General features: G+C 33.4%; 2 protein-coding genes and 2 non-coding genes across 4 annotated transcripts; 3 read left to right on the top strand and 1 right to left on the bottom strand.

Moving 5' to 3' along the window:
- The first annotated feature begins 11,289 nt into the window (after window positions 1–11,289).
- Window positions 11,290–11,370, top strand: TRNAL-AAG (transfer RNA leucine (anticodon AAG)). The gene has a single exon. It is a non-coding gene; the product is annotated as a tRNA-Leu (tRNA).
- An 8,457-nt stretch (window positions 11,371–19,827) lies between these two features.
- On the top strand, window positions 19,828–19,908 carry TRNAL-AAG (transfer RNA leucine (anticodon AAG)). The gene is given in 2 exon segments: window positions 19,828–19,866; window positions 19,872–19,908. It is a non-coding gene; the product is annotated as a tRNA-Leu (tRNA).
- Window positions 19,909–21,717: 1,809 nt separating this feature from the next.
- LOC121220860 (ATP-dependent Clp protease proteolytic subunit) lies at window positions 21,718–28,403 on the top strand. The gene is made up of 5 exons (XM_041100522.1): window positions 21,718–22,617; window positions 23,522–23,682; window positions 24,082–24,211; window positions 24,894–25,122; window positions 28,049–28,403. Exons 1-5 carry the CDS (start codon window positions 22,547–22,549, stop codon window positions 28,166–28,168), a joined length of 711 nt encoding a protein of 236 aa, XP_040956456.1. The 5' UTR covers window positions 21,718–22,546; the 3' UTR covers window positions 28,169–28,403.
- Window positions 28,404–34,389: 5,986 nt separating this feature from the next.
- On the bottom strand, window positions 34,390–36,502 carry LOC107948798 (arogenate dehydratase/prephenate dehydratase 6, chloroplastic). The gene has a single exon (XM_016883448.2). It carries the CDS (start codon window positions 35,892–35,894, stop codon window positions 34,614–34,616), a length of 1,281 nt encoding a protein of 426 aa, XP_016738937.1. The 5' UTR covers window positions 35,895–36,502; the 3' UTR covers window positions 34,390–34,613.
- Between the last annotated feature and the right edge of the window lie 35,587 nt (window positions 36,503–72,089).

The raw sequence follows: 72,089 nt of genomic DNA on the forward strand, positions 1-72,089 counted from the left end.
AATTTTGTTGAAAGCAAATCTCAAAATGGATAAATTAATCGAGATTGCAAATTTTGCTAGAATATGAAATGAGTAAGATGAAAAAGATTATCACAATGAAAAAGATGGAATTTTATTGAGAGCAAAGATCAAAATGAATAAATTAATCAAGATAGCAAATTTTGCTAAGATACGAAATGAATAAGATGAAAACAGGTGCCCCAGATATCGTAGCATGAGCTTCTCTGCACAAAACTTCTTGAGGACCCTTTTGAACTTGATATGTGCTTAGAAGTCCTAGAAGACTTTGTTGATGCCCCAAGATGTAGCATCCCTTCTTGTTAATTCGGAGAGGATGAGACCACCATATGACCCTATCTTTGATCAAAATTTTGAATTGCCCATTCCTGGGTTTTCAATTCAAAACCCCTTTGGTTTCAATGCGCCCTTTGCAGGTTTTCACCTTGGCCTCTCATTTTTCTTTTTCTTTTTCCTTTTTTCTTTTTTTTTTGAATATTTTGATTGCACCTGAACTCGTAGGATTAGGCATGTCCTTGTTATCCATTCCAATCAAAATCAACGCTTTTCCAGATAAGGCCTTTCACATAAGGTCCTTCCCAGTTTGACGTCTACTTTCTTATGAAATTCTTTTTGTACAGGACGAATCTTCTTCAATACCAGGTCCCTCTCATGGAATTCTCTAGGGCGAACTCTTGTTGTGAGCTCACACCGTTTGCTTTTCACACATTTGAACATGACGGATAACTTTGAACATTCATCTTCGATCGAGATTAGATCCATAAAAACTCAAAGAGAAAGAATCTCGACTTCAATGGGTAAAAATCGCAATAAGCCAAAGAGAAAGGTGTTTCCCCGGTAGAGGTTTTTTTTTTGTTTTTTTTTTGCATCCACTACACTGTTTGCTTTGGGGTGACATGATGTTAATTGTAAGACCCAATATTTGCTTGGGCCCGTAAACCAAAAAATAAACCAATATAAAAACAAATTAAAAGCCGAATTAGCCCAAAACTGAATTACAAATACCAAATTCAACCTAAATTACCCAAAATTAACCCAATCAGACCCAACTCTATCCAAACCCAAAACACATCAACTCAACCCCAACCCCGATTACAATAAGCAAAAACCCAACACCAGCCCAATGCCCAGCCCAAAAATAACAAGAAACCCTTGCCTTCCTTAGCAGCTTTCTGTTTCAGCCGCCACAGGCGCACCTCTTCCTCGCGCGTGCTGCACCGCCGCGCGTGTACATCTCCAGGCTGGCCTTGTACCTACAACAATCAAAACAAACGAAACCAAGCAGCAAACGGAGAAGTAACAACACAACAAATTGAACGAATTAAAATTGTAACAGAAGAAAAAGCAAAAACAGAAAAAATAGGGATTTTTATATTTTCTTTTTTGGCTATATAAAGCCATTACAAAATCTGTAAAAGGTTACACGCATTCACAGATATTGAACACAAGAAACAGAAAAATATTCAAAGAAATAAAAGAGAGAATCAGAAGGTGAATAAACATTTTTCTTAGATTTCCTTTGATTTTTTTTCTTTCTTTTCTTTACTCTTTTGATATTTATTTGAGTACTGTACAAGCCCAATTTTTTTATGCCCGGGCCCAACAAATCCTTAACCCAAATAAACCCTCAACCCAAAACAATTAAACCCAACTAGCCTAACCCAAACCCAAGGCCCAAATTCGGAGCCCAATTCCCCCAAAAGTCAAGCTAGGGTTTCAGAAAAGAAACCCTAGCGCCGCAGCCCTCTGACCACTAGCCCGGCGCCGCCTCCATCAGCACTGTCACGCCACTCACTAGCCGCCTGCCACCACCGTTGTCACATCGGCCACTTGCGCCGTCAACTGGAAACACACAACAAAATAGAAACAGACCATAAGGCAAAAGGGGGGATTTGATTTTTCTCTTTTTTTTCCCTTCGGCTATAAAAAGCAGATGATTGTAAAGAAAAGGGGTTCCTTTTCTAGCTTTTTTTTGTAACAAGAACGCATATATCAACATAAATAAAAAGCGAAAAGAACTAAGGTGATTTTGATTTTTTATTTTCAATCTTCCTTTTTATTTAGTGTTGTTTTTACTCTTTCATTTTTATTTTTTTAAAAACGCAAATAAAAGTATATAGAACAAGGGAAAACTCACCGAGGATTGATCTTCGAACGCCGTTCCTGTGCCTCGTCGTCTGTCGGATACGGTGGCGGTGCGGTGAGCAAAGAGGCGGCGCAATAGGGGGCATTAGAACCCCAAAAGCCGGATGGTTGAGAGAGAGGGTTTTTGAATTTTTTTTAAAAAAAGAGGCTAAAATGAGGGTTTCAGAAAATCTTGGTTTAAATAATCTGACCCGCGCGGTGACCCGACCCGAGGGGAGGATCCGCGTGTTTTCTTTAAAGAGTACAATTGCATGCGCAGTCCCTCGACTTTGCAGCGCGCCGCAATTTGGTCCTTTTCATTATTTTGTTTTATTTTTCAATTTGGCCATAAAAAATTTCATTTTTGTTTCAATTCGGTCCATTACAGCGTTGCGTTTTGGAGCTATGGTTGATTTACCATTTCGGTCCCTCTGCTTTTGGCGCGTGTCACAATCTAGTCCTCTTTGTTTTTATTTATTTCGAATTCGCCCAGTTTTTTTATTTTTACTTTAATTTAAGCCCTTTGTAGCATCTTTATTATTTTGTTTATTATTATTATTATTATTACTATTATTATTATTACCGTCTTTACTATTATTATTAGTATTAATGATATTGTTATTACCATTATATTTCCATTTATATTTACTATGTAGTTTTAAATATATGTGCCATGTTATATTATCATTATTATATAAGTGTTTATATATATTACATATAATTTATTTAATATATATAAATACTTTTTTATATATATGCATATTTATGTACGCATATCTATATACCTTTTTTCTCATGAATATATGTATACATACTTATATATATGTATTTTACTTAATAATTTTAAAATACTCATATGTACATACATTTTTTATATTTTATAATTTTCATATATATTTTCCTTTATTTTTATGTTCATTTATGTACTTATTTATATGCTTATTTTTATGCTTTAGTTTATTTATTTGTTTATTTGCTATGGTATATGCATGATTGATTTATTATTCGTTTTTGTTCATTTTTATTTACATAATCATGTTTATTATTTCATCATGCATATAAATATCATATTTCAAAAAAAAAGGGAAAATATTTCTAATTGAGGCAATATTTAGCGTTTGGAAATTCGAGGAAACATGCCCTAAGGTGCTGGGTGTCAATTTTTCTCGTTCAACCAAATGGCTTAATATCCTATTCAAAAATTTTAAAATAAGACAATGTTTTGTGTTTGGAAATTCAAGAAAACATGCCCTAAGGTGCTGGGTGTCGATTTTTTCTCGTTCAACCAAACGGCTTAATATCCTTTTCAAAAATTTTAAAATAAGGCAATGTTTTGCGTTTGGAAATTTGAAGAACGTGCCCTAAGGTGCTGGGTTTCAATTTCTCGTTTAACCAAATTGCCAAATATCCTCTTGAATTTTAATTCATGCCATTCGATTTTTTTTAGGATCGTATTTTAAATTTCTTTAAAGTTTTCAGTTTTTCGACACTAAGACATTAAGTAATCAACTAGGTACCAATTTTTGGGCGTATTGAGGGTGCTAATCCTTCCTCGTGCGTAACCGACTCCCGAACCCGTTTTTCTGAATTTTGTGGACCAAAATCGTTGTTTTAATAAAATCAAATCGTTTATTAAAAACAACAACTTTTCGAGGTGATCCGATCACACCTCATCAAAAAATATTGGTGGCGACTCCCGTTTTCGTTTTCATTTTCAAAACCCAAGTCGACCCCGTTTTTCATCAAAAAAATGGTGTCAACAAGTACAATAATAAAATAGAATGAGAGAAGAGTGAGGATATTACCTGGTTGTCGGTCCTTCTTTCTCTCCGTCGCAATCGGAGTAGGACGAGGATACAGTGGCCTTTGAATGGCCTGTGTTGCGAACGGCAGCAGAAACTAGGGCTAAACCCTAGCAGAGAACAAGAACACTTTTAAAAAAAATATGCAGCATCTTTTTTTAATGAATTGTTGTTTTAATAATAGTATTATACGATGTCGTGTTGCGTTAAAGTCCATAACACTAAAACGACGCCGTTTGGTGGCTCTTGACTCGCGCGATGATCCGACCTGAGGGGAGGATCCGCTCATTTTATTTCCATGGTTTATTTTCGCCATAGATCCTTTTGTGTTTTGATTTGTTTTAATTTAGTTTTAATTATTATTTTAATTTATACGCTATGTTTGATTTCGGTTTCAATTGAATCTGTATGGAAACGACACCGTTTTGAAGATTCTGATCCGTATGCCAAAGAAGATTTGCTGGTTAAATTGCTATACTGGTCCCTTTGATATTAATTGGCTCTCATTTTGGTCATTTGCGCATTTATTTCAAATTCACCCTAGGATTTTTGTTTTAATTCAAAATTTTTCCATTGTTTTGTCCTCTTATTATCAAATTAACAAGTTTATTATCATTTATTATTATCATTATCATTTTTTAAATAATAAACCTAATTTTATTATGACTTTTATTATTTTATTATATGTTATTATCTTAAGTTTTGTATATTATTACTTAAATATTGCAAATATTTTATTTTAGATATTTTCATATATATATATATTCGTTTGGATTTTTAAAAAAATCACACAATAGCCTTTCATGATCCATTTCATATATGTATATATAATTTATATTAAAATTATTTTATTGTACATATATATAATATAATGTTATTAACTTCAAATCATAAATTTTATTTTTTTATGCACAAATATTTTATTCTTTCTAAACTTGCTATTCTATTTTACTTATTTTATATATATACATTATTATATATGTACTATTATTTACATGAAATTTTTTATTTATTTAAATCAAAATATTTATTAATTTTAAGATTTATTCACTTTTATTTTTTATTTTTACAATTCTTTCTTTAAAATTCATTTAAACATTTTATTTATTTTTAGTTATGTTATAAAATGGCTTCAAATTTATATATTAATTACCTTTTTTATAATTTTTTGTGTACATTTTTAAATCCTAAATTTATTTGCTCTCATTTTTGTTTTAGGAGTTGCATCTTATGTTCCTTTTAGATTAATAATTTTTGAATGTTGATGTTAATATTTGTATAATGTATAGTTGAAATTATTGTTATTATGTTCGTTCATGATTACTTATTGATTCATTATCCATTGGAGTGTATTTACTATTCAAATTTTGCACGGTTCATTGTTTATTTAATTACTGTGTTTTTTTGTGTTTCGATAAAAGCATTAGAATCACCTTTTTTACAAAATACTGGTATTCACGATTCTCGAGAGAATTATGCCCTAACTCACTGGGCTTCAATTTTTCCGATGAATTTAGATAGCCGAGTACCTATTTTGTAATAAGACCATTTGATTTCTAAAATAAAGCTTTTGAGACTTCAAAATGTTGGATCCTAACTTACTGGATATGACATTTTGTTATCTCAATTTTGAAATAAAGGCAATATTTGGTGTTTAGAAATTTCAAGAAATTGAACCTTAACTTACTGGATTTTGATTTCTCGTTTGACCTAAATGACCAAATAACCTTCTCAAAATACATGAATTTTAAAATTTTAAAAATAAAAAGACATACTTAATTTTGACGATTTAATTGTTGCACCCTAACTCACTGAGTGTGGCAATTTATTTCTTCAAAATGAGGGCGTCTTATTATTCAATTTGGTTTATTCAAATTTAAACTTCGAAGGATCATATTTTAAAATCTTTTCAAAATTTCGACAATAAGACATTAAACAATCAATTTGGTACCAATTTTGGGCATTACGAGGGTGCTAACCCTTCCTCGTGCGTAACCGACTCCCGAACTTGTTTTCTCAAATTTCGCAAACCAAAATCATTTTTAATGGTGAACCAGTCACACCTCAATAAAAGATCGGTGGCAACTCCCATTTTCATTTTCAAGGTCGATCCCCATTTTTCAAACAAAAAGTGGTTTCGACATGATGTTAATCTTGAACAGACTACAAATTTTTGATAGTGTGTTGTTGTTCAAATTTAGTGCATTGTCAGATATGATCCCTTTTTGGCATTCCATACAGACGTATGATTTTTCCAAAATTTTTTACTTTGTGACATAGGTATTGAAGCAGTCTTCACCCACTTAGCGAAGTAATTGACGACCACGAAGATTAATCGATGACTGCTAGAAACTTTTAGTGAGATCAGCTCAAAGACTTCCATGCCCCACATAGAGAAAGGCCATGGAAAAGTCATAACTGAAGATATAAAGGAGGCGCATAAATCTTATCTCCATAAATTTGGCACTTATGACATTTCTTGGTATAACTGATGCAATCCCCTTCCATGATGGACCAGCAATACCCATATCTCATGATTTACTTGTCCATTGCAAAATCAGTGCATGCGTTCCTCAGACGCCCTTATGGGCATTTTCCAATATCTTCTTAGCCTCAAAAACGTCCATACGTCTAAGTAGCTCAGTCATATCTTGATCACGAGAAAACATCTTTGAATTCTTGGAGTAATTCAATGACGTCTCGTTTTGTCTTTGCAGTGATACATGCTTCGATCTTCACTTCTTTCTTTTCTCCTAAGCTCACAATTTCCACTGATTCTTTGTAAGGCAAGATCTGTTTCTCGACTTGTTCTACCATCATTAACAATTAGGAGATAAGCTATAGTCTCGGTCATCTTCAAAGACCTGAGGTTCCTCTGGATACATATCTTGCTCAAAAGGAGGTTCTGAGTCAATAGCAGTGTCGCTCATATCATTGATATCTAGAGACCTGTTAAAGGAACGAAAGAAGACTGAAAGAACCAATGAATTAAAGGGGAATTATTTGTGTGGTATGAGTATGAATGAAATGGAAGGAACAAAAGAATGTTTGCCAAAACAAGACACAAATATGCATTTCATTGAAATAAAAAATAGTGGACATGTGCCTTTCCCACAAAAGGACTTTCTATTGCTCCTAGGCTTAGAACAATAAGAGTATTCTGAATATTACTCTAAAATGGTCCTAAAAACTACAAGAATTTCCTCCACAGTCCCGTTGTCCAGAACACTTCTAGGGATGTAGAAACAAATTCCCGATAGGTTTTTTTTTTGTTTTTTAGTTCCTTCTTCAAAGGCACAAACATCTTTCCTTTCCATACCATTGATATCTTCAAAGAATTCCAATTCTTTATCATCTATCTGGCTCTGTACTAGAATTCTGAACTCAACGCAATTTTGGATTTTAGGAAATTTATTGTATGCAATGAAATGTAATGTTAATGAATGAAAAGATACATGCAATGAAATGTAATGCATATGCATGAATGCAAAAAGAGGCGTTGATCTTGATTCAATTCTATTAGAAGAACTTTACTAGAAAACAAATCTCTTTACATAAAATGGATATTTACATATACGACATTGCCCTAATGCTCGAAGTGAAGGCATCGATCCTTTTCTTCAAATCCGTATGTTAAGATTGAATCTCGAAAACTCTTCAAAGGGGCACCTCCTCTATCTCCTTTTTGCTTGATCCGAGCCGTGACCCATTGTTCACTTATCTTTGAGATGATCATTGGCTTCTTTAAGAAAATTGACGTTAGCGGCTCTCGAATAGTCTTCGTCAACTTGAATTTTTCGGACAACGAGGTAAAGTCGTGTACTCATTCATCAGACTATCACTTCTTCCATCGTTACGTTTTCTTGGACCCTATTCAGACTGCCATATTATCTCCCACTTTATCAAGAAACCCATTTTCTTATGACAAGCTCTCTATTTAGATACTGAACGTGAATCAACACCTCTTTTATGATAAAGATGCCATGCAATCATGGTCAAAGAAAAACAAAGCAAGTCAGTATAACACGAAACTAAGATTCAAAACATATAAGAAATAATTAAAGCTACTATTCAGGAAACCACTAGGGTTTGGTATGGTTCTACCTAGGGTAGGCTCCTAGGGCTCATTATATGTGGTTCGATTCTAAATTAAAGGGTACCTGAACCGGTAGATTCCTCGATCCTCACCCATTATAGGCTCATACGGACCGAGTTCAGTTCAGAGGGGCACATTTCCCTATGGCTACACGGAGATGAAAATCTCACGAAGACATAGGTACGGATGTATCCCGAAAGTGATCCACTATCCTGCACAGAGGTGAAAACCTCACGAAGGACTAGTTTCTCACTCCCACTTAAAAGGGTAAGACCAAGTGGTCATGCAATGCAATGTTCAGAAATATATCAAAACTTAAACTAACACAGCAATTATAACCACATTTGATAAAGACCAAAATAAAGACGAATGGAATGCAATGAAAGGATCGTAAATTTAAACCAAATTTTTTTATTTTCGACAAAAAGATAAAAAGTAATCAACACGTGGCTTGACTCTCTTTTTAAGTACCCAGTGGAGTCGCCAAGCTGTTCACACCATTTTTTTGGTAAAATGAGGTCGACTTGGATTTTTAAAAAATGAAAACGAATATGGGAGTAACCAATCTTTTTTTGATGAGGTGTGATCGGGTCACCTCGTAAAACGATTGTTTTTAATAAACGGTTTAGATTTATTAAAACAATGCTTTTGGTCTGCGAAATTCAAAGAAACAGGTTCGGGAGTCAGTTACGTATGAGGAAGGATTAGCACCCTCGTAACGCCCAAAAATTGGTACCTAGTTGATTAATTAGTGTCTTAATGTCGAAGATTGAAAACTTTAAAGAAATTTAAAATACGATCTTTTGTAAAAAAACTTATATAAAACAAATTACCCGTTAAGACCCTCTCATTTCGGAAAGAAAAAATGTCACACCCAATGAGTTAGGGCATGGTATTTCACCTCCTCAAAAATGAGCTTGTCCAAACAACTCGTGCAATAAAATTTAAAAGGATATTCAATTGTTTAAGTCAGATGAAAAAATCGCAGCCCAATACGTTAGGGCACAATTTCTCAAAATTCTAAACATTGAATATTGCCTTCATTATTTTTTAGAAAAATCCTCATCTCGAGAAAACAACGTGTCATATCCAATGCTTTAAGACACAACGTATTGAATTCCCGATAATGAGCTTTTTATTTATGTTTTTTGATTAAAGAGCGTTTTCGATTATTTAGATTCAGCGAAGAAAATTGGAACCCAATACGTTAGCGCTCAATCCTCTCGAAGATCCCAAATACTGAGTATTGCCTTTATTTTTCAAAATTTTCTCTTTTTTACGAATTTGGGTAAAAATTATATATGACGGAATAACAATTATGATAATGTAAGTAAAAATAATACGAGCAATAACAAAAATGAATAAATAAAAAGGTCAAATTAATAACATGCAAAATAACAAGTATAATAAGCAAGTAAAGTTGAAACATTCTTTTAAAATAATAATGAAAATGTAAATAAATAAACAAATAAAGAGAATGAATAAAATTATAAAAAGATATATATGTGCGGGTTATAATATATGTACGTATATATGTATATATAATGAAGCTTGGGATCAAAAAGTATATATAAATACATAGTGATAATAATAATAAATAAGAAATACAATAAATAATCATACATTAATAAACGAATAATAATAAATAGATAAATAAGAGTAATAATAATAATAATAATAGTAGTAGTAGTAAAAATAATGATAACATTATTAAAATTAATTAATTTAATAGCAACAATATAACAAAGAGGGACTAAATTAGAAATAAATAAAATCTTAGGGGTGAAATAGGGAACAAATAAAGAAAAGAAGGGTCAAATTGAACGCGCGGTTAACGAGGAGGGGACAAATGGGCAATAATCCCATCCCCTAAAACGCATCGTTCCATTAAGGAATGAATGTGATGAAAATAAAATTATTAGTCTTAATTAAAAGAGATAAAAAAAAACAAAAGGATCTAATTGAAACAGATGTTAAATGCGGAAGGACCACGATGGAAATTCCCTCATTTTAAAAGAAAACAAGCGGATCCCTGGGTGCGGGTCGGGTCGCGCGCGGGTTGCACAAAACGGCGTCGTTTTGGCTCTAAGACCCCCCAGGTAAAACGACGTCGTTTTATATGTACTATAAAAGCCAAAATTTATTCAGAATTTCTCATTTCTCCCTTCTTTAAAACAAAAAAACTAGAAAAACCTCTCTAGCTCCCTCATTTCCTCCAGACGCCGGCCAAGGTCCTGCCAAGGAACCGGTCACCGACCGTCACGCCGGCCGCCAGTCGCCGGCGCTGCCAAAGTTTCCTTTTTTACTCATCTTTTCGCGTAGAGCCCGAATTTGGGCTTGAAAAACCTCGAAAGAAATGGAAAAAGAAGGTCCCTCCTCTCTCATAGGCTCGGTTTTGACGGTGGAGAAGAGCCCTCCGACGACCACCACGGTTGCCTCAGGTGAGTCCTTTCCCCTTTTCCCCTTTTTACTTTTGTATATGTAAATATGGTAAAAAAAGTAGACTCAGAAAATTATGAAAAAGAGTAAAGTCGAAATAGATGTAAACCTTAAAATTTTTATTGATTTTTGAATATCCGTTTTTTTTCTACATTGTTTGGTTTTAGGGCTTATATAGCCGAAATACAATTTTTTTTTATTTTTCACTGTTTCTGCTCTTTTATACTGCTTATGTTTCTTCTTTCATGCTTGTTTGCAGGTCTTTGGCGAAGGTAGGGGAGTGGCTTGCTGTTTTGGTGCAAGGCTGTTAGGCGGTGGCTGACCTCGGGCGACAAACGCGTTGCGGAGGCACGTGGGTGGCGGCATAGGGTGCGGCGCAAGGCAGGAGCTAGGGTTTCCTGCTAGCTTAATGTAGTGGCCCATTTGGGCCATTAGGATTTTATCTATTTTGGGTCATTTTGTAATTTTTATTTTGGGCCTTTAATAATTTATTTTTGTTTGTAAATCAGGCCCGGCCTAAATTGGGCCTCTACAAGTATATAATAAACACTAGGATTGATAATTTAGATACAAAATAAGTTATTAATTAATAAGTTAAAAAGTTTTATGTATGTGTAATAAGTTAAACACAATTATAAGTCCACCATCTTTCTTTACCTTCTTTTTTGTTTACTAAATAAAATACAACCGAGGGAAAACAAGAATATGTCGGAGAGGGTGGTACATTGATAAAGTGCCTTCTAAGGCAATAGAAAGATTTTATTTAAAAAATATATATTATGGTAACTTTCGGATCTTGGTCTCAACAAGGTTGAGATGGCCGAGTTGGTCTAAGGCGCCAGATTAAGGTTCTGGTCCGAAAGGGCGTGGGTTCAAATCCCATTCTCAACAGAGTTTTCTTTAGTTTAATTTTGCATTCAGTCCCTGTGTTTTTTTTTTGTTTTTTTATCATACTTTTCTCTGGTCTAATTCCGTCTTCAGTCCCTTTACTCCTTATATTTTTAAAATTTAACACTCTAGTTTTTCGGTTTCAAGAATTTAGTCTCTTTAAAATTTAAATGTGCTATCAATTAGAATTTAATTTTTAAATAAGAACTTTGAATAATAAAACATCACATATTCAAAATTAACATAGATTGTTTGCTAGTGTTATTTGTTTGATTTTATATGTTATAAAAAAAATTTAATTTTTAAATCAAACAAATTAAGACTAAGTTTCTCAAAATAAAAGTAGAGGAATATAAATTCCAAAAGTTCAAAGAATTTAAGGACTGGATACAGAATTAAACCTTTTACTTTCAACAGGAAAATACCAAATATCACAGTTGGAGTTTTTTTCTTCTTCTTCAGTCGAAATATCAAAGTTGTTTTTTTGGCTTAGGAATAAATTAAACAAAATCTCACTATTTGATAAAAGAGACTTCAATCTTCAATATATTATCTTATTAAAGTTAAAATTTATATTTTTAACCTTTTTCTACTTAAATATATCAACCTTTTTCTCATTTAATACAATCTTTTACTAAAATAAAAAATATATTAAATTAATTACATCGAGAGAGAAAAGTTAAACATTTGTTAACTTTACTGATGTGGCATTACATGTTTATGGCACATTAACAATTAATTAATTTTAAAAAAATTAAAATAAAAAAAAATTAATGTTTTTAATTTTTTAAAAATTAATTACTTGCTATATGCCATGTTAAGGGTTAACTTTTCCATCATTTTAGGGTGAGTTTAAGGGCTAAAAGAGACAAAAATTAAAGGTCAACCAAGCCCTTGTTTCTTTCAAATGATTCTTAAATTGAATTCACTCAAAACCGAATATCAATTATTCTCAATCAAATCTCGATTTGAATATAACTTAATTTTGAAACTAAAATTGGATCTAACTAATCAATATAAAAAAACCATAACACTAATCAAATCTAAATATGAATTGAATTCTTTATATTCAAAACAAAATTTTTCTGTTTCCAAACTTTTACAGAATCGTGTAGATTATTCATTTCCTTTTCTTTTATTTTCTAACGAATAAAATTAAGCAAACAATAAAATTGATCTAAAACTTTTTGGATATTTCTAAAGAAGCTTGATTGGAAGTCGAGCATGGATGAACCGAAGAGAGAAAGGGAGCATGGAATCAAACTGGTTTCGGTAAAGTTGAGGATAAGTTTCGTATGGTGATCGTTTTAGTCATTGAGAGTGTAGAGCTCATTTGAAAAATCTATGAAACAACATAATTTCGAGAGGGCAAGAATATTGTAGGTAAGATAGATAAGGTGGTCGTGGGGGTGGTTAAGAGGTTAGGGGAACGAGCTCGAAAAACTTTGTTGAGGGTGGATTGTCATATGTCACGAATGGTGAGGTCTTCGAGTGAGGCGAGCTTGTGGACTAGGTCATTGAGAGATCCAAATTGGTTCGTTAAAACGATGATTGATGATGAGTGTAACACCCCTTACCCGTATCCAACACCGGAATAGGGTACGAGGTATCACCAAAACACATACACTTGTAAGCGTATTTAACCGAGTTATAAAATTTCATCTAAATAAAAACTTTCAAAATAATTAACATGCTTCTATAACTTTTCACAATATATCCTCGAAATATTATAATCATAATAATTAGGGCCTACGAGACCCGTCACATACTCATGCAATTCAATGCTTCATTTCCATTTCATTCAATTCGCAATTTCTCATGCTCACAATTTAGATCATATCACTAGCAATTTCCATTTAATTCACGTACAATTCAATGTCACTAAGTTTAACACTAATACGTATTTACCATTTAACTCAACGTTTATCGATTATACCATTCACTAACACATTTATGAAAGTCTCAATTTTGCAATGAAGATATCACTTTAGCTTAAATAACAACATCATCCTGGTATAAATACACTACCACTTATCCAATTGCTTTAATTCTTTTGGGCCCATTTGTCACTTACCATCCTTAGTCAAATTAGGGAACGGTTACGGAAAATTGAGTACTTCATTTTCACTTTGCCATAGTATAACTATGGTCTTACGTATGATCACTTATCACTTGTCCCTGATCAGATAAGTGTAGCCACTTATCACTTTGTTTCTTGATCAGATAAGTGTAGCTAAAGCTATCACTTATCACATTGTCTCTTGATCAGATAAGTGTAGCTAAAGCTATCACTTATCACTTTGTCTCTTGATCAGATAAGTATAGCCGAAGCTATCACTTATCACTTTTCACTTGTCACTTGATCAGATAAGTGTAACCGAAGCTATCACTTATCACTTTCCACTTGTCACTTGATCAGATAAGTGTAGCTGAAGCTATCACTTATCACTTTGTCACTTGATCAGATAAGTATAGCCGAAGCTATTACTTATCACTTTCCACTTGTCACTTGATCAGATAAGTGTAGCTGAAGCTATCACTTATCACTTTGTCACTTGATCAGAAGTACTCAAATCCGGCGTTCCGCTCAATTTGATCATTTATTCATATATCAGGCTTACCAACATGTGTTAATTCATAAACCATTCATGATATTATTTCATGCCAAATCATATACTGAATATACCATACACACATACTATGAAACCTTATTTTCACACATGAGCTTAAACATGACCAATAATGCACAAATATAAGCATCATTCATATTTCATCGTTTATCAGTTATAATCAAACATATGACCATTTATACACGAATCATTCATATATTTCCCAATTTTCCTCCTCCTCCTCTCCATTCCACATCCTTAATGTGTATAACACACTTAAACAACATTAACCACAATTTCAATATTCACTAACATGTATATTCAAAACTGTTTATCCAAGTCAGAGTCACTAAATTATTTTTATCTGGAGCTACAGAGCTCCAAATTAAGATCCGTTAATTTTTCCTGAAACTAGACTCACATATCTTAATATCATAAAATTTTCAGAATTTTTGGTTCAGCCAAATAGTACAGTTTATTCTTTAAAGTTTCCCCTATTTTGCTGTCTGACAGTTCCGACCACTCTTCACTAAAAATTAATTATCTCAATGTAAAGAATTTGGATGATGTTTTCGTTTGTTTCTTATAAAAATAGACTCATTAAGGATTCTAACCATATAAATTATAACTCATAATAATTTTTGTACGATTTTTAATGATTTTCCAAAGTCAGAACAGGGGAACCCGAATTCATTCTGACCTTGTCTCACAAAATCTATTATATCTCATGATTTACAATTCCATTGCTCACACCATTTCTTTTATAAGAAACTAGACTCAATAAGATTTAGTTTCATATTTTATTCATCATCTAATTCAATCTCTACAATTTTTGGTGATTTTTCAAAGTTACACTACTGCTGCTGTCCAAAACTGCTTTAGTGCAAAATGTTGATTTCCATTTTGCCCCAAATTTCACAGTTTATACAATTCGGTCCTTTCTCAATTAACCCCTCAATTAATCTAATTTTCTCAATTAATACTTTACCTGGACATTATAAGTTGTTACTCAACTATTGAAATCCAGAATTTCCACATATAACTCTATCTTCAAACTCTTTTACTATTAGGTCCCAAACATTCACTTTCTATTCAATTCTTTCAATAAAATCAACATATGAACAATTTAAAGCTCTAATTTCATGATAAATCATCATATAATTCCAGCACATATTCATATCAACTTTCAACTTCTTTCATAAAATCAAAAACTAATGAATTTAACAAGTGGGCCTAGTTGTAAAAGTCATAAAAATACAAAAATTTCAAGAAATAGTCAAGAATTGAACTTACTTGTAGTAAAAATATGAAGAAACAGCTTGAAGAAGCCCTTCCATGGTGTTTTTGCTGATGAAAATTCAGAAAAATGAAGAGAAATCTAGATAATTCCACTTGGGTCCTAACTTTATTAAGCAAATTTTGCAATTTTCCAATTTTGCCCTTAATTCTCCTTACTTTCTTGCTGATTTCATGCCTCTGCCGTCCAGCCCAAATAGACATTGGGTCTATTTGCCTTTTAAGCCCTCTTTCTTTTATCATTTAAGCTATTTAATCATTTCCCAAAATTTTGCATTTGTTATAATTTAGTCCTTTTTGTTCAATTAATTATCGGAACTTTAAAATTTCTTACCGAAACTTTAATACTAACTTTTTAACACTCCATAAATATTTATAAAAATATTTATGACTCAGTTTAAAATCCCCGAGGTCTTGATACCTCATTTCGATTCTAATTATTTTAATATTTATTTCTAGTGTACTATTCACTATTTTAAAAATTTTCCTAACTTCACATTTAACTTATACTTACTAAATTAATAATATTTTCTACCCATTTGTCGAATTTAGTGATCTCGAATCACCGTTCCGACGCCTCTGAAAATTCAGGCCATTACATTTTTTTTCTCGTCAGATTTGTGGTCCCGAAAACCACTGTTCCAACTAGGCCTAAAATCGGGCTATTACAATGAGGGTTTGTAATTGTGAGGTGAGAATATGCCAAGCGAATTTTATTTTGGTTCCGACTTTCACATTTTCTTTTTTCATAAACATAAAAAAGTTTTAACAAATAGAAAATATATAAAAAAATACATTAAAAGAGATCAAGAAGTGAGGAAAACAGAGTGAGAAGTAGAAGAGAATGAAAAAAAAAGTTAAAAGAACATAAAAGAAAAAAATTAAATTGCTCAAAATGAAAAAATATGGGGACCAATTGTTAGGGGTGATCAAAACTTGATTTGATTCGAAAAATTCAAAAAAAATTTAAATTTCGAGTTAACCGAATCAAGTTATTCAAATTATTTGAGTCAAATTCGAGTTTTGAGTTTGAATCGAGTTGAATTTTACAATTCAAATAATAGATTGATGTCAAATTTAAAAATGAATAAATTGGTCTCTTTCTCAACAAAAATTACAAAAATTCTAAAATAATATAAAAAAAAGTAAAAAAATAAAAATTTTCTAGAATAATTTGGTACCTAAATAAGTTAATTAATGATTCAAGTGTATCATACTAAAGTATTTTGCTTTGAAAGAGTTTTCAAATATATATTGTTTCAAATTGATGTGCTCTAACATGGAATTAGTTATACTGTAACAAGATTTTAACTTGACGTGTTTAATTTTTTAATTTAACTCGAACAATTTCACTCGATTTGACTCGACTGAAATTTCATTTCACTTGACTTGATTCGAAAAAATTTCAAATCGAGTTAAAATGATAAAATAGAACACATCAACTCAACTAACTCAAAATTTTTTCACTTAATTCAATTCAACTTGATTCAATCGAACTTAAATGATTTTTCTTTATAAAACTGGAGAGCCATTATGCCATATGATTTTAATCAATACCATTAATACTGATTAGCTTCTTCGTGATAATTTCATAATTCCCCTCCTAGTAACAAACCCTGCTTCCTTCAACATCTCCGCATTAATACTTAAAATTGATTGAATTATAGGTGTTGCAACAAATTACTTATCTTAGTATCTTCATTTCACTTTTACTCTTACTCTTACTCCTTATCTTAAAAAAAACGATGAAAGTTCAAAACCAATAGAAAAATATAAACCCTTTTCTGCTAATATTACCTTTTCCATTTCGCTGAGATTTTAGATAAAATCCCTTCTATTTTCAACAATTCTAAGGTTGAGAAATACAACTATTTTGTGAATTCATGAAAAAGAAATAAAGCCAAAAAGGTTGAAAATTTAGGAGATAACTGGTGATTTAAGCCCATTATTAGTAGGCATAATGCTCTTTAAGATTGATTCTGGGAAGTGGGCTGATTCTGATTTTCAATGTCTTAAATCAAGTACCTAATCCCTCACATTCTACTAGACCATCAACTTCCAATATTAACCAAACTACATCGTCTTCAACTTTTACCAACTCGGCTAAGACCACTACTAGCACTAAGAACCCAAGTAAATAAGAAAGGGATGAAAGGAGAAAAAATGAACTGTGTATGTGGTGTGGGGTCAAATAAACAATGGGTCGTAAGTGTATGAAGTCTCGACTGTACCAAATATTGATTGAGCCTGATCATGATGGTGATGGGAAAGAGTTCTTAGATTGTTTAGAAAGCATGGAGGAATTGGAATCAACTACTAAAAAGCTTGCAGAGTCACCCATTATTTCCTTGCATGTTATGATTGGAACTAAGGGATACCAAACCATGTGAGTGCGAGGGTATCTAAAAACCAGAAGGTGAATATTTTTGTGGTACAAGTTTGTAGATAAGTACTTGATTAAACAACTAAGCTGTAGTGTGCACAAAATGAAGGGAATTACTGTTACGGTTACTAATGGTAGATTGTTGAAATCATCTGAAATTTGTAGGGATTTGGATTGGTCGGTTCAGAATATTGCGTTTACAACTGATTTCTTTGTGATACCTCTTCAAGGGTGTGACACGTTACTTGGTGTACAATGGCTTGTGACCTTGGGGCCTATTGTGTGAGATTTCGAATCATTGACAATTCAATTTCTGCAATAGGGGCAAAAGATTAAATGACAAGAATTGACATCTGGTGAGGTAATTTTTATGTAAAAAATGGCAGCTTCTTAGGTTCCTTTATCAATTAAAGGTTCTTATAGTGTCATGGTTCTTCAACATCATAAACAAGATGATAGTACACTGCCTGTACGATATAAGCAAATACAACCTGGTCTTGATGAGTTGTTAAATAAATATGCTATGATATTTGAAGTGCCACAAGGACTACCGCCGGCTAGACAACATGACCACAAGGTTCCTCTTACTGATGAAGGTCAAATCGTTAAAATACAACCTTACAAGTATCCGACAATACAAAAGAATGAATTAGAGAAAATTATAACTGAGATGTTGCAGAATGGAATCATTCGTGATAGCTAAAGTTCTTTCACATCTCCAGTGTATTGGTAAAAAGGAAAGACGACACTTTGGCGTTTGTATGTGGACTATCGACAGCTTAATAAGATAACCGTGAAGGACAAATTTTCGATTCCATTGGTTGAATAGCTACTTGATGAATTAGCTACAGCTGAGTTTTTCTCTGAACTTGATTTAAGATCCGAGTACCACCAAATTCGAACGGCTACAGACGATGCGCATAAGATGGCATTTCGAACTCATCATGGGCATTACGAGTTATTTGTCATGCCTTTGGGGCTAACAAATGCCCCTTCGAGGTTTCAGAGTCTTATGAACAATATATTTCGACCATACTTGAGGATGTTTGTCTTTGTTTTCTTTGATGATATATTGGTGTACTCGGTTGATGGGATCTCACTTATACAACACTTGCAATTAGTGTTCGAGCTTCTTGTGCAACACCAATCAAATGTCAAGCGAAGAAAATGCGACTTTGGTGCTTCTAAAGTTGAATATTTAGGACATTTGATTAGTAAGGGAACAATATCCATGGATCCTAAAAAGGTGCATAGTGTGCAATATTTGCCAGTTCCAAACACTGTCAAAGAATTGCGAGGCTTTTTGGGTCTCACGGGTTACTATAGGAAGTTTGTGAAAGGATACGGAGAGGGTGGAACCTTGACCCTTTCCCTGACTCCACCTACATTCACTATGTGACACCAACTACAACCATTCTCACCTTATATGCTCAAGAAGACTTTACTAATGTGCTGCCATGACCAAGCTGTGTTGAAAGCTTTAGCATTTTACACTTTGAATATTTTCTAAGCTCATACTTTTGCCTTCATTCAGCGCTCCTTCAAGTGGTCTCTTTGGGTGCATATATATATATTTCACTGTGCTAAGTATTATAATGTAGGAAAAGAAATTAGACCCTGTATCTGTATATATAAATTCAAAAAAGAAAAAGATGCTTTGGAGTTGGTGCCACTGCCAAACCAAAAGATGAGTGGCTTTAGCTTCAATGGATTCATTGTCCTGTGCCAAGTAAAATACACAGTGAAATTATTTGCAGGTGGTAGGCCACTCTTATTGAATCACTAATTTAGATGATTGAATGAAAATGTAATTTTATGTTATTTTTATTCTTTTCCAATACAAAAATGACAAATCAAATTTTCTCCTGATTTTTAGCATTTTTAGTTGGATTTAAATTTTTTTTAGAAGGAAAAAGCTGAAAGCCAAGAACAAAAATTTAATTTGTAATTCTTCTATTTGAAAAGAATAAGGATGATGTGGAATCACAATTTTATACAATTATTAGCTTTTAGGTTTTTCGACAGGACTGGAAGCTGAATATTCTACTCTTATTCACTAATATACTAAATTGTGTTTAAATATACGTGGCTAAGCATTGTTACTACCACAATGTTTAAAAGTTCCTGCTAAAACAATACTAATAGTTATTTATTTACATAAGGAGGCGCGAAGTTGAGATGGCCGACTTGGTCTAAGGCGCCGGATTAAGGTTCTGATCCGAAAGGGCGTGGGTTCAAATCCCACTCTCAACATTTACCTTTTGGCTTAATTTTGAGTCCTGTGTTTTTTAGATTTTATCAAATTTTTCTCTGGTCTAATTCCGCCTTCAGTCCCTTTACTCTTTATATTTTTTGTTTTTTCAGGACTTTGAATAATAAAACATCACTTATTCAAATTTAACAGAAATTATTTAATAGCGTAATTAATTTGATTTTATTTTTTAATTCAAACAAATTAGGACTAAAGTTTCGAAAATAAAAATAGAGGGATATAAATTCCAAAAGTTCAAAGAATATGGCTGGAGATAGAATTAAACCTTTTTCTTTCAACTGGAAATACCAAATATTAGTGTTGGAGATTTTTTTTTCCCTCTTCAATCGAAATATCAAAGTTGAGTTTTTTGACTCTGTGTTTTTGCCCCAAAAACAAAGTAAATAAAATCTCATAAGAGACTTCTAAATTCAATATTCAGTAAATTTTAATAATTTATCTTAAATTAACTGAGAGAAGAATTGATATATGATTCATACGCAATAAGACTCGGACTTAACACTCAAGATTTCAATACCAACTTTTGTCAACCTAATCAAAGTTTGAATGACAAATCTTTAAGAATACATTAGATGATTTATATTTCTTTATATATACCGATTTTGTTTAGTCTGTTGGTACAAAAAATTATAAGTGGATGTAATTTATAATTCTTTAATGTTTATAGTAATATTTCATAGTAAATTTTAGTAATAAAATTATAGAGATGGATTTTAGTAATACAATTTTGGTTTATTTGCAAATTAGTTTCTAAATTATATCCCAATTTTCAAATTAGTATTTAAAGTATTTTTTTTAATTAGAAATGATACTTAACTATCAAATTTGTCTCACTTTATCTTCTATATATATTTTCAAGGTCAAATAAATCATCTTCTATTCTCTTGAGCAACCAACTATACTATTTACTGAGAATTGTCCTCTAATAACTTACACAACAACTCAAGCTTCTGCAATGGTAGCATTAAAAAAATCAAAAAATTAATGTAAACAAAGAAAATTATCTAATCAACATTTTAAAGTTAAATTGATTCATTAAAATTGTAAAATATAACCATTAAAAATTAAAATATAACTAAAAAACACCACCCTATTTATTCCAAATAACCAAAGAGGACATGGATAGATATAATATTTCATTCATGATCCTATTGATAATATATTTATGCAACGTCTTAATAAATATATCAAAATACAACACCAAGAAATATAATCTTATTTGCATTTTAATATTATATTAAAACAATTATAATTCTAATAAAAATTATTATATAAAAGTGAAAGATACAATTTGACCCTTAAATTTAAGTTTACATACTTATTTTACCCTTCTTTATTCCATTAAGTTCCATAGGAGATGGTTTTATATAATATGTGAAAATTATTTTTTTTAAGAAAAACGAAATGTCTATATATTATATAAAAATAATTACATTTTGATTAGCGATTTAATAATAATTTAAAATATTATTATATTTAAATGTCCATAATGCTCTTATTCATTACAAAGGAGTGTCGATAATTTATCCATTTTGTCTCCATTAATTTCTAATGACTACAAATTATTACAATACCCCTATCTACTCCTAATCGCTCTATTAGAAATTGGTTTTATATATAATATATATTATATTATTAAAGTTAAAAAAATTATCTCTAATTTTTATCAGAAAAAATATGATTAATTTATCTAAATATGTTGGAAAAAAATACAATTGAGAAAGTATATATGCTGAAAATTTTAAAATTTACTAGTCTATGTTGTTTTTGGAGAGAGAAAAGAAAACACATCCTATAGGGCGCCACTCCTGAGAGAAATAAATGAATTCCAAAAATCTTGAGCAAATCCAAAGAAGGTTTTCCTGTGCGCTCATCACAAAAAATTTCTAGATCCCAATATACCCAATGCCAGATAGCTGCCAAGAAGCACAAGCCAGAAAACACAATATGTGCTCCGGCCACACCTTCGTAACTCCAAATACCCGGATTTGTTATAGTCCCCCCTGTAATACTCCAACCGCCCCATGAATTGGTTATTCCTAAACGAGTCATGAAAGGTATAACGAATATACCTTGTCTCCACATTGGATCAAGAACGGGATCGGAGGGATCAAAAACGGCTAATTCATATAGAGCCATTGAACCGACCCGACCAGCAACCAGAGCCGTATGCATTATATGAACAGAAAGCAAGCGACCGGGATCATTCAATACGAAGTATGAACATGATACCAGGGCAAACCCATGGAAATACCCCTTTATCAATGAAAAATAGACACTATGTAACTTTATTGCATTGGAATATCTCCCCTTTTCGGTGGATTCTTTCGTAGAAAGGATTAATATTTGTTCTATTCCATTAGTAATTAAGGGAAGAATTCGACTCAGAAGAAAAAAGAGAAGCAGATCTATTCTATACCCGATAAGTATCAATACGCAATGGGGGTTGATCCTATTTTTTATGAATGAACGCATCCCTATTTGTTCGTCATTCAAAGGACCTATTGGTAAGAATTCTCTTTCATTCATTCTGTCTTTCTTTATTTCATGGCCTTATTCTATCTATGTATAAAATATGAGGTCAATATTATTAGTATTTAATTCTTTTTCTTTCCTTTAATGCCTATTGGTGTTCCAAAAGTTCCTTTTCGAAATCCGGGAGAGGAAGATGCAGTTTGGGTTGACGTATAGGACGATTTGTCAAATATATTGGGTCATATGAGATTCCCCCGTTCTCTCGCCCAATCGAGATATCCTCTGTTTCACCCCAAAAAGATTGATTGAATTATCAAAAATTTGTAGCGCGAAGTGTAATGAAGTGCAATTAGAGATCCATTTCATTTTTGGGGGGGTATTCAGATTAATATTTTCAATTAGACTAATTTATGGTTGGCTTGGTTGGACCGAAAAAATGAAGCATCCAGGCTCCGTTTAGAAAAAACCCAATTGGTAATACATTTATGATTACCACCTATATCATAATCATAAATCTTTTTTATTTACAAATTCGAAATAGAAATAAGAACGATTTCAAACTATTAATCAATCAAAAAATATGAGAAATACGTTGAATATTTGGCGGAAAACATGAAAGAAAAAGGAATTAAATTAAAATAAAAAAGGAAATGAAATCATAGCAAAAAGATGTGGTATTGGGTCATTTGTCCTATATGCGAAAATCAAAATCGGGCGGATCTTTACTCGGAGTAGAGCATAAACCTAAAAAAATTGAATAAAAATTTGATGAAACCTATTCAGGAACAAGAAAATGACATCATGATTTGGATTGAATCCTAATGAAAAAATAGATCAATGAAAAGTTTGTGCGATAAGTTTAGCGAATTTTTTCTATATTATAGATTATAGGAAAACGGGCCAAAACTTATCTTTCTTTAATTTCATTTTGAATTTCATTTTATTTTAAAAATGCAAGAAAAAGCCCCTTCGTTAGAAATTAGAAGTTAGAAAAGGCACACTAGAAAAAACGAAGGATGGCTGGAATCTACACAGTGATTTTTTTTTCGCAATTTTTGTTGAACCGTATGCATCAAAAGGTGCCTATACGGCTACTAAGGGATACAATTTTATCCTAATCAACCGACTTTATCGAGAAAAATTACTTTTTTTAGGCCAAGATGTTGATAACGAGATCTCGAATCAACTTATTGGCCTTATGGTATATCTCAGTATAGAGAATGATACCAAAGATCTGTATTTGTTTATAAACTCTCCTGGCGGATGGGTAATACCTGGAGGTAGCTATTTATGATACTATGCAATTTGTGCAACCAGATGTGCATACAATTTCATTTTATTTTAAAAATGTAAGAAAAAGCCCCTTCGTTAGAAATTAGAAGTTAGAAAAGGCACACTAGAAAAAACGAAGGATGGCTGGAATCTACACAGTGATTTTTTTTTCGCAATTTTTGTTGAACCGTATGCATCAAAAGGTGCCTATACGGCTACTAAGGGATACAATTTTATCCTAATCAACCGACTTTATCAAGAAAAATTACTTTTTTAGGCCAAGAGGTTGATAGCGAGATCTCGAATCAACTTATTGGCCTTATGGTATATCTCAGTATAGAGAATGATACCAAAGATCTGTATTTGTTTATAAACTCTCCTGGCGGATGGGTAATACCTGGAGGTAGCTATTTATGATACTATACAATTTGTGCAACCAGATGTGCATACAATATGCATGGGATTGGCTGCTTCAATGGGATCTTTTCTCCTGGCCGGAGGAGAAATTACCAAACGTCTAGCATTTCTTCACGCTCGGCACCAATGAGTTTTTTTATTTGATGGAAAGAAAAAAGAAGACTATGCCTTCGCCATCGCCATATGAAATATGAATTAGTAAGTAATAATAGCATGGCACTTCGAATTCGATATGAATTTTTTTATTTCTTTCTTTTTTTCAAAACATTAGATTATGTATCGAAAGAGTAGTATGAGAGAAAGGGCATTTCCAATTTTATCTTAGCTTTCGTGGGCCCATCTCAGCGTCACAAACTTTTTTTCTTTTCACACCAGAGACTATTAACAATATTTATGTTATAAAATAAGAGAGTACGAAAAAAAAGACTATTTTTTTTCTTTCTTTTTTTGAAAAAAAATAAACTTTGGGATTGCTGAATTACAGACGAAATAAATATATAAAGCAACGTAGCCATTATAGTATTTTTGAACTTTTCTGAAAAAAAAAGAAAAAAAAAAGAAGGGTGGTAAATGGATTATTTAGTGATCTGGGTCTAATAGGCGCTCTCTATATTTTCTCTTTTTCTTTTTTCGATAAAAGAACAAAGAGAATTCCATTGTAAAGCCGTATGCAATGCATAAAAAATGCCTGTACGGTTGTTCAATTCTATCTTTTTTTCTTATTATTCTTTAGCTATTTTTAGCTATTCTTCTCGCCTCATTATGTGAGTTAGAAGAACCTTTTATTATGTTATATCATCAGGGTAATGATCCATCAACCTGCTAGTTCTTTTTATGAGGCACAAACAGGAGAATTTATCCTAGAAGCGGAAGAACTATTGAAACTTCGCGAAAGCCTCACAAGGGTTTATGTACAAAGAACGGGCAAGCCCCTATGGGTTGTATCCGAAGACATGGCAAGCCCCTACGGGCAAGCCCCTATGGTTTTTATGTCAGCAACAGAAGCCCAAGCTCATGGAATTGTGGATCTGGTAGAGGTTAAATAAGTTAAATAACAAATAGCAATAGCAACAATTTAACACCAATCCACAATTTAATTAAGTTAATCCCTCTTCTTCCTTTCCTTCTTAACTTAAGCCTAAGGGGTTAATATTTTATTAATCTATTAAATAGAAATAGAAGTAATTCAGAATCATCTGGTTAGGATCGATCTAAACTAGTCTATTATGTATATGATTCAGTATGCCAACTATTAAACAACTTATTAGAAATGCAAGACAGCCAATTAGAAATGTCACGAAATCCCCTGCTCTTGGGGGATGTCCTCAGCGTCGAGGAACATATGTACTAGGGTGTATGTGCGACTTGTTCAGATCATGGGCTGAGAAAAAAGAAACAACTTTTTCAGTATCAACGATCCGAACCAGTGAATAGAATGGGGTTCGTCCATTCACTATCTAAAAAAGATAGATCTACCATATCCTTCTATTGTGTATGAAATTTATGGTTTCCATTGGCACAAATCCAATCTTGGAATTTAAGATGAGAAAAAATTCCCCATCGGTAGCAAATGCTTATCCATTAAGCGGGGAAAATCCTATTTAAAAAGCAAAAAGATTATGCTTCGACTCTTGCAAAGAACGGACTAACAGGGTCAGCTGCCCAATTAATCCTCATCCTTACATACCGTTACTGTATAAGATAGGACGCGTTTTCACTTTAGAAAAAATTATTCTTTTTCTTTTTTTTTTCTTGCGGTAGAAAATTAAAAGTTTGTGTATTTATTTTGTCCGTGTTTGTTTGAGATAGACATAATTATAGTCTTAAGGAATGTTTAAATTTATAGTGGTGTCGTAGATCTGAATGACCTACAAATTTCCTTTGCCATGTGAGTATGAAACCATCACCCGAGAAAACGAATCACGTTGCAACCAATTGACGGTGATTAAGATTGTAAGTTGGGTTAGCTTGGCCCTTAAAAAAATATACTCCGCCGTGCCTAACTCTTTATTTTAATATAAATTTATTATACAATACAATATTTCTGGAATGAAATGATTAATCTCGAATTTAACTTATTTTTATCCTTAAAAAAATCATTCCGATTGCTTAAAATTTAGATTTTGACTTTGATTTCAAATCTTTTTTTTGTTTGAAATAGACATTCATTGTGGCTAAAATCTCCATTTAATTACCCCTTAGCATTTTAAACTAAAGGAAAGATTAATATAATCATTTCATTGAATAGATAAAACCCCTTTAAACCAAACGCAAAATGCAAAGCAATCTTTATATATAATTTACCAATCCATCATCTAAACTTCATTCTAATTATTTAATATTTAAAAATATATACATTATCTAACATCCACAGTTGTTTGATCATTTCTGATAAAGAATTTTTAATTTCAAACCAGTCTAATCCTATCCAAATTCAACTTAAATAGTTTTTAAAATGTTTTATTTTAAAATATTCTAAAAAATTATATGAAATATATAAGGTTTGATCAATATGTTACTATTGAAACCTTTTTTGAAAATCGACTTTTATTTTTAAAAAACAAAAATGGAAGTCGCCACCAATCGTTTTTATTAGGTGTGATCGGATCACCTTATAATTTGATTATTTTAATAAAATTTTAGATTTGCTAAAACGATGATTTTCGGTTTACAAAATCTAGGAAATTGATTCGGGAGTCGATTACGCAGAAGGAAGGATTAGCGCCCTCGTAACGCCCAAAATTGGTACATAGTTGATTAATTGATGTCTTAATGTCGAGAATAAAAAATTTGAGGAGAACTTAAAACACGATCCCACTTTGCATAATGTTATCTTTAATTAAACTCACTTAAATAAATTAAATTTGATGAAAAAGGGCTTTATTTCGAGTTAATCGAGAAAGAAAGATCATATCCCGTAAGTTAGGACGCGATCCCTCAAATTCTCAAAAACCAGAATAATCGTCATTTGATTGCTACCTAAATATTCTTTTTTGTTATTTTAAATAGGTTATTCAATTACTTCGGTTCTAGGGACATGCCATACTCCGTAAGTGAAGAGCACGACTTCCTCAAATCCCAAAAATAATGAACATAGCCTCGGTTTTAAATATTTTTCATACATTAGATAAAATGAATGTAACTTTTAAAACGATATTCCTTTTAGTTTATTTAAGCATAATATAAAGATGAATAAATAAATTTTAGCAAGATGGCATGACGATTTGGCAAAATGAAATACATAATGGCGAGTAGGAAACAATGATATTAACATGGTAGATGAATAAATAAATGAATAGATAAAATAAAAAAGAAAAATGCTATGCTAACAAGTAACAATAATGCAAGTATAATGAAAGTAAAAATATTTATTTGTGGTAATATCAGCGATATTGCGTTATGATTATTATTATAATATTAATTTAAAGGATAGAAATAATAATAATAATAATAATAATAAAAGGGATAAAATAAAATTCATAATAATAAAGAAAATAAATAACAAGGATTTAAAAAATATATATGGTGAATAAAGAAGCAACATTTAATAAACGAGAGATTAAATTGAAACTTAAATGACATTTAAGGTATACATTGCAAAAAAGGAACATAAAGGGTCTTTCGGTTTCTAGTAGTCCTCGACGCGGCTTTCGGCAAACCACCAAGGGCTCGGCAGCCTTCTCGGCCAAAGGAGCCACCGGTGACGGCAATCGAGGTAAGACCCTTCGTATTTTATATATATAATATATTTAAAAATAAATATGCAGAAGAGGAATACCTTTGTTAAAAAACTATGGTGGTTTTTTTATTTCTTTTGAATGTCCTCTTTTTTTTTTTTGAATCTTACAAAAACTCGGCCTTCATAGTCATTTTAAATTACAACATTTTTCTTTTTTCTTTTCTTTTTTGTCTCTGCACTGCTACTGCTTCTATCTTTCGTTCTTTCTATTTTTGCAGGTGGCGATGGAGTCAACGGTGGGACGGAGACCTCGCCTTTGTCATTTTGGTGCAAGGGCGGCAGAGGAACAGACCTTGGGGTGTAGGCGTCTTCGGGAGGAGCGCCTGTTGACATGGTAAGGAGCGGCATGAATAGGGCTAGGGGTTTTAGTTTTATTGAAAGATAGTTTAGGTTGTGTGCCTGTAATTATGTCTTAGGGGTTTGGTTATGTTGTATTTTGGGCCTTGAGTTTTTTTTGTATTTGGGCCATCATTGTAATTGGACTTTGGATTCTTTATTTGATTTTTATTTTGTTTCTTATTTGGGCTGAATAAAATTGGCCCATTACACTTACTATGTATTCTTCGACATACGAGCCCATATATTCTTTTGCTCAATTAACATGGAAATTACAAATTTAATAAGCAAAAATCCCTCCAAATCACACCAAAAAAAAAAGTTTTTGAATATTTGCGAGTATGGGCTGTCTTGAATTTGTGCTAGTATTTATTACATATAAGTGTGAACCCTTAACCTATTATGTATGCAAAACCCCATAAGTATGCCAAACCCCATAAGTTTGGGTTGTCTTGAATTTTTAAGTTTTGATGATAAATACATTTATGACATTCCATTGCAAACTAGGCACATTACATGCTTTTAAATTGTGGTATGTTTGAGGCTAGGTTGGGTGATAACGGAGAGTCACTTAGATGACTAATGTGGAGTTTCATAGTTCAGGTTCGACGACCTGACTAGTTAGGGGTGTTACACTAGGTTAATCACAACTATGGGCGTTAATCATCCTTCTGCTAGTTAAATTTGATTATTAATTTGGAATTCTATTATTTATGCACTTTATTGTTGTCACTTTAGTGTTAGCCATACTGTGATAAGTATACTAATAGTTGCTTAGGCTTAGTTTAGTGTGTTAAGATTTACTGTTAATTTAGTTTAAACAAACCTCTCTTGAATACGATCCTCAGAATATTTTCAAAGTGTTTTGTTATAGAATTAACTATATTACAATTTGACATGTACATTTGTAGACACCACACATAATTTCATATTTAATTGCATATTTCTAAACCCCGATGTACGTACACTGAGACATGATCACACACTTTGACTAGGCTTGTCGTAACTTCATGAGATTCACATCACGACGTGCATTCTATTTCAAAAAATCCTATACAATTTCTATTCACAACTCCAAAATTAATTTTCCAATGATACCTATCAACCATTTCAGCCAACACTGCATTCATTTATGACAATTTCCAACCTTGACCATCACTTAATTCAACTTAATGCAAAATCAAACATAATCAAATTTATAATTTAGTCAATACCTCAAATTAATTTCTTTAAATTTAAAAATCTTTTTAATTTCTTATGATATCCAACTACCTTCTCCATTAATATTGAAAATTTAATTTATCTACTTTAAAATTTCTAACACGTGTAAGATTCGAAATGACATGGTTCTCGTATCAGGAGATGGTAGGGATCTTACAAAACTTTTTGGTAGAATAATGCTAAGAAACCGATGGGTTTGAGGCCTGCCAACAAATTCAGTAACTTCTTGAGTTTCCTTTTTCTAATTCTAGAGAAGAAACATACTCATTTCATTGGATAGTGTCAACTCCCTCCAAATTTTGGGTGTAATCCACTCGTCTCTGGGTCTTGAATAGCTTATAAAAATAATTAGTAGTTATACTGCCATCTGATTCTTTCTTCTCATGCGAAATCCCTTCTCTATTATTGAACCTTATAATATAGTTCACTTTCCTCCTCTACATTGCCAATCTATGGGAAAACAAAGTATTTTTATCTCCTAATTTCGTCCAATTCACACTAGCTCTTTATTCCAATAACTTCTTCTTCTTCTTTTATTTCTTGGTTCAACTACACTTTATGTCTGTCGCCACGGCGATGTTCAAATCAATAAGAGGTATATCATTACTTTTTTGGAGTTTCTCGGTAAGATCCTTTGTATATTATCCCAATTCTTAGCTTTTTTTTCCAATGTTAGCAACCTACACTTGACCACCATTGTCGTTGGTTCATTGCCATGAGTCCCTCTTAATATAAAAAAATTCTCTCTCCAAAACTCAACTCGCGTTGAGAGAAAAAAATAAAACCCATCATGACTCACTCTAATATCTAACCCTAGGAACATTCCTTTCGTGTTCACCATGATAGTGTAATGTTTTAAACTGAAACCATGAGGTGCTATATTTAGAAGAAAGCAAAAGCTTCCCACCACTTTTTTTTAGCCACCGCAATCGATTCAATCCCTTATATTATTGTGTTATGAGTTTCCCCTTTCTCACGTGAACTAACTACTCACAGATCCCACTATCATCAAGCAATTCATGGAATTCCTTCATCTTGCTTTTAGTCCTTAATTTGCTACTTGATTTCTTAAACTACCATATTATTTCAATGAAATCTCTTGAAAAACCATGGTATATTAGACATACCAAACAGAGCAATCTCCATGGCTCATGTTGCCCATAGAAACCAATTAGCCACCACTTTGATTGTCCCCCTCATTCGATACCTCCATGTGAATGTGATGTTTGAGAAATTGAGTACAAATATTTGTAGAGCGGAAAGAAGGAAAATTGAAGAGGTAGAAAAGTAGAAAGATGGAAAATATAAATTTTCTTTCTACATGTGTGCTTGGTAGGAAAGATGGAGAAATTAAAAAAAAATCATTTTCATCCATTACTTGGTAGAGTTGCAAAATGAAAGGAAAAAATATAACATTTTAAAAATACATAATTTTGAACTATCATACAAATCACTCTCTCTCTTTTTTACTTTCATCATTCCAATTTGGATGGATTGATTTTATGTATTAGGATGAAAATTGATCATCCCTTTTATTTTATTTCCTCTCACTTTTCTTCACTGCCAATTGCACTTAAAATTCATTTTCTTTCCACTATTCCACTACCTTCATCCTCCGTTTACATTTTCACCCAACCAAACACACCCTAAAGCTTTGCTTGGTAGAGCTGAAAGAAAATTGGAAAGATGTAAAATTGAATGGGTGGAAAAATAGAAAGATGCAAAATATAATTTTTCTTTCCATAGGTGTGTTTAGTATGAAATATGGAAAAATAAAAAGAAAATGTAATTTTCTTTCCATCCCTTTGTTGGTAGAGTTGAAAAATAAAAGGAAATAAAATAAAACATTTAAAAATACATAATTTTAAACTAACATTTTCCTCCCTTACTCTCGTAATTCCAATTTGGAAGTTTATACATTAAAATAGAAAGTGATATCTCTTTTATTTTCTTTTCTCTCAATTTTTTTCTCAAAATTTTTTTTTTATTTTTCCATTCATCCAACCAAACATACCCTAAAGCAATTCGACAAATCACAATGGCTCCAAATACCATCTTTAAAATTCTGACTTTTTCTCATTTAAAGAGAAATTAGGAAAAGTCAAATTTAATGTTTAATCAGTATGAAAAATAATTGTCAGTAATGTATTTATTTATAATTAAAACTACAGTACAGGTATTATGAAATATGGATTCCACATAAATTTATGAGAAACGTTGGAATCATTCCAGTTGTCTTATGGGTTTTGGTGCGCACACCACCCACATGGTTTTCGGATAAATCAATAAGTAAATAATCTAATTTTTAAAAAAGTGGCGAAGTAGAGAAAAAGGCACATGCAATTCTGCAAGTAGATCTGACAAATTATATATAAAATTTATGTTGTAAGGTATATAATTGTATTAAATTTAGTTATACTAGCCATTAAGACAAAAAGAAAAGGGGACACAGTCGAGAAAACAGTAACATTCATCTTTATTTCAAAACTCAAATCTATAATATTTTATACATAAGTATTGATATATTATAATCTATAATATAATGTATAAAATATATTATTTCATTATATATTAATTATTATCATATGTTATTATTTATTATTATACTGGTTGAAATATGATTTAAGTCTTTATACTTTTCATACATTTGAAAGGTAACCCTCCTACTATATTATATAATATTATATCATATCATATAGTATATAATATATTAATAGCTTATATATATGCATCAATGGTTAAATATTATAATATCATGTAATACCATATATTTTATTATAATTTATAATATAATAATAGTTATATATGATATAGTAGTACATTATATATTAATTATTATTACCATATATTATTGTTTATTATTGTGCTGGTTGAAATATGCTCTAAGCCTTTATCTTTTGGTACATTTGAAAGTTAAGCTTCCTATTATATTATTATCATATTGTACACACAAAATTCAAGTCGAAAATTGACTTGACAATTCGAAGTCAAAATTTTTTGATTACTTTCAAAGAAAAGTTATAATCTCTAAAAATTTCTTGAATACAAAGAAAAGTATCGTTTGATTCTTTTCTCTGCTTTGACTTTGATCCAAGGGTTGTCTGATTTAGTCTTGGATGGATGTAGATTGCATCAAGTGCCGGCTTGACTTGCTCTTGAAACGGATTTATATCTCCTTTCTTCAATTTAAACGAATTGAAAAACAAATTTCTTCAAAAATAACTTTTGTCTTCTTATCCACGATTGAATTGGATCGGAAGGTGACTTTACTTTAGAACATGTATGGTGTTCTTCAAAATTGTAATCTCAAGATACATAGCTATGTAGGGTTTACGGTAGAACATAAAAAACAACTTCTTTTGGTTTCCCGTGAAAAACTAACCACTTTAATTGTCAATTTATAAGTTTTGAAATTAGGGTTCTACTAGGTATTTTACGTGAAACATGACTCTCACAAGTGTTGATGTCCATTGTAATTTTGTTAGATTACATTATCTTTTTTTTAATCATCATTCACAAACTAAAGGTGTCGAATTTAGGATTAAAAGTTATCTTCAATTGTTTGAAAATTAACTTAAATTGTCACCATTAAAATTTTAAATATATTACAATGAACTTGACACCCATGAGCATTGAGGAGTAATAATCATATAATAATTACTCAAATTTCAAAAGGGTATGAAAAACTCGAAGATGAACTTAGCACTCACAGATATTGAAGCACTCTGATAAAACATACTTGAAACAACTTTCCTACACATATTAATTAACAATATTAAAAAATAATAATAAATAGTAGAAAATTATTTGATACATCGACAATCTGCAAAGGTTTTTTAAACTCTACAAATAAATTGGGAATTTAACAAATATATGATAAGATGTAAAAAGAAAAACAATTATATAAATAAATATGGCATTTGTGTGGTACTTGGAATCTCAAAACCTCCAACCATCATGCCTCAAATAATTACCCTAATAAAATCAAGTCACATGTGATGAAATTTTGCTACTTGTATTGTACCTTTCTTGAACGTCGTAATAGTTGTTCCAATTTGGTTTGCCATTGGGTTTTTTCTTCGTTGGCTAAATCAAGTGGTCCCAAATAATTGGATACATTAATTGAAGAGTTATGGGGGCCTGCCAGTTTCATTTATACCCCTGCCACTTTTTTTTTATTACAGTCTTACATGATAAGAAGCAAAGGTAAAGCATAAATTTTATATGAATCAATTGTATGTACGGAAAGCTAATGATTGTCACGTTTCACACAAACACTTTCTCCTTCATTAATTACGGGTAAACAGAAAATTTTAAATATATTTAAAAATGGTCTCTTTAAACTTCTGCTTTTTTTTGGTTTAATTTATACCTAAAAAGCAAAAAACTTGCGAGAAAAGGATGTGGAGTAGGTGGATGTTGAAGAAAGAGAAAGGAGCAAGGAGAGGCATGCGTGAGTAATTCAATAACTTGTTGGGTTGATTTTTATTTGTTTACAACGTTTATGTTAATTGTTTTAGGTAATCGTTTATGACGTTAAAAGTGATTGGTCAGGAAATGCCGACGTAGGTAAGCGAGAGATGAGGAAGGGTTGGTAGGTATGAAGTTCAACTACAAAAAATAAAGCAAGGCCACATCTCTCACCTACCACACCCCATTTTAGAATTATGTTCATGTCCATGCTCTTTCCCCGTCTTTTGTCTTATTCCTCACCAAACTCCCCTTTTCTTCCCATTTTCCTTCACTTCCTTCAACCCAAGGATGCAGTAATGGTTTTCCATTTTGAATTCGGGTATCAGAGAGAGTTTGTGTAGGACGAACAATCACGGACTTCAAACATTAACCATGAACAAGAATTTATGGATGAGATTTTATGGTTAAGTGGTAGTAGATACGATGAATTCCATCCTATTATAGTTGGTTTTGTTAGTTGAGTATTTTCTTTTTATATTAAATATAATTATGATTGAAGTTTTAAAAATAAATAAATAAAAGAAATAAATTTTGGAAGGACTTAATTGGACCATATTATAAAAGTATTTACCCAACAAATAATAACAGCAACGATGGCAACAACAAATTCTTTTGGCCTGTTGTTAAATCCATCGATGAATTAAAAATTCTCATGATACCCAAAAAAAATAAAGGTAAATTAAAATTGATTTTCACAATATCCTTTTTGTGCAAATAATTCCTTTTTTTTATTTTTTACTTTCATAAGTTTTGTTAATCTCCGCTGGAAGGGCACCAAGGCGTCATATCCATTGGGTAACTGCCCAATACCCTCAAGAAAGAAGTGAACTCCTGGACCTCGGCCAACGCGTTTTGGGCTCTAACCTCTGCCATCGACGCTTCGAAATCCACGTAGAACATATACTCGAAATGCTTGGCGGTTCCAACGTTGGCGTCATCTACCAACCGGATCGGCCTATTGCGGTGTGGCCGGGATTCGATTTTCGTCAAACTGATATTCCTAAACGCAAACGCTGATAGTACTTTGAAAAGCACGCTCGTCCCTTTATCATGCGCGAATACGATGCTCGTTTTGAATGGCCGGTCAGTGCGCGGGATGATTGGCTCCCGAGCTAACATAACGAAGCGCGTCACATTACTCGAATCGTCTTGGATACCATCGGCTAGGATTTGAAGTCCATAAAGTTCAGCGGCGCGTGCGCTTGCTATGGCGGCGGTGTCACGAAGGTTGTTGGCCGCTATGTACTCCGCGGCTCCGGCGGTGTCATCGACAGCTTCACGCGTGACGTTGAGCCCGAGTTTGGTGAGCGTGTGTTCACACTGGGAGAGGGCTTGTGGATGAGAAATGACTCGTGCAAGGTACTCTTTCCTAACACCTGGGAGAGCTAATAAACAGTGGTGCACTGGGAGTTGGACTTCGCCGACGATGTGGAGTCGGTGTCGGAGGAGGAGATCGTAGTTCCGATGAATGGAACCTCCTAGTGAGTTCTCCACCGGTAAGACAGCTCGATCGGCGATCCAAAGCTCAACCGCTTGGAATGCGACTTCAAACTGGTCACAAGGGATCGCTTCGCAATTAGGATAAGCTTTCCCAGCGGCAGCTTCGGAGTAGGCCCCCGGGACTCCCTGGTAAGCCACGCGCAACTGAGAGCCGTGCATCGGAGCAGGGGAGAGGTCGGTGATGGTTAAGGGTTTCTGTGTAGGTGGTTGAGGCTTGTTGTTTTTTTCAATAGGGACAAGGTTAAGATCTATGGAAGTTTTATGACCATTGACGGCGGCAGCAAGGTGGTCCGAGTTGGAAGGAGCAGTGGATTTGTCGCCGGAACCTTGATCTTGCGAAAAGACCTTGCTAGAAAGAATAGCGCAAGAGCTCTGCCAATCAGCGCGGTTTAAACCGACTCCATTAGGGAATTGAACGGAGTCATTGTGATAAACGCAACGGATAAAGGAGCGAGTCAACTGATGGAACCGGCGAGGCTTGGAAGGACGAATGACAGAAGAATTAAGATTTTGTGTAGTAGAAACCGCCTGCATATTTGTGTATTTCGTAATAAATAAAGCGTTTCCTTCCAAAAACCAAAAAAGAAAAAAGAGGAGAGGGAATGGAGATAAGCTTGGTGTTCTCTTGAAGAAGCGAACGTCAAGCTGAGAGAAAAGACAGGGAAGAGAGGGATTTTTATATGAAGAAAGGAGAGAGGATGGTGCATGTGGAGGTGGTTCTGTGAGTCTCACACCTACCCACCCTTCGGCTCTTCCCTCCGCTGTATGTTTTACATTTTCAATTTTCTTGTGGAGCTGCTTCTGTCTACCTAACCCCTTCCTTATCTTTTGCTTTTTCCATCTTTATTTTATTTTCTAACTTATTCATTTAAAATATATGGAAAATGCTTTTTTTATTAGTAAAAATCAAGAGGGAGGAACAGTAGTGACTGGGTCAATCTCACACCTACCCTCTTCTTCTTTTTTCATTGTTGAATTATATATTCACTTCTAAATATACTTTACTTGCTCACATGTTGATTTTTTTTTTCTTTTCCTTTTTTAATAAATTAGACCAAAGCTTTCTTATACGTTTTTAATATTGTAAATCAATTTATGGAGTTTCCCCCAATTTTTCCACATTTTTAATTAAAATCTTTACATGCCCAACATTTTTGTTTTCTTCCAACAAATCTCCCATAAATTATTATATTCAGTAAACATAAACCCTTTTTTTTCAAAAACTTATAAATCTTTTCAGAAGAATTTATTCACACAAAATCAATATCTAACATGTTTTGGCTTGAAGTTTGAGTTCTAACTTCTTCTTTAGAGTTATTTTAATTTATCTTCAAATATATTTCACTATTTAAGTTTTATAATATTTGATTTTGATTATAGGTGAATAAGATATATATTATTTGTAGTTATACTTGTGTAACTTAAAAAATATAATGTTATAAAAATATTTTTATAACTATTAGTATTATATATATATATGAGTTCGCTTAGACCAAAAAGAATTAGAAAAATTAAATTAAATTACAGGTCTCGGTGCAGACCGGGCCACGAATAAAGCTATTCATGGTAAATGTCCTTTATGAATGATAACATATGCGAAAAGATTATTTTAACTATAATCACGTGTTACGGGGCTAGACCTTTCGTCTCGCAATTCGTGCGGCCTTAGGCAATCCGTTTGTTCCAACCTGGCCTAAGTCAGCCTTTATGCCCAAAAGTGAGGATTCTTTTAGAACTCCTCTAAGGCACCAATTTGTATTGCGGAAGCGATTGTGCCAAAAGAAGCTACAGATGAAAAACAGAAAGCCAAAGAAAGAATGCACATAAAGTGTTTGAGTAAATGCTCAAAGAATTCTATTACTCTTAAGAATTCAGCTTACAATGGATGAGTACAAATGAGGGGGAGGCTTTCTATTTATAGTTGAGCTCCCCCAAAACCAACGGTCAAGATACATTTACATCGACAAATGAGATTAACCATATCCCTTGATTTTAGGGATTTACAAGATATGTCATATCAAATTTAATCTAATCTTTACAAGATATGATTCCATCTATCTTCTAAGATTAGTTACCAAAATTAGCCTCAGTTGCCATGTTTTCATTATCGGGCCAACCAGGCTTTAATCTGACAGGCTTCTCTAACAGTTCTTTAAATCGGGCTAGTTTTTGTGGGCTAAATGTTCCCCATCTAATCGATAGACCTCCATGAGACGCATCTTGTGTCATGGTCACGGGATTTGCACTTTGGCCCGTGACATTCTCCCCCACCCATTCTCGCAACGCCCTCATTGTGACTTCTGAATGACACTGACTTGATTCACTTTGGAACTTTCTCGTTGCCTTGGCTTTTTCCCGACTTGTCTTGTGATCGGTTGTCCCTTACTTTGGAACCTTTACCTCGACTTCCGTCGCCTCTTAACTTGAACCGTTGCACTCGTTGGTACATCCCGTTGGCAAGAAGTCTCCGCTCTAACTTACCCTAATTTTCACTTGTTCTCACTAGAATCCCCTGGATTCTCACATCTTGGCTTCTTACCACCCATAGACCCTTTGTCTCAGTGCTTATGAACTTTGAAAGGGCCCCTACGATCTTGCCAAGCCAACAAGTCAGAATTCAAAACACTATTAGAGTGTTTGTAATGTACCTTACTCACAGCATTTACTCGTCCCGACTGTTTTTGCGTCGCTCCTCTTCCCTCGAAGCCCGATGCACAACCCACATTTCCCAAAGGTGTCGGCTCCACAGTCGAATCTGCAGGCTTCATATCGATCTCTTGCGCCACTAACACTTCCGAAGGGGCTTTCGTAGTATTCCGTTCTAACAAGTTAATGTTTCTCCCATACAAAACACCTTCGACTAGTTGGATTGACAATAACACCTTGGTCCCAACCTTTATATCCCGATGCACCGGCACAATAATTTTTGTTGACGAACCGGTGACAATATGGATTTGATCGGCCCATGATTACAGAGTTGCCTGAATCCTGTCAAGGAAGTTTAAGCCAAGCACATAATCATAATCATCTAATTGGATTACCTCGAATTCTTCCTTACTCTTCCGTTCACCGATTTGTAATTCCACATCACGAACTACTCCCACAGTTGGGGCCTTCTCGGAAGTTGCTATCTTGATCTTCTTATTCGATTTTCTAATCGACAGACCAAGCTTTTTCGCAACCTTTTCCGATATGAATAAGTTCGATGCTCTCGTATCAATAAGAGCACTTCGCTTCTAAACCGCAATGTTGATATCCACAAACATCAACCCTTTTTCACCATTCCTCTTCTTAGGAATGAACACCATCGAATTAACCATCGATGTCTTCCCCTCAATAAGCTTCGCCTCTTCCTTCGGCTCATCTTTCTTCTTGATCGCCGAAATCATCAGTTTATTCAGACATTTTCGCGCCATGTGTGGTCCTTGACAAATGAAGCATTTTATTCTTTTCCCTTATCCCTTAGGTTGTTGGATCCCCGCTTCGCATCTTGTGGTTTTCCATTGCCACTTGTGCTATCGGTACTGTTGCCATAATCGCTATATCCCTCTTCATCTTCTTTATGGTGTCTCTCACCATTGCCCTTTCTATTGGGCTTAGACGACTCGAACTTGTCTTTTGTTGGACCAAGCTCAACAAATGACTCTACTTCGGCCATGGCTACAGTAAGTTCGGTGATTCCTTTCCTACGCAGCTCATGTTTTGCCCACGGCTTTAACCCACCCTCGAACTAATAGAATGCCTCTTTCTCGCTCAAGTCGGAGATTTGAAGCATCAACTCACTAAATGCCCGAACATACTCCCGAACAGTGCCTTGTTCCGTGAAACAACGCAACTTAGCCCGAGCCTCCTTCTCGGCATATTATGGGTAAAACTGCTTCTTCAACTCTCTTTCGAACTCCTCCCAAGTCTCAATTGTGGTCCCACCATATTTTTCATCCGTGGACCTACGACGCCACCACAAGAGAGCCACATCAGTAAAATAGATTGAAACAGTGTTTACCTTAATGGCATCATCCTCGATGCCCATCGTTCGAAAGTATTGCTCTATTTCCCACAAGAAGTTGTCCACATCCCTTGCGGATCGTGCTCCCTTAAACTTCTCTGGTTTGGGAACATCCATTGCTCGTTGCTTCGGCCTTGAAGACAACATCCATTATTCAAAGCGACTTTGTAAATCATGAGCTCCCCCTTGAGCTCCTCTATTTCTTTCTTCATGGCTAACACCATATCCTCGAGATTTTCATCCTTCTCTGCCAGCTTTTTTGCAGTGGACTCGACTAATTCATTCATCTTTTCCGCATTTGCATCGAGAGAATTCAACACAAAATCTTTGAGTTGCTCTTCTATTGAGTCAAACCCATCCATGCGTCCCTCGACCAATTCAAGCGTCTCTTTCATGTTCCTTACGAATTCCTCGAGATTAACCACTCTATTTTCCAAAGCTGTCAGCATGTCCCTCGAGCGACTTGCTTTTCTGGGCCTCTCACGGGTCTCCATTGGCTCACTCTGACCAACAACTTCTTTCGACATCCCAATGGTGCCTTCGAACCAATAACTCAGATATCACTTGGTTCAAACCAACAGCTTTGATACCACTTGTCACGGGGCTAGACCTTTTATTTCGCAATCCGTGTGGCCTTAGGTGATCCGTTTGTTCCAAACTCACCTAAGTCAGCCTTTACGCCCAAAAGTGAGAATTCTTTTAGAACTCCTCCAAAGCACCAATTTGTATAGCGGAAGTGATTGTGCCAAAAGAAGCTAAAGATGAGCAACAGAAAGCCAAAGAAAGAATGCACACAAAGTGTTTGAGTAAATGCTCAAAGAATTCTACTACTCTTAAGAATTCAGCTTACAATGGATAAATACAAATGAGGGGGAGACTCTCTATTTATAATTGAGTTCCCCTAAAACCAATGGTCAATATACATTTACATCGACAGATGAGATTAACCATATCCCTTGATTTTAGGGATTTACAAGATATGTCATATCAAATCTAATCTAATCTTTACAAGATATGATTCTATCTATCTTCTAAGATTAGTTACCAAAATTAGTCTAAGTTGCCATGTCTTCATTATCGGCCAACCAAGCTTTAATCTGATAGACTTCTCTTTGAATCGAGCCAGTTCTTATGAGCTAAATGTTCCCCATCTAATCGATAGCCCTCCATGAGGCGCATCTTGTGCCATGATCACGGGCTTTGCACTTTGGCCCGTGACACATGCACACCCCAAAACAAAACAACTCTTTAAATACACTTTAGATAATAATTACTTTTTTTATTTTTAAAAGTTATATATATAATCATAAATTTAACTTTTAATAATTACTCTCTTTTTTTTATCTTTTTGCTTTTATTTTATAATTAATTTTTTTAGAAACATTTAATTCGATATTATTTTAGTGATAATAAATTAAGAAAAGATTCTTTGTATAGTATAACGTCTTCAAATCGAGATTCGAGATCTGTTCTTTTCTTTTAGCTTTGGTTAAATATTATTACATCTTTACCACACACTCAATTTTGTTCTTTACTTTCATACTCTCCCTCCTTTTTTCAAACATACCTTTTTATTTGTGGTAATTTTGGATTAATAAATATCCAAATTTATATTAAAATATATTTAATTTGTATACATGTATAATTAATAAATCGTAATGTGTTTTAAAATATTTTATCTATTTACGTAAACTTTTATAAAATTTAAAAAATTATTTTAAAATATGCATGTTAAACCGTTTTAAAATTTTTAATTTTTTAAAAATAATTATGCTATTTCATAAAAAACATGATATTAGAAATTAAAAAATAAAAATTACTTATTTAAAGTTGTTTATTAGTTATTATTAATGGAGAAAAAAATCCTATTTAAAACTTAATTTAAAAATGAGACCCACTTTAAATATAATAAAAAAATGAAATATTTTGAGACTCAATAAATTAATTCAAAACTCAAAGTTTTCATTTTTGCTTCCATACTTCTTTTATGATATATATATAGTTAAAATACAATAAAATATATTTAATTTCTATGCATGTTTAATTAATAAATCGTAACATGCTTCAATATATTTACCCATTTTCCAAACATTTATGTAAAATTTTATAAAATTTGAAAAAAAAATTAAAAAAATAAAATATGCATGTTAAACTATTTTATAATTTTTTATTTTTAAAAACATTTTTAATTTTTTAAAAATAATTATGTAATTTCATAAAGCATGATATTAGAAATTAAAATTAAAAATTAATTGTTTAAAGTTGTTTATTATTGAAAACTTTATTATTAATATTATTAATAGAAAGAAAATTATATTTAAAATTTAATTTAAAAATTGGACTCATTTTAAATATAATTAAAAAATATTTTGAAATAAAAAAAAACTAATTCAAAACTCAAAGTTTTTATTTTTGTTTACATACTTTTTTTTAGGGGAGAGATCCACTTACACTGATATATATAAAATTAAAGCAGTTTTGTATCCTTCCATAACTTTTAATACGATTAATATTTTAACAATCCAATAATCATATTTTATGCTTCATTTATGTAGAACATACATATCAAATTTGACATAAATTAAAAAATTTTAATTATTCATTTTAGGTGAAAAACTTTCAACCGTTAAATATATATTAACTAGTTTTGCACAGGCTTGCTATTTATATAAGTTATTTTTCCAACAAGATTATATAATTTTAATATTTTAAATATATTACATGCATAAATTTTGCAGAAAAATATTAAAATTTAAATAGTATTAAAAATAATTTTATATTTAAAAGATATTTTTATAAGAATTTTTTAAAAAACAAAGATGTTATACCTTATTGTTGGATGCAATTATATTTTTATTTACGTTAGAGATTATAATTTTAGATTTTAATTATGATTTAATGTATGATGGTTAAATTTATCTATTCTGTAAAGCATTATTATTAATGACGTCAAAATCATATTTAAAACTTAATTTTAAAAACTAGAACTCACTCTAAATATACTTAAAAATGAAATATTTTGAAACTTAAAAGCCTAATTTAGAACTCAAAGATTTTATATATGCTCTCGTACATTTTTCCACATTTCTCTCTCTCTCTCTATATATATGATATAGATAATATTTTAGATCGATCTGATAGAGATATCGGATTAATTCAAATTTTTATATGCATGGCAAGTACAAATATTTTTATGAATTCAATTGTTGGATTATTAAAATACTAGTCGTATAAAAAATTACAAAAATATGTAAAATCAGTTTAATTTTATACTGAATTTCTTGATAAAGAAACTTACTTCTAATTCCAATATTTTAATATTTCTTTCCCTTTTGATGTAAGTCTACGTATACAGTGTTTTTACTCTTTACATTTTTGTTGTTGTAAGTTGCATACATATATCTTGCTTTATAATTCTCACCCTTTCATACTTGTCAATAATAACATACAAAAAAAAATGATGTTTTAGGTTAGACTTGTTAGGAGTCAGATTATTTTTCAAAAATTGAATATTATTTATTTTATAAAAATAATACAATGTGATACGATAAAGAGGTTTAAAAAAATGAATTAAATTTAAGTTGATCTTTTTTTTATTTATAATTAAAAACCCAATACATTTCCATAAAATTAAAATAAAATTCTGGAATTACTTGAGAAAAAAATGGATGTAATTTCTCTCTAGACGTGGGGAAACTAACGACAAAAAGATGTGGACCATAAATATGAGTAAGTACTTAGTATAATATTTTTGCTGGGGGGAAATTTGTGCCTAATCGATTGTTTGCATAAAAATATGACCACCGCCACATTGCCAAGCCACATGGGTAGTATTTTTCTTACTCAATAATACTAAAAATAGCCCTTAATCTTTGGTTGTTTAGTTGTTTGGTCACTTTAATCATTTATGTTTTTTTTATTACCCCTTTGGCTTTTAACATTTTTTTGTCAAATTAATTTATTTTTAATCGACATGCAGATATGGCTATTAATTGACCAACGGTCAACATTAATCGTTGATGTGGTGGTTCAAATGTAATTAAATGATGATGTGGGACTATTTTATCTTATATGCCACGTCAGTAAATGATTTTAAAATTATTATATTTATTTTTTAAATATAAAATTATTAAATAATTTTAATTTCCAATTTCCATAGTTTCTTCTTCCCCACTGTTTCTTTCCATTGTTCACCATCATCGTCGTTGTCTCCAATCTTCTTCCCCATTGTTTCTTCCCTAAAATCCCTTAATCCTCCAAAAATCGATTGCCCATTTTCTTCCATGAAATCTTAAAAATTTTAAAAATCAAACTTAACAACCTAGGTTTTGAAATCTGTTTTTAAAACCTTGGTTTTTGAAACCTGTTTTTAAAAATCAACCTTCACTAGTTCCTATTCTTCACTTCTCCATTCCTTTCTGTACAAAACCTTCTCTTCCATCGCCAAGCCAACCCCCCAAAACCAGTTTAGAAGTTTTGCATTCTCGAACCAATGGTGATCAAACTCTTGTTTTATTGGGGAAATTCAGGGGTTTCTCTCATATCCAAAATTTTCAAAGCGTTTATGGTTTTATTTCTCAAATACCCATAAGAATGTTTCAAGCAAAAGTCTTTTAGGTTGCAGAGTTTGGTTTTTCAAACCTCAGATTTCCAAAGGCAGATTTGGTTTTGGTCCAAATCGTGGCCTTCTGAAGAGTCATTGGTAATATATTTATTTATTTTTGCAAATTATTGTATCATCTTTTTCTATACTTCGTTGAAATTTGACCTCAAATTAGAGTGTACGGACCCTGTGAAGGTCTGTAGTCTGTTTGGTTTTGGGTGCCACTACCGTAGGGTTTTGTTGGAAATGGGAGGCGACTCGTTTTAAGCCATTTATGTTTTTGTTTGCTCTGCATTTGCTGTGTTTTTTTTTTCAGTTGGAGAAGTGGGACTTGGGGGAGGAGGATGATAAACGATGGAAAGAAACAATGGAGATGATGATGATAATTTTAAAATAATTTTAACCACTTGCATTTGCTCTGATTTTTTCAGCTGGAGAAGTGGGACTTGGAGGAGGATGATGAAGACGGAAAGGGGTAAACTATTAAAATAATCACTTTTATTTACTTCAGATTACATTTTAGTCACTTATGTTTGAAATATTACGTTTTAGTCACTTACATTATCATGTTGTAACATTTTAGTCATTAAGCCATTAATTTCCGTTAACAGTGTAACATTAAGCTGATGTGGCACATTAAATCATCATTTCAAACGAAAATTTTAGGTCAAATTATAAAATTGGTCCCTATATTTTTTCATTTTAAGCAATTTAATTCTTTTCTTTTATGTTCTTTTAATTTTCTTTTTTTTTCTTTTATTTTTCATTCTTTTCTACTTCTCCCTCTATTTTCCTCCCTTCTCCATTTCTTTTAATATAATTTTTTTTATATTTTTCATTTGTTAAAATTAGTCCCTATACTTTTTTTTCTTGAACAATTTAATTTTTTTTATTTCTTTATTTGTTAAAGAAAATTATCTTTGATTACATACTCTGTATGTAAACCCAAAGATTATTTTTGATCATTGCAAGATGAATAAAATCGATCTTATTCCATCAATCAATACCAACTCTTCTTCAATATATAATAGAACACCAAGCTAAATTCTACCAAAGACATTAATTTGGTTACCAAATTGGTGCCAAAAACTAAAAATCAAGTTAACTCTAATGGGATCAGAAGGGTTAACCAATATTATGAAAATCTTAATTGAAATATCAGGTCCAAACAATTCTATAAAATCACCATAATAATCCATTTTTGGATCCTTTGTATAGCATTAACAATAAGTGTAAAATATCAAAAACCCAATTCACAATTGTTTACAATAAGCAAAAAAAGATTAAAAAAATCTTTGTTTTGGATTTTCATTGAAGAGCAATACAAAATTGTTACCCTCAGTTGAAAATATATTAAAAATTAATCAAAAGGAAGATTAAACAGAACGTACAAGAAATACCCAATATCAAAATAAAAGTATAGAGACTAGTTTTAACAAACGGAAAATATAGAAAAACTATGTTAAAAGAAACAGAGAAAGGAGGAAAACAGAGGGAGAAACAAAAGAGAATGGAAAATAAAGAAAAAAAAAGGAAAGTTAAAAAATTTTGTATTGATCTTCAACGAAAACCCAGAAAAAAGATTTTTTAACCCAGAATAAAGATTTTTTAATCTTTTTTTGCTTATTATAGAAAATTGTGAATAAAAATAAAAAGGAAAAAAATAAATTGTTCAAAAAAAATAAAAGTATAGGGACTAATTTTAATAAATAGAAAACATAAAAAAACTATGTTAAAAAATAAAAAAGGGAGGAAAATATAAGGAGAAACAAAAGAGAACGAAAAATAAGGAAAAAAAATTATAAAACAAAAAAAAATTGCTTAAAACGAAAAAAATATAGGAATCAATTGTATAATTTAACCTAAAATTGTCATTTAAAATGATGATTTAATATGCCACGTCAGCTTACCGTTATATTGTTAACGGCAATTAACGGCTCAGTGACTAAAATGTTACAATACGATAACGTAAGTGACTAAAATGTAACATGAGGTAAATAAAAGTGACTATTTTAATAGTTTACCCAGATGGAAAGAAACAATGGAGATTATAATGATGATTTTAAAATAATTTTAAAAATTTTAAAATCATTTGTTGACATAACATATAAAACAAAATAGTGCCACATCAACATGTAAATACACTTGGATCACCATGTCGGCGGTTAATGTTGACCGTTACTCAACTAACGACCACGTCAGCATGTCCATTAAAAATAGACCAATTTGACAAAAAAATGTTAGGGGCCAAAGTGATCCAAAAATAACATAAAGGGCCAAAGTGACCAGACATCCAAACATTAGGGGCTATTTTTGGCATTATGCCTTTTCTTACAACTTTCATTAACTAAAATTTAGTAGGCTTTTTTATCCGTATATTAGTTTGATTTTTATTTTTTGGCAAAATAATTGAGTTGCTAAATTATTTAATAAATTAATCGAGTTTGCAAAGGAGAGAAGGAAGTCGTCATTTTGGAGATCGACTGTAAAGTCAATAGCTTTGGGAATCGACTTTCATTAAAGTTGGTTCCTCGGTTTCAGAAGGTTCCGACTTTGAAGCCAATTTTTTTAGCGTGTCGACTTTTATTAACGTACCTTACATCCTTGCATGCAACAGTGAAAGCATGCTAAAATTCAATCCTGCATGCTTGCATGCATCAGTGAAGGCATGCTAAAATTCAATCCTTCGTCTGTATGAGAAAAAAAATTCGGACAATGTGTCAAGCTGAAATTATTGAGAGTAAAGCCAAAATTACCATAGTAAAAATGATGACATCATATCTATGTCATAATTATTTTTCTCTAAATAAAATTTTATATTACCATTAATTAAAAATAATAATTAAGTGATAATATTAAATGGTTATTACCATGAAGGTGCCACTGTGTTGCCTCCCAAATAATAAAGCTAACCTGTGATTTGTTGATTCCAGCGGTGTTGCCTCCCAATGCTGGCAGCTTGTAAATCTGCAAAGAACCCAGCGTCAAAGTTGATACGGACCCTATTGAGAATTAATTCAAAGTAGTGGGTTGTTTAGTTGACCAAGTATCTCGGTAGAATCTTTGTTAGTTTCAAATTTTCAGTTTAATTGAATAAGTTGTCAGCTATTTTTGTGTTAAGGTAGTTTCTTTGTAAGCCTATAAATATAGGCATTTATGCTTTGTTTTATCAATTCAGTGTTCATCAATAATAAAATAACTTTGATGCATACTGTAATTGTCTCTTTCACGTTTCCTTCTTCAACAAATTTGGCATCAGAGCAAGGTTCGATCTTTTAGGCAATTGAGTGAAAGTTAAGTTTGGATCCACTGGGTATTTTAGAGAAACAACTTTTTGGATCTTTGAGAAACACGAGAGAAGAGAGAGTTTGTTCTTGGAATGGCATCAGCTGGTATAATGATAAAAAAATTAACTTTGCAGCAGAAAGTAATGAGGAAAACAAGCTTTTTAGGGCTTGTATTGATACTAACCATGAGCCAAGTGATTTATGGTTTGTGGACAGCGGTTGTTTGAATCATATGGCAGGCACCAAATCCTTGTTCAAGGTGCTTAATGAGTCACAAAAGATAAATGTGCAGCTTGGGAACAAAAGGGAGATGCAAGTTGAAGGAAAAGGCACGGTAAAATTTTTTACTAGCCATGGAGAAGGAAAAATTTTGGACAATGTTCAATTTGTTCCTGATTTAGGATACAATCTATTAAGTGTTGGACAACTAATGGCTGGTGGATATTCGGTCATATTTGATGATGATGTATGTATCATAACAAATAAAAAAACTAGGCAAACAAGTCCATGTCTACATGACTCCAATCAAGATGTTTCCGTTGGATGTTTCAAACGTGGAGAACTTTGTTCTTGCTGCAAGTGCAAAGGATGACTTGAAGCTATGACATTTGAGGTATGGACATCTCAATATTAAAGGCCTGAAATTGCTAAGTGATAAAGGTATGGTTCTTGGACTACCAAAAATTGGCTCTCTTGATTTATGTGAGGGTGCATTTATGGAAATCAAACTAGGAAGCCATTTTCTGTTGGAAAAGCATGGAGAGATACTGAATGTATAGAATTAATTCATGCTGATCTATGTGGTCCTATGCAAACCGAGTTCTTGGGTGGGAGACATTGCTTCTTGTTGTGCACTGATGATTATAACCGCATGAGTTAGGTGTATTTTTTGGAAAACAAGTCAGAAACTTATGAAAAGTTCCAAAAATTCAAGGCTATGGTGGAGAACCAAAGCAACTGTCATATCAAAGTTCTTCGTAGGGATCAAGGAGGAGAGTTCGTGTCCAAAGAGTTCAATCTGTTTTGTGAAGACAATGGCATTCGTAGGGAGTTAACAATTCCTTACACTCCAGAGCAAAACGATGTCGTTGAGTGGAAGAACCGAACTGTTATAGAGATGGCGAGAAGCATGTTACAAGCAAGGGGACTCTCAAATCAGTTTTGGGCAGAAGCTGTGGCAACATCAGTCTATTTACTAAGTCTCTTGCTAACAAGGGCTGTTGCAACAGGTCAATTTTGACCTGGGTCTAAAGACCCAAAACCAATAAAAATAAAGTCCATGTACAACGGGCAAAAACATCCCAATTTTTAAAACCCTAAACGGCCCAATGGGGGCCAAATACTAAACAGCATCAGCGAACCTTAGGGTTCCCTGCCTTCGGCGCACACACCGCCCGAAGCCTGGCAGCCTTGCACCAAAACGGTAAAAAGCCGTGAACTCTGCCCTCGTCAACGTCTCTAGCTAGCCGAACCTGCAAGAAAAAGAAAGAAAGGACCACAAAAGCAAAAAAAAATAGCAACATAAAACAAAAAAAGTAGTGTGTAATCGGCTATAAGAGCCGAATGAAATGTAATGTAAAAGGGGGATTTTGGGGATGAAAAAAGATTAAAAAAATAAAATACAAAAAACAGAGGTGATTCTAAAAGCTTTTTTTATTTTTTTTCTTTTTGTTCTTATATTTTTCTTGATCTATTCTTTTCTTCTGATATACATTCGAAAATAAAACAAAAAATAAATAAATAAGGCAGAAGCAATTTTTGATTTCTTTTGGGGTGTTCTTCGTTCTTGTTTTATGCATAAGATAAAATAAAGAGAGGGAGGGGAGCGTACCTCGTCGTCGGAGCCGCCAAACTCCGTCGTAATCGGAGCCTTGGTGAGCCTGAAAGCAGAAGAGCGGCGTAGAGGAGATCTTTAAGGCCATTATGTTTCTTTCAAAAGGGGGAGTGTCTGTTGAGGCTTAGGGTTTTGTTAGAATCATTGTTTCTTATTGAAACGGTACCGTTTAGACTCTGTTTCAATAGTCTAAAATGGCGTTGTTTGGCGCAACCCGCGGGCGACCCGACCAGTCCGACCAGGATCCGCGTGTTTTGTGACTAGGGTATAATTTCTACCCTACTCCTTCCGTTTTTCTTTGCATTTTCAATTGAATATTTTTTACTTTTGCAATTTCACCTCGTTTTTCTTTGTGTTTTCAATTTGGTCCTTACTGAAACGCTACGTATAGAATGGTCCGAGATATTTACTGTTTTGGTCCTTTATTTTCTGTGCATTTCTTAATTTGATCCCCAAACAATATTTAGTTTCGTTTTCTCTCCCTTAAATTTAGTTCTGATTTTGATTTAATCCTTTTCGCATTTTTTATTTTATCATTAATTATTAATTTTTGTTATATTTATTTATACTTTCTTTATATATAAGTATACATTATTTTAATATGTGCTATTATTTTTATTATCATATATTAGTATTTAAGCTGTATTATTATTATTATTATTTTTATTATCATATTTTTTGTTATATTTTATAATTTTAAAATGTATATAAATATACACATATTTTTATACTTTTTATAGTTTTATTAATTTCATTTATTGCATTTTTGTTTCACTCGATGTTAATTTGTTTATTTGCATATATTTTCATTATCATTTGAAAAGAATGTCTTAATATTGCATTTATTTATTTGTTGTGATTTATTTATTTGTTGTGATATGATGGATTTGTCTCTCCTATTATTTATCGTATTTACGACGTCGTTCGTATTATTTATGCTTACATTATCGTGTTCATTATCGTTGTGTTACGCACATCAATACCGTGTTTTATTTCTACCATGTCATGTTAGATTAATTTTATTTGATGCATAAATCATGACTTTAAAATAAGCAAAACCTCGTATTTTGATTCGAGAAGATTGAGCCCTAATGAATTGGGTTTCAATTTTTCTCGTTGAATCTAAATAATCGAGAATATTCTTTAATCAAAACATGTAAATAAAAAGCTTATTACCGAGAATTCAATACGTTGTGTCCTAACGCATTGGATATGACACGTTTTCTCGAGACGATGATTTTTCAAAAAAATAATAATAAAGGCAATATTTCGTATTTGGAAGCTCGAGAAGTCGTGCCCTAACTTACTAGGTTTTGATTTTTCTCGCGTTAAACCTAAATAACTGAATATCCTTTTAAAATTGAAATAAATGAGGTTTAAATAAAAAATAAAAGGCAAGCTTACTCTCAAAATACGATGTGTCGTGTCCTAACTTACTGGATGTGACATCTTGTTACTTCAAGATAAGGAGACATTTTCCATTTTGATTTATTCGAGTAATTTTAAAATAACACAATATAAAAAGGGATCGTATTTTTAAATTCTTTTCGAGTTTTTAATTTTCGACACCAAGACATTAAGTAATCAACTAGGTACCAATTTTGGGCGTTACGAAGGTGCGAATCCTTCCTCGTACGTAACCGACTCCCCAACCCGTTTTCTAAATTTCGTAGACCAAAATCGTTGTTTTGATAAAATCAAATTGTTTAATAAAAATAACCGTTTTCTAAGGTGACCCGATCACACCTCATAAAAAAGGATTGGTGGCGACTCCCATTTTCGTTTTCATTTTCAAAATCCAAGTCGACCCCGTTTTATCAAAAAATGGTGTCAATAGCTGTCATGAACAAAACTCCATATGAAGCTTGGTGTGGTAGGAAACCTAATGTAAGTCATTTAAGAATTTTTGGGTGTATTGCTTATGCTTTGGTAAATTCTCATACTCGTAAAAGACCTGATGAAAAATATGAAAAATGTAATTTTATTGGTTATTGTACTCAATCCAAAGCATATAGATTGTATAACCCTCGTATTGGAAATTTTTTAAGTAGAAGAGATGTAGTGTTTGATGAAGATGCAAACTGGGATATAACTGTAGAGCAAGTACAACAGGAGATATACTTTCCCATTGAAGATTCTCCAAATGAAAAACAAGAGTTGACACCAACAACATTTACAACACTTGAAGAGCCTTCTAAAGAATCAATTCCACTAAGGAGATCAACAAGGGTCAGAAAGCCGATCTTCAACAAAAGCAAAAATTTGCAACAGAGATATTTTGTGGCAACAAATCAACTATCTCCATGACAAAGAATCCAACATTTCATAGTAGAACAAAACACATTGATATTCGTTATCATTTCATTTGTGATTTGGTAGCAAAAGAGGAGATATCTTTGGAGTATTGCAGCATCCAAGAGCAGCTAGCAGATGTGTTAACAAAGGCTTTATCAAAGGAGAAGTTCAACTATTTTAGAAATCTACTAGTTGTCTGCAACTTTGAATTAAGGGAGAGTGTTGAGAATTAATTCAAAGTAGTGGGTTGTTTAGTTGAGCAAGTATCTCGGTAGAATCTTTTTTAGTTCCAGATTTTCAGTTTAATTGAATAAGTTGTTAGCTATTTTTGTGTTAAGATCAAATTTTTATTTAACCTTATAGAATTTAGAACTGCTCATTTTTTTATTTTTATGTTCAATCAAAAAATCAAAGAATTTGTCATTTTTTGTTCTATCGCAGAATAGAACGGAAAGAGAAGTAGAGTCTTATTCTTATTATTCTTCGTCTATAAATATCCAAATTTTGATTCCTAATACCCCATAGATAGTTCGAACTCTATAAGAGCAATACTCAATTTTCGCTCCAATGGTTTGTAGAGGAACCCTACCTTCTCGGATCCATTCGACACGTGCGATTTCTTTTCCGTCGATACGCCCTGCAATTTGTATTTGAATTCCTTTTGTATCCGCTTTCTCAGTTAATTCAATAGCCTTTTTCATTTCCTTTCGAAATGAAACTCGATTCTTTAATTGTCCGGCTATAAATTTGGTCTTCTTTGTAAGCCTATAAATATAGGCATTTATGCTTTGTTTTATCAATTCAGTGTTCATCAATAATATAATAACTTTGATACATATTGTAATTGTCTCTTTCAAGTTTCCTTCTTCAACAAATTTGGACAATGTTCAATTTGTTACTGATTTAGGATACAATCTATTGAGTGTTGGACAACTAATGGCTGGTAGATATTCCGTCATATTTGATGATGATGCATGTATCATCAAAAACAAAAAGTCAGGCAAACAAGTCCATGCCCACATGACTCCAAACAAGATGTTTCCGTTGGATGTTTCAAACAACAGGAGGTTTCCAGAAAAACACCTCCACATCCAGAGCTCGATTCCTGTCCAACGGCAAAGATTCAAGTTTGCATGTGTTGTAGGCCAATTTTAGCCCATTTACATCAAAACCCAATTTAGCCTTACCTAACCCACCAAAATTAAACCCAAAACCCAAAATCTTAACTACCCAAAGCCCAATTTACATCAAAACCCCAATGGCCCAAACCCTAAGCCCAAATCAAAATAAAAAACCTAGCCCACAACTTAAACTTTTCTCAACTAGCCACTCCTTTTCCACTACCAACTCCACTAGCCACACCTTTTCCACCACCAACTCCACTAGCCACTCTTTTTCCACCACCAACTCCACTAGCCACACCTTTTCCACCACCAACTCCACTAGCCACTCTTTTTCCACCACCAACTCCACTAGCCACACCTTCTCCACCACCACTTGTACCTACAAATGAAGACATAAACAATAAAAAAATATTTTGTAAATGGCTATATAAGCCTTCTCATATTTTGTATATGGGGGGATTTTTTTTTGGAGAGTTTTTGGGAGAGAAAGTTATTGTAAAGGATTTTTGGAGAGGTTTCTTTTTAAAGTAATTAAGGAGAATAGTTATTGTGAAGGCTAGTTTTTTGAAGAAGCTAGTTTTTTTTGAAGATTAATCAAAGATCAAAGCAAAAGAGGTTTCTCTGTCTATTCTCATTTTAAGTTCTTTGTTTACTTATTGTTTTCCTTTCAATCTTATTTTGTTTCTTTTATACGAAAGTAAAAAAAAAATAAAAGGAGGAAGCTTACCCATTTTTACCGAAAAAGTTTTTTTGAGGTCCGGCTGCCGTGTACGGTGGCGACGGCGGCGGTCCGGTGACCGGACGATGGCCGACCTTGTGGTCGAAAATCATCCACCCTCTCCCTCTCTCTCCTTTTTTTGTTATTATTATATTTCTTAATATTATATTATATATATTCTTTTAATATATTATGTATATTTTAAATTCTATATTACGTATATATATATTTTATACTATTTTATGTATATATATTTAATAATTATATTATTTATATATATATTTGTACATGTTATCTTATGTATATATCTTAACTATATTATGTATGTATTTTTAACACTATATTATGTACATATTTTTAATATTATCACGTATTTTTTTTATATATGTACATATTGATGTAGTATTATTAGTAGTATTGATTTTTAAACATCATTATTATTTCTAATATATATATTATGTACATTTTTTTATTTCTATTTTATTTTTTATTTGTCAATATTAATTATTATTATTCTAATATTTTGATATTTTAATATTTTATATTTTATATATTTTATTATTCACATCATTATTCGCATTTTTTTGACAATAATATTCTTGGATTTTTTTTACTATCATTTTAAAAACTTTTTACATTTTAATTTTAAGAATAAGGCAATGTACCGATTTTAACATTAAGTCATTGATTTCATCGCTATGTTGGGTGAAATTAATCGACTCGTGTTAAAAACGGGACGTCCTTCTAAAAAACAAAAAAAACTTGCAACTTCTCATTTCCTTCAATCAGATCACACTTAAATGTCAAATTGAATTCGTATTTTTGAAAATCAAGACAACATGTGTTTAATAAGATACCAATTTTGGGCGTCACGAGGGTGCCAATACCTTTCTCGTGCGTAACCGACTCCCGAACCCTAAATTTTCTTTGGATTTTAACGTAGACCTAAACTCAGCCTTTTATTTGTTTTAATAAAAGATCTAATAGGTGTCCGATCACACCTAGGAAAAAGGATCGGTGGCGACTCCCTATTTATTTCAAAAATCAAACGTCAAATTTCAAAAAAAAATTCAATAAATCGCCACAATTAGCGACCAAGCTAAGCTAAAATTTTTACGTCGCTACAGCTGGCGACTCTACTGGGGACCAAACTTGCGAGTCGAGTCGAATTAAACTTGCGTTGTCAAAATTTTCAAAGTTCCTTGTTCAAATTAACATTTAGTCGTGATCCTCAAATTTTTTGTTTTCAAAAAAATCATGCATTTGCATCGTGTTGTATATATTCTAACTTGTTTTATCCGGTTAACTTTAAATTTTTGTGATTTTAGTTTTGGTTTAGTTTTTTAAGTAAAACTTAAAGGTTTATGAGTTTTTCCCCACACACCGTGCACTTGCATTTTAGCATAACATGAGCTCTCTACCCGGGCTCCGTCCGTTTAAGTGAAAGTAAACGCTACGCCTTCGTGAGTTAACTCGTCCCTCCGCACAGGCTAGTGAATACTTTCGGGTTACATATGACTTATGCTTTCGTGAGTTAACTTGTCCCTCCGCATAGGCATAAGTAAATGTAATCCCTCGAATTGAACTCGTGAGCCTGTGATGGGTTATGACCGAGGCTTCGTGCTAATCTTAGCAGATGATAGTACGAGCAATTCGAGTACCTGTCTAGAACCGAGACTGCATATAGTGAACTATACGAGCCATCCAACTAGAGCTGTGCCGAACCTCCGTCCGTTTACTGGTCACCGAAATAAGTACACAGGAAAAAAACCTCTCATATTTTGTTTCTTTTACATTTATGCCTGTTATGCAAAGGAATCTGGTCCATTAGACCAAGTAGCTTAATTTGTTAGATTTTCCACAGTCTTTCTCTGGTCATTTTTGCTGTACTAACCAATATATTTGTCTGTGTTCTTATTTTGCATCATGCATTATAGGCATCATATTAGGAATATGTTGACTAGAGATCGGTTGCCAAAAACGGGTTTCTGATGGAGGAGTCAATTACACGAGTAACCGAAACATTGTGTAATAGACTCTTTTGATTAAGGAAATGCCTAATAGGGGCTATCTTGAAATCAACACCAATTTTTTGCATTCCTTGCATAACTAACATTTTGACATTCATGCATTCATTCATGCATTCATTCATACATTGCATATCCCATACTCGGTTGCTGAAGATAAAATATATAATTCGCAGTTGTAATACCACAAGACTGGAACCACGTCATTCGTATAAAACGCGCCGACAAGCTAGAGTAATGGAAGCTAAATTCAATGAGAGAATTGAAAGGATGGAAAGGGCTCAAAAGGAATTACAAGAGCAACTGGCCAAATCGCAACAAGAGACGAGAGACCTAATGGTGAGATCTCGAGAGGAATCACTCGAGCAAAGAGATCAGATGGCTAAAATGATGGAGATGATGACAACTTTGGTCAAAGGAAAAATGCAGAACCCCAATGTTATGGAACCTCAGTCAAGAATACACCACGATCAGGATCCACTTTATCCCCCGGGATTCACTCCACCGTCCGCATATACAATACAAAGAGGGCATACTCAAAGGGAACCCACAGGCTTGGAACATCGACCTATGCCACCTGCTCCACCCACTAATTTGGGGCAAGGAATATTCGCGTCGAACCCAGGGGCTAGTCCTGCTAATCCACTAGTTCCAGATCTGGATGACCCAGCAGAGGTAGCCAAGTTGAAATTGGTTAACCATGACGCAAAATATAGGAGTCTAGAGGAAAGACTCAAAGCAATAGAAGGCACTGAAGTCTTCTCTGCACTAGGTGCCAAGGAACTCAGTTTGGTACCTGATCTAATTTTGCCTCTGAAGTTCAAAGTTCCTGATTTTGAGAAGTATGAGGGGACAAGGTGCCCAAAAGCACATCTCATTATGTTCTGTCGAAAAATGACCGGTTATGTGAACGAGGATAAACTACTCATACATTGCTTTCAAGATAGTCTGACAGGGTCAGCTCTTCGGTGGTACAATCAACTTAGTAGAGAAAAGATTCGATCCTGGAAGAACTTGGCGTCAGCATTTTGCGAGCAGTACAAGCATGTATCGGATATGGTGCCAGACCGTATGACCTTGCAAATGATGAAGAAAAAGCCATCAGAGACTTTTAGACAGTATGCACAAAGATGGAGAGATGTCTCAGCTCAAGTGGAACTCCCACTAAAAAAACGGAGATAACCGTTCTCTTTATCAATACTTTAAAGACACCGTTTTATGACAAATTAGTGGGAAGTACCACGAAGGATTTCGCGGATATTGTAATATCCGGTGAACTCATATAGAATGCCGTCAAAAGCGGTAGAATGGAAGGATCAGAAGGCCCAAGAAAAGCAGCACCCGTAAGGAAGAAAGAGCCAGAAGCCCACATGGTGGGAACTGAGAGTCGTTACATTCCCAATTCGTATCCTAATCAACTCCGACCTCGAAATTATCCACCTCCAAATTTCTATTATCCTCCTCAAACCCCTTACTACCAAGCACCACATCCGTCCTACCCCGTATACGCCACGAACAACCAAAGACCCATGACCACTTTCCCACAAAACACGGTACCCACCCAAAGCCAACCCAGAAACGAACCAAGACCAGCAAGGCCTAATCCTGAGAGACTGCAGTTTACTCCCATCCCTGTGTCGTATGGAGAATTGTACCCAAAACTTTTGGAGAAACAACTGATTTCTCCCCATTACATGGCACCCCTTAAACCTCCATACCCGAAATGGTACGATCCAAACGCTAGTTGTGCACACCATGCCGGGAACTAGGGGCATTCTACTGAGAACTGTTTTGCTTTCAAGAGGAGAGTTCAAGGGCTCATTGATGCAGGCATTTTGTGATTTGATGGTACCAGCGGTACGGCCGGGAATCCATTTCTAAACCACACCGAAGGGAATGTGAGCGCAATAGGAGAGGAGGATAAACGACAAAGTAGAAGATGGGTTACTGAAATAAAAACACCTCTGCAGAGAATCTGGGAGGTACTAGTTGAAAAAGGGTTGCTCCGTTGTTTTAACGGAATATTTGAAGGAAAAGATGCAAAAGGTCACAGTTTTTGTGAGTTCCATGGCATTGAAGGGCACGACATTCAGTCCTGCGAGGACTTCAAAAATTTACTGCAAAATATGATGGATAACAAGGAGATTGAGATTCTTTGTAAAGCCAAAAAGACCGATAGTGGAGAAATATATGCCTCTGACAATCAATCATCAGGTTTCCCGTATAGCGCCGACCGACCGTTAATAATTTATTATGACGTGAAGAAGGAGCCGGTGAAACCAAAAATGATAATCGAAGTACCATCTCCTTTCCCTTATAAGGACAATAAAGCAGTACCGTGGAAGTACAATGTCAGTATCATCGCACCTGAAGGGGAAAAGCCCGAAGCCACCACTGAAGACATTGGGGAAGTAGGTCATTTTACTCGAAGTGGACGATGCTATTCTAAAGAAGTTGAACCGGTAAAGAAAAGTAGCGACTCGAAGCAAAAAGAGAAAACAGTGATGCACGAAGTCGAAGTCGAGCAAGAAATTCCACCCGTGCAAGAAACTAAAAAGCCTGTGAATGAGGAAGAAGCTCAAGAATTCTTGAAATTTATTAAGCACAGCGAGTATAGTGTGGTGGAACAATTGAGCAAGCAGCCAGCGCGAATCTCAGTTCTATCTCTACTGTTAAATTCAGAGCCACACCGGAATGCTTTATTGAAGGTGTTAAATCAAGCTTATGTGGCCAACAACATATCTGTCGAAAAGCTTGATAGGTGGGTAAACAATCTGAATGCGGACAATTTCATCTCTTTTAGTGATGATGAGATACCGCCAAAAGGTAGAGGCTCGGTAAAAGCGCTGCATATCACGACTCGCTGCAAGGGCTACATAATACCGAACATACACATCGATAATCGGTCAGCGTTAAATGTTATGCCATTGGCCACGCTTTCCAGAGTACCGATGGATTTGTCCTACTTAAGGCCCTGTCATTCCATGGTAAGGGCATTCGACGGGACGAGGCGCGAAGTCATGGGAAAGATCGAAATCTCTTTAGAAGTGGGCCATTACATTTATGAGGTCGAGTTCCAAGTCATGGACATTACACCCTCTTATAACTGCATTTTGGGAAGACCTTGGATCCATTCTGCTGGAGCAGTCCCATCATCCCTCCATCAAAAGGTGAAATTTATCATGGATGGCTGTTTGGTCACAGTCGAGGGCGAAGAAGACATTGTCGCATCTATCTCTGCTGATGCGCCATACTTGGAAGTGAACAAAGACGCATTGGAATGTTCCTTTCGATCCCTTGAATTCGTCAATGCCACTTTCGTCGCTGAGGGAAACAGAATTCTGATGCCAAAACTATCGAGAAATACTAGAATGGGTGTCAAATTAACCATAGGAAAAGGAGCTCGAGCGAGAAGAGGTTTAGGGAGATATCTGCAAGGAATAGTCAGGGCTTTAAAGCCAGTGCACCATAAAACCTGATACGGCTTGGGGTTCCAGCCAGACATGCGTCAAAGAATAAGATAGTGGAAGAAAGATCAGGAAAGAAGGATCGTAAGAACTTTGGGCCGAGAACCAGAATGGGAGCCCATAGAATACCCTCCTTTGTCAAAAACATTTACATCTGCGGGAATGATATACCCTGGACAAGATGATCCACGAAACATGCTGGGGTTAATTGAAAGGGGTTTTTAGAATGTCAGTATAAATGTCATTGACAAAGGGGTTGGTGCAAGTAAAGATGTCTCGAGGATACGCCCTTGCCCTCCTGGTTTCATGTTGAAAAATTGGACTGCCGAGGAGCTTCTTGTAGTTTATAAGTCTTCAGAGTAATGCTAAACATTATCCTTCTATTGTGTCCTTAGATATAATAGAATTCTTTTGTAAGAGCTTGCATTCGCTCTTTATCATTTAAATGAATATCAATGAAGATGCATTTTGTCATGATTTTTCGCATTATCACTAATTTCATAATCATTTTCTCATTTCATAGCCTATCCTTACATTTGCCTCATTGCCATGACATAACATTTTGTTTGTTGTTTCCAATACTTGGATGCCCCTCTATAGCTTCTTTTTCCATTCAACTTTCAGGTGCTCAGATATTGACGACATGAATAAGCCCGTCACGAATCTTGAAATTGATTTTGAGAAGGCTGTTTGCTTAGGAGAATTTGAAGCCGAAGAAAATGCTGAAGATTACGTCTCGTCTCCTGAATTGTTAAGAATGGTGGAATAAGAGGATAAACAGATTTTGCCTCACGAAGAATTTGTGGAAACAATAAATTTGGGCACTGAAGAGAGCAAACAAGAAGTGAAGATTGGGACTTCTATTTCAGAGAGTACCAGACATAATTTGATCACTTTACTCTACGAATACAAAGATGTTTTCGCATGGTCATACCAGGACATGCCAGGGCTAGATGAAGATTTAGTGGTCCATAAGCTCCCATTAAAGCTAGAATGCAAGCCCATCCAGCAAAAATTAAGACGGATGAGACCCGAAATACTGTTGAAAATAAAAGAGGAAGTCAAGAAGCAATTTGATGCTGGCTTCCTACAAGCCTCCAAATATCCAGAATGGGTGGCTAACATAGTCCCAGTGCCAAAGAAAGATGGCAATGTACGAATGTGCATGGATTACCGTGACCTGAACCGAGCAAGCCCAAAAGATAATTTTCCCTTGCCACATATCGATACGTTGGTGGACAACACAGTAAAACATTCATTGTTTTCTTTCATGGATGGATTCTCGGGGTATAATCAGATCAAGATAGCCCCTGAGGATATGGAGAAAACTACCTTCATAACAATGTGGGAAACGTTCTGCTACAAGGTGATGCCATTCGGGTTAAAGAATGCTGGGGCAACATATCAGAGGGCTATGGTGACATTATTCTATGACATGATACATAAAGAAATAGAGGTATACGTCGATGATATGATTGCTAAATCTCGAGGAGAAGAAGAGCATGTAGTGAACCTCAAGAAGTTGTTCGAAAGGCTGAGAAAGTTTCAGCTCAAGCTTAATCCAGCCAAATGTACGTTTGGGGCTACCTCGGGGAAGTTGCTAGGCTTCATTGTCAATGAAAGAGGTATCGAGGTTGATCCAGATAAAGTAAAAGCCATTCAAGAGTTACCACCTCCACGCACGCAAAAGGAAGTTAGAGGATTTTTAGGGAGATTAAACTATATCTCCCGATTCATCGCTCAACTTACCAACCAATGCGACCCAATCTTTCGGCTTCTTCGAAAACATAACCCGGGAAATTGGAATGAGGAATGTCATGTGGCCTTTGATAAGATAAAACAATATTTGTCTAGTCCTCCAGTGCTAGTACCGGTAACTCCGGGGAGACCATTGATATTGTATTTGACCGTGTTCGAAAACTCAATGGGTTGCATACTGGGGCAACACGACGAGTTAGGGAAGAAAGAAAAGGTGATCTACTACCTCAGTAAAAAGTTCACTGAATATGAGGCAAAGTATTCGTCCATTGAAAAATACTGTTGCGCTCTGGTTTGGGTAGCTCGGAGACTCAGACAATATATGTTGTATCACATGACATGGCTAATTTCAAAGCTAGACCCAATAAAATACATGATGGAATCACTGACACTCTCAGGAAGAATGGCACGATGGCAGATCCTCCTATCAGAATATGACATTGCCTATGTAAGTCAGAAGTCGATAAAAGGGAGTGCAATAGCTGATTTCTTAGCGACTCGAACGACGGAGGAATATGAGCCCTTAAAATTTGATTTCCCAGACGAAGACTTAATGTGCATTACAGAAATGGAATCCGAGTCATTAAAAGAGAAGTCATGGAAGATGTGCTTTGATGGTGCGTCAAATGCTTTAGGGCATGGAATTGGAGCAATCCTGGTATCACCAGACGGGAATCATTATCCGTTCACTGCAAGACTGAATTTTTTCTGTACCAATAACATAGCAGAATATGAGGCCTGTATCATGGGACTTCGTGCAGCTATTGAACGAAACATCGAAATCTTAGAGGTGTACGGGGACTCAGCCCTAGTGGTTTACCAAATCCGTGGAGAGTGGGAAGTGAGGGACCCAAAATTGATTAAGTACAGTGATTTAGTGGCTGAGTTGATCAAAGAATTCAAAGAAATAACTTTTCATTACTTCCCGCGAGAAGAAAACCAATTGGCTGATGCCCTGGCCACCTTGGCTTCAATGTTCAAAGCAAGTAAAGAAGCAGAAATAATACCCCTCAAAATGAACATATATGAGGTCCCTGCACACTGTTGTAGCATTGAGAAAGAGGCAGACGGACGGCCATGGTTCCATGATATCTTAGAATATATCAAGAATCAAAGCTATCCCGAACAAGCAAATGAGAACGACAAAAGAACAATCAGAAGAATGGCAGCGGGATTTGTTCTTGATGGGGATATCCTGTATAAAAGAAGAAATGATCAAGTACTTTTGAGATGCGTGGATGATGTTGAAGCCAGAAAGATACTTGAAGATGTCCATGAGGGAATCTGTGGGACACATGCCAATGGTTTCAGTATGGCCAGAAAGATTATGAGACTCAGTTACTACTGGTTGACGATGGAAAGCGACTGCATTAGTTTTGCCAGAAAATGCCACAAATGTCAAATCTACGGCGATAAAATTCATGTAGCCCCTTCGCCCCTTCACGTCATGACTTCTCCGTGGCGTTTTTCTATGTGGGGCATGGATGTCATAGGGCCTATTTTCCCAAAAGCTTCTAATGGACATCGATTCATTTTTGTGGTCATTGATTACTTCACAAAATGGATAGAAGCCGCTTCGTTTGCCAATGTGACCAAGACTGCAGTTTGCAGGTTTTTGAAGAAGGAAATCATTTGTCGATATGGTTTACCTGAAAGAATCATTTCAGATAACGCCATGAATCTGAATAACAAGATGATGAAGGAAGTATGCGAGCAATTCCAAATAAAGCATCATAACTCCTCACCCTATCGCCCAAAGATGAACGGGGCTATTGAAGCAGCCAATAAAAATATTAAGAGGATCATTGGGAAAATGACTGAGACGTTTAAAGATTGGCACAAGAAGCTTCCATTTGCTTTGTTTGCATATCGCACATCTGTACGAACATCTACGGGAGCAACTCCTTTCTCTCTGGTTTATGGAATGGAAGCTGTGCTACCTATCGAGGTTGAGATCCCTTCTCTAAGAGTCATAATGGAATCAAAGTTAGAAGAAGCAGAATGGGTACAAGCTCGATATGATCAGCTGAACCTCATTGAAGAAAAGCGTCTCAGGGCAATTTGTCACGGGCAGATGTACCAAAAAAGAATGATCGCAGCCCATGACAAGAAGGTACGGCCAAGAGAATTCCATGAAGGAGAACTCGTGCTGAGGAAAATTCTCCCAATACAAAAAGTCCTGCGAGGAAAATGGGCACCAAATTGGGAAGGACCATATGTCGTAAAGAAGGCATTCTTAGGAGGAGCTTAGATCCTTACCGAGATGGATGGGAAAAAGTTGTCGAATCCAGTGAACTCAGATGCTGTGAAGAAATATTATGCTTAAGATGAAAACCCGAAAAGGGCATCTTAAAAAAAAAAGGGATCAAGGCGAAAACCCGAAAAAGGCGTCTTGATTAGTACAAAAAGATTAGGATGAAAACCCGAGAGGGCGTCCTAATGAAACAAACCTGGCGGTCGAACGATAGGTCAAGCAGTGAGGCTACAGTATTTGAAGCACTTCTGAAAGCTCGAAATCTTCTACGCAAGAAGCCGCGCTCGAAAAGATTTTTGATTAAGGAACGAGGAAGAGTTCATGTGTTGAATATCTAGAACATTTGTATCCGTTGAATACGATCCTTTCTTTCTTTTTGACATTTTTTACTCTCATTGGTTAACTTGCTTTGTTTGCCACATTTGAAATAGATGAATATGAAATATCATTTTTGTCCCTATCTGACCTTTTTCATGCATCTCATTATGTGTTTATTTACATGATAAATGGTGAAATGACATACTCTAAACAAAAGAAATGTCAAGCATTACCCGGATAAGAATTTGATAAGTGCAAGATCTTCAAAGCAAGAACAAAGTTTAACCAAGGGCAAAAGGGTGATATCTGAGAAACGTCGATTACTCGTAAAGCTCGAAGACAGGTATGAGGCCTGAAGAGAAGGTCGAGAATCAAAGCAATGAACGCAGATCCTCAACAATCATGGCGAAAATGACATACGACCAATATGCTTAAGGAGCACTGCATAATCATGTAGGCATAAAGGCATTTAAGACAAACATGTGCATATCATGATGACATCATGCATGGCATATACAGGTAATCCAGTAAAGCAAGAAATCTTGAATGAGAGTCGCACTGAATCAAAGGAAAAGATACCCGAGTTCTACCAAAGGACTGGTTTTGGTATTTTGATGTTTAATATTCATGCTTTCCAAGGAAAATCAACTCATATTGCGAGAGATGAGTTGAGCCTCAAGACACGTTGAGGTATTTTCAATTTCCGTTTTTCAATTTCTGCCTTTAAAAAAAATCAACTCATATTGCGATAGATGAGTTGAGCCTCAAGACACGTTGAGGTATTTTTAATTGTTGTTTTCAAAATCAACTCATATTGCAAGAAGTGAGTTGAGCCTCGGGGCACGCTGAGGTATTTTTAGTTTGACTCATATTGCGAGAGGTGAGTTAAGCCTTTTAATTTTTGTTTTTCAAAATCAACTCATATTGCTAGAAGTAAGTTGAGCCTCGGGGCACGCTGAGGTATTTTCAATTTTTGTGTTTTAATTTCAACTCATATTACGAGAGGTGAGTTGAGCCTCAGGACACGATGAGGTAATCTCAATTTCTGTTTGTCAAGAATCAACTCATATTGCGAGAGGTGGGTTGAACCTTTTAATTTCTACTTTTTCAAAATCAGCTCATATTGCGAGAGGTGAGTTGAGCCTCAGGTCACGCCAAGGTATTTTCAATTTCTGTCTTCATTATTATGTTTTTGAAAGAATCAACTCATATTGCGAGAGGTGAGTTGAGCCTCAAGTCACGCCGAGGTATTTTCAATTTTTGTTTTCATTATTATGTTTTTGAAAGAATCAACTCGTATTGCGAGAGGCGAGTTGAGCCTCAGGTCACATGCCGAGGTATTTTCAATTTCTGTTTTTCAATTTCTGTCTTTCAAAAAAAATCAACTCATATTGCGAGAGGTGAGTTGAGCCTCAGGACACGCTGAGGTAATTTCAATTTTTGTTTGTCAAAAATCAACTCATATTGCGAGAGGTGAGTTGAGCCTCAGGACACGCTGAGATATTTTCAAATTCTATTTTTATCAAAAAATCAACTCATATTGTGAGAGGTGAGTTGAGCCTCGGGACACGCTGAGGTATTTTCAATTTTTGCTTTTTAAAAGAATCAACTCATATTGCGAGAGGTGAGTTGAGTCTCGGGCCACACGTCGAGGTCCTTTCAAATTCTATTTTTAATTTCTTTTTTTTTAATTTATGTGTTTCAAAAAAATCAGCTCATATTGCGAAAGGTGAGTTGAACCTCAAGACGCTGAGGTGTTTTCCATTTCTATTTTCAATTTCTGTTTTAATTCAAAAAATCAACTCATATTGTGAGAGGTGAGTTGAACCTCAAGTCACATTGAGGTATTTTCAATTTATCATCAAAAAATCAACTCATATTGCGAGAGGTGAGTTGAACCTCAAGACCCGTTGAGGTATTTTCAATTTCTGCTCAATTTATGTTTTTCAAAAATCAACTCATATTGCGAGAGGTGAGTTGAGCCTCACATGCTGAGGTGTTTTCAATTTCTATTTTTCAAAAAATCAACTCATATTGCGAGAGGTGAGTTGAGCCTTGGCTTACACGCTGAGGTATTTTTCAATTTCTGTTTGTCAAAAAAATCAACTCATATTGTGAGAGGTGAGTTGAGTCTCGGCTCACATGCTGAGGTCTTTTTAATTTCTGCTTTTCAATTTCTGTTTTTTCAATTTATATTTTTCAAAAATCAACTCATATTGCGAAAGGTGAGTTGAGCCTCGGGACATGCTGAGGTAATTTCAATTTCTGTTTGTCAAAAATTAACTCATATTACGAGAGGTGAGTTGAGCCTCGGCTCACATGCTGAGGTCTTTTCAATTTCTGTTCTTCAATTTCTGTTCGTAAAAAAAATCAACTCATATTGCGAGAGGTGAGTTGAGCCTCAGGACACGCTGAGGTATTTTTAAATTTCTGTTTTTCAAAAAAATCAACTCATATTGCGAAAGGTGAGTTGAGCCTCGGGACACGCTGAGGTAATTTCAATTTCTGTTTGTCAAAAATTAACTCATATTGCGAGAGGTGAGTTGAGTCTCGGCTCACATGCTGAGGTATTTTTAATTTCTGCTTTTCAATTTCTGTTTTTTTCAATTTATATTTTTCAAAATATCAACTTATATTGCGAGAGGTGAGTTGAGCCTCGAGTCACATGCCGAGGTATTTTCAAATTCTGTCTTTCAAACTCTGTTTTTAATTTTTACTTTTCAAAAATCAACTCATATTGAGAGAGGTGAGTTGAGCCTTTTAATTTCTGTTTTTTAAAAATCAACTCATATTGCGAGAAGTGAGTTGAGCCTTTGCTCACGTGCTGAGCTATTTTCAATTTCTGCTTTTCAAAAGAATCAACTCATATTGTGAGAGGTGAGTTGAGCCTCGGGTCACACGCTGAGGCGTTTTCAATTTCTGCTTTTCAAAAATCAACTCATATTGCGAGAGGTGAGTTGAGTCTCAGGCCACACACTGAGGTCTTTTCAAATTCTGTTTTTAATTTCTGCTTTTCAATTTCTGTTTTTTCAATTTATATTTTTCAAAAATCAACTCATATTGCGAGATGTGAGTTTAGCCTTGGGTTCACATGTCGAGGTATTTTCAAAATCTACTTTTGCGAGAGGTGAGTTGAGCCTTGGCTCACGTGCTGAGCTATTTTCAATTTCTGTTTTTAATGTCTAGTTTTACAGAGTCAATTCATATTGCGAGAAATGAGTTGAGCTCAGGATCACATACCGAGTAAAGATCAATATTAGAGCTGATTGAAGACACCAGATTTTGTCTCCCTGAAGTTGTAGTGGAGTTAATCGAGGATATCAGATCTTGCCTTTCTAAAGTGGCAGAAGAGAAGACCCAAAACCTTATCTCACTGAAGCGATAGAAGAGCATATTGAATTACATTGGAACAGATTGAAGCTACAAGGCATATCTCCGAATTTGCAGTAGATTGAACCAAAGCTACAAGATGCGATGGACTGGAAAGAGACTACCTGGATGAGAAGAGCACCAAAGAAGTCCATACTTAGCAAGACCGGGCAAAATTGGCCTTTCTTTATATCTTTGCTCTATTCTCGTTACACGATAATAAGCAAAGAGGGGCAGCTGTTGTAGGCCAATTTTAGCCCATTTACATCAAAACCCAATTTAGCCTTACCTAACCCACCAAAATTAAACCCAAAACCCCAAATCTTAACTACCCAAAGCCCAATTTACATCAAAACCCCAATGCCCAAACCCAAAGCCCAAATCAAAATAAAAAACCTAGCCCACAACTTAAACTTTTCTCAACTAGCCACTCCTTTTCCACCACCAACTCCACTAGCCACACCTTTTCCACCACCAACTCCACTAGCCACTCTTTTTCCACCACCAACTCCACTAGCCACACCTTCTCCACCACCACTTGTACCTACAAATGAAGACATAAACAATAAAAAAATATTTTGTAAATGGCTATATAAGCCTTCTCATATTTTGTATATGGGGGGGGGATTTTTTTTTTGGAGAGTTTTTGGGAGAGAAAGTTATTGTAAAGGATTTTTGGAGAGGTTTCTTTTTAAAGTAATTAAGGAGAAGAGTTATTGTGAAGGCTAGTTTTTGGAGAAGCTAGTTTTTTTTGAAGATTAATCAAAGATTAAAGCAAAAGAGGTTTCTTTGTCTATTCTCATTTTAAGTTCTTTGTTTACTTATTGTTTTCCTTTCAATCTTATTTTGTTTCTTTTATATGAAAGTAAAAAAATAAAAGGAGGAAGCTTACCCATTTTTACCGAAAAAGTTTTTTTGAGGTCCGGCTGCCGTGTACGGTGGTGCCGGCGGCGGTCCGGTGACCGGACGATGGCCGACCTTGTGGCCGAAAATCATCCACCCTCTCCCTCTCTCTCCTTTTTTTGTTATTATTATATTTCTTAATATTATATTATATATATTCTTTTAATATATTAGGTATATTTTAAATTCTATATTACGTATATATATATTTTATACTATTTTATGTATATATCTTTAATATTATATTATTTATATATATATATTTTTTACATGTTATCTTATGTATATATCTTAACTATATTATGTATGTATTTTTAACACTATATTATGTACATATTTTTAATATTATCACGTATTTTTTTATATATGTACATATTGATGTAGTATTATTAATAGTATTGATTTTTAAACATCATTATTATTTCTAATATATATATTATGTACATTTTTTATTTCTATTTTATTTTTTATTTGTCAATATTAATTATTATTATTCTAATATTTTGATATTTTGATATTTTATATTTTATATATTTTATTATTCACATCATTATTCGCATTTTTTTGACAATAATATTCTTGGATTTTTTTACTATCATTTTAAAAACTTTTTACATTTTAATTTTAAGAATAAGGCAATGTACCGATTTTAACATTAAGTCATTGATTTCATCGCTATGTTGGGTGAAATTAATCGGCTCGTGTTAAAAACGGGACGTCCTTCTAAAAAACAAAAAAACTTGCAACTTCTCATTTCCTTCAATCGGATCACACTTAAATGTCAAATTGAATTCGTATTTTTGAAAATCAAGACAACATGTGTTTAATAAGATACCAATTTTGGGCGTCGCGAGGGTGCCAATACCTTCCTCGTGCGTAACCGACTCCCGAACCCTAAATTTTCTCTGGATTTTAACATAGACCTAAACTCAGCCTTTTATTTGTTTTAATAAAAGATCTAATAGGTGTCCGATCACACCTAGGAAAAAGGATCGGTGGCGACTCCCTATTTATTTCAAAAATCAAACGTCAAATTTCAAAAAAAAATTCAATAAATCGCCACAATTAGCGACCAAGCTAAGCTAAAATTTTTACGTCGCTACAGCATGCATACCCCATAATAAAAAAAAATAATTTGTTGTATCGATTGAAAACCCCCTTCATGAACAACTCTGTTTTGCAAATGCCAAATAGTGTATATATAAATTGATATTATTTGATACATTGATCATACAAATTTAAAGTTAGAAAACTTTACTTATGGTGTTAATTAATATTTTTAAAAAAAAGTAAATAAATGAAACCTATAAAAAAATTTAACCGGTGAAATTAAAAAAATCACTCTTAATTTACCAAATAATTATCATGAACAAATTAATGAAACCCAACTTAGCGTTGATTAATGATAATTAAAGTAAAATGGTATGAGTAATCAAGTGTGTTAAGCTGCCCTTTTAACTGTTAAATTGGTCTCAAACATTTAACCCAAATTGCATTTCTATATAGCTTTTTGACTTCACTATAACATACAACCTTCTCCACTTTCACCATCAAGACTTGCTTTTTTGAAATTGAAGCAATTAATATTGGATTACTCCATACTGATGTTGGTTTGAAGTAGATGAGAATACCAATTTTTGCTACATAACAAATATCCTTATATACCCAATGATTTTTCTTTTATGTAAAAATTTTTATTATTATATTTTAAGAGGTATGTGTTAATTTTTTAAACTTGTTTTTGGGTTTCAACATTTCATAACTCTCACAGTATAACAAATATTTTTTTTCTTGTAGTATATGAAGATTTATTGATTGGTAAGTTAGAAAGGATGAGCAAATTAAATAAAACATGCATATGAGCAAGACTGATTTTGATATAAGCTATTTACGTAGCTTCATAGATTTCATTTACTTCTAATTCAATTCTACTAAAAATTTTGAACACTTTAGGACTAAGATAGCTACTTTTTAATTTTAATTTTTTTATAAAAAAAATCAAAATTAATGAGAATTAAAGAATTTACCGCTACACTTGTGATTCAATTCACAAATTTTAATTATTTTTATTTTACTGAATTCCATAATTAAATAAAATTATTCAAAATAAGAAAATTATCGATTTATGCAATGCCACATGCTTTCTCTATGCACACCAAGCTAAGCTCTAAAACAATGTTAGCGTCAGCTCCGCCCCACCCATGAATTTTATATTTATTTATTTGTATGCTAGTTTGACTTTGTTAGTCGTAATGTGTGAGTTAATTTTTTTCATTAATTTTATATTTTTAATTTAAAATTTTATTACTAAGATGCTTTAAATTAAAAATTAAAGTTACTGATGTCTATTTTAAATATAATAAAAGGATATCATTGTAATATAAATCTAAAAAATGATAAAATATTAAAAATATAATTTAATATTAAAAATATAAAGCCAAAGAAAATAATATTTCAGATGAAAAAATCATTTTTTTTATAAAAATAACTATTTTCATAACTAGTTAGCTTATTTTTAGTTAAAAGTTATTTAATATAAGGATAGAGAATAAACAAAAGGTAAAAATATCTTTTCATTTAAAATTTATTTAATAAATAAACACAAATGAATTAATGTATTTTTCATCTCATCTTAAAAGAATAAGTAAATGTTTTCAAACCGTATGAAGATAAAAGAATTTTATATGTTGAAATACTTCTCCTTGTTATATGTATGATTTGTATATGTGTAAGAAAATGGTAAACCATGTGCATAGCTGCGTTTGGTTCGACATATAATATTATATTAAAATATTTGGATTTTAATAATTTATCTGTAACCTTATATTACGATCCTTTTGTAATATAGATTGTAATTTCATTATGGATCTTGGACTATGGGTATAATCTTAAATTTTGGACCAATTTATTTTTTGTTTTTATTATTCTAATCAATGTAATTTTTTTTAAATAAAGTTTAAGACTAATTAAAAACAAAAAAAAATATTTTTTCATACATTACTGTCGAAACCACTTTTTAAATTTGAAAAAACGTGGATCGACTTTGAAAATGAAAATGGGAGTCGCCACCGATCTTTTATTAAGGTGTGACCGGTTCACCATTAAAATGATTTTTGGTCTGCGAATTTTGAGAAAGAAATAGGTTTGGGAGTCGGTTACGCACGAGGAAGAGTTAGCACCCTCGTAACGCCCAAAATTGGTACCGAATCGATTGTTTAATGTCTTAATGTCGAAATTTCGAAAAGGTTTTAAAATACGATCCTTTTATTTTGAATAAAATGAATTAGACGATGAGATTCACTTATTTCAAAAAAATAAATCGTCACACTCAGTAAGTTAGAGTGCAACATTTTAAATCCTCAAAATTAAATTTATCTCTTGACTTTTAAAACCTGTGCATTTTGAGAAGGATATCCGATTATTTGGGTTAAATGAGAAAACCAAAACCCAGCAAGTTAGGGTTCGATTTCACGAAATTCCTAAATATCGAACATTGCCTTTTATTTTTAAAATCCTCGTCTCGAGAAAATAACACGTCATATCCAATGCGTTAGGACACAACATATCGAATTCCCGAAAATGGGTTTTTATTTGAAATTTGTATGTTTAAAAAAAATTCGATTATTTAGATTCGACGAGAAAATTAGAATCCAATACGTTAGGGCTCAATTCTCTTGAGGATTCTAAATTTCGAGTATTTTGAAGATCTTTGAATAAATTGGTTTTGATATTTAAACCAAATACAACCCTTTAAACGAAATAAAATGTGTATGAACGATAAATTAAACCACGAGGTGATAATTCGCAAGCTAAAACGCGTACTAATGAACGTCAAACGATCAATAAGTACAAATGAGCAATACCAAACACATGAATACTATAATTTCATATCACATATTATACAAGTATTAATGACAATATCAAAAATTGAATTGAAAGTTAATATAATGATAAAAACAATACCATATATATAGAAATAACAATAATTTATCGTAAGTTAATGAGAAGATATAAAAATAATACTATGTGAGAGTTTATATGAAGAACAAAAAACACAAGAAGATATGAAGGAGAATTTTGTAAATAAAATGAAATACGCTAAAAATATGACAAATGAAAAAAAATAATAATATAGTATAACTTTTAAGTAATAATACATAATAATTTTAGAATAATAATACACAATGATTTCGAAAACATGAATACATAATACATGATGAAATAAAAAGTAATGCATAATAGGTTTAAAATAATAATATGTAGTAAACTTAAAATATAGTACATAAATAATAATAATAATAATAATAATAATAATAATAATAATAATGATAATAAAAGGTTTAGTTGTCATAAAAACAATAAACATTTACAAAATTATAAGAATAATAAAGAGTAATCGCATTAAAATTACAACATTCAAAGGACTAAATTTACAATCAATCCAAAACTAAGGACCAAAATGACAATTAAGCGCACAACTTCAAGAATTCAAATCCAGAGAGCAAAAACGCCACCGTTTAAGGAATGACTTAAATGAAATCTTAATCAAATACACTGTATAAATTAAAAAGGACAGAATCGAAACAACACCCAAGCACGGAGGGGCCTGCAGCGCACATAAACCAAATAACAAAAACGCGCGGATCCTTCCCTTGGGTCGGGTCACCGCGTGGGTCGGGGGCCTTTAAACGACGCTGTTTTCAAAGCTACTGAGACATACTTGAAACGGTGTCGTTTCAATAATCGGTACAAAAAAAAAACCTAAA

Source organism: Gossypium hirsutum, chromosome D09 (genome assembly GCF_007990345.1).
Source record: "Gossypium hirsutum isolate 1008001.06 chromosome D09, Gossypium_hirsutum_v2.1, whole genome shotgun sequence".
NCBI lineage: Eukaryota > Viridiplantae > Streptophyta > Magnoliopsida > Malvales > Malvaceae > Gossypium > Gossypium hirsutum.

Excerpts from the sequence above, each read along its gene's own strand:
- LOC121220860 (XM_041100522.1), top strand. The coding sequence starts at position 22,547 with ATGCCTATTGGTGTTCCAAAAGTTCCTTTTCGAAATCCGGGAGAGGAA. Across the intron at positions 23,683-24,081 it reads CGGATGGGTAATACCTGGAG|CTATTTATGATACTATACAA; the intron begins GTAGCTATTTAT and ends ACCTGGAGGTAG. Across the intron at positions 24,212-24,893 it reads CTAGCATTTCTTCACGCTCG|GGTAATGATCCATCAACCTG; the intron begins GCACCAATGAGT and ends TTATATCATCAG.
- LOC107948798 (XM_016883448.2), bottom strand. The coding sequence starts at position 35,894 with ATGCAGGCGGTTTCTACTACACAAAATCTTAATTCTTCTGTCATTCGT.